Source organism: Diospyros lotus, chromosome 2 (genome assembly GCF_014633365.1).
Source record: "Diospyros lotus cultivar Yz01 chromosome 2, ASM1463336v1, whole genome shotgun sequence".
Taxonomy (NCBI): Eukaryota; Viridiplantae; Streptophyta; class Magnoliopsida; order Ericales; family Ebenaceae; genus Diospyros; species Diospyros lotus.
Window position 1 is genome coordinate 26,664,152 of NC_068339.1, and position 72,089 is coordinate 26,736,240.

A 72,089-nucleotide genomic window follows, 5' to 3' on the forward strand; every position below is an offset into this window, starting at 1 on the left:
CAATTCACTATATTCCTCCTATCACTCTAGATAGGCCCTCTAGAAACAAGCTAGGAATGTACAACCACTTGCTTAAATAAGCAAGCCCTCTAGCAACAAACTACGTATTGCAACCCCTTGCTTCAATAAACAAGTCATCTAGTACAACAAGCTAGGAAATGTACAAGATGATACAAGATAAGAGAGGATCTAAGAGTTAACACTTTTAGTTACAAATTCTCTCAATAAATAAGCAAGGCTTGAAATTAAAATTACAAAGATAAAAGCAAAGCCTTGGAGAGAAATAAATTCAACAATAAAGCACACAAACGGATGAGCACTTGGAAGCTTGCAATGTAATCACTTAGGTGTCTTGGTTCATCCATTTGACTTATATTTATAAAGCTTGGAGATCCATTTTGAGAATCTTATCGTTGGTAGTGGAAGGAGCCACTTAGAATAGTGGAGAAACTATTCGTTAGAGGTGTCAAATGAAAGAAATTATCAACTGGTGAAATGAGTTTGTCGACATATATAAGAAAAATTTAAAGGTTAGTCGACAGATACTCTATTATTTATCGACAAATGTAAGTGAAAATTTTGCAAGCATTCTATCTATCGACAAATGCTTTCCCATCTATCGATAGATTCATGTTAACTCTCAAACATGCATTTTGTTAGTCGATAGATCCAATGAGCTTAGTCGACAGATTAAGGAAAAACTTCAAAAGATTAGAAACTATCATTATGTTAGTTGACAGATTATTTGAGGATAATCAACAGATCAAAAGAAATTTTTAATATAGTCGACAAATGTTGATTTTTCTTTAAGAAGAATCTTTCATATTTCTTCTAAGAGGTTTGATTGAGAAATGTTACACTTTGTTTTTCCATTCTCCTTATGATATTCATTTAGGCTTTGAATGTTCATCTTATCAATTAAAATTGATTTTTGTTTGAGAGCTATGAAATTGAGAAAAACATACTTAGAATATTTTCATCATCAAAACCTTAATCCCAAGAGTAAAATATCAAACATGTGATCATGCATGAAATTATACTTGTTACAGATTGAGTTTGTATAAATGGTAAATATTTTGTGCGGCAGCTGTATTCCATGAAAGGGAAAAGGATATCCCAATGTTTGGTAATTGAGCACATAACATAGGGGAGTTATAGCTAAGAACCTCGATAAGTAGGACTCGATCCATAGTGAGATGATTGATTTGATATATGTATTTTGAGGCCTTGGTGTTGTATATGATATTTGTGAGCCTTAAGGGTCGTATACGTGATTTGAGCATATTGGTAATGTGTGAGCCCTAAGGGCCTCCTGCATGTATTTGAGCACGTGCATGTGTTGCAAAGATGTCATGTGGTACAGTCTAGGGGCTTAATGTTGTGGAGTGTAGCATGGGGATATGATGAGATGTATAATATACCATGGCATGGGTGTGTTTAATGATAATGGAATAATCCTAACACCCCTTTTGCTATTATTTCCTTGATGTTGTATGTTATTCTGAAGCATAATGGGGTGGTTAGTGTAGGGGGGCAAATTTCACCATTGCTTTCTCTATTATTATACCCCATTTATTCTATATTATACTTGCTGGACCTTGTGGCTCATATTTGCTTTGCATCATTCAAGGTAAAGAAGAAGCTAAGGATGAGGGCGAGCTAGTCTAATGTAATTGGAGTTTCTTGGATAGTATGTGTACAGAGTAATCTCGACCAAAAGATCCTCTAGGTTGTTTTGAGGGCGATATAGAAATGGTTTAATTTTATAATTATGTTTATGGGTGGGTGGGCCCCATTGTGTAATTGATAGAGTTGTTTGAAATGTATGGGCAATTAAGCCCTAAAGAGAATGTTTAAATTATTAGAGATGTAAAGAATTTGTTTTTGGCTTCCGTTGTTTAATGATGTGAGTTATGGTTGGTTTTAGTTAATGGTTTTGTTTGAGTTCTTATTTTTAGGTTTACTATTCCCTGTGGTAGCTTATAGCTTCATAAGCGATAGTGTCAGTCACGACCTCTGAATTTGGGGCATGACAGTGGATGTTCTTGATGTGAGGGGCCACTTCCAGAAATCCTACTAGCATAGGAGCTCCGAGAGGAAGTCACTGCAAAATGGATACAAATACAATTCAAATATAAACATTCCCAAACTTGCTCATTTAACAATAGGAGTCAAACTAAAACATTTACAACATCTTTTATACAATACATTCCTGGGCTTAACCGCCCGTACATTTCCCAAATTAAAAGGGCAATACAATTTTAACTACAAAATAAGACCTTGTACTCATGCCCTTAGAACAACCCCCAGGGATCTTCTACCTGGGATAACTTTGTACACATCTACACCTAAAAGACTTAAGCTCTGATCTACCCGGCCCTTTCCTTGGCCTTACTTTTATCTGGAATGACAAAAGGAGAAAACAAGGGTAAGCTATAAGACTCAGCAAGTATATATAACAAAGCAATTGAATAGCATAATGAATCAAAGGCATAAACAATAGACGATAAGGTAAAGTAGAATTTCCCACACAATAATTAAATAAGCCATCATCATGCTCTACCACAATATATATATATATATCAATGTGTTATCATACCATACCATCACTTTGTGAACCATTATTCACCCATGCTCTGGTTTTATCCCAGGTGAGCATTTTGAGCCTAAACTCCCATAGTCAAGCAAATGCCTACCGAGCTTGTTTTGGACATCCTTTTCCCCACACGATGTAGCCATAATGCAAAATAATAGGTGCACTAATTTTCGTATATATATACATATATTATGCACATGCCATCGACCATAGCATATATAAATTGAGCATGTCCACATATCAATCATCCATTAACATGTTTGTGGCTATTCATCTCATCATGCACAACATAGCCTTCCACATCTGTATTAATCAACCATAGTATAGTAATCAATAAATGCACTTGAGAACACATAATAGGTTTCCCACCCTTGAATGACAATCAATGTTATACTTTGTGGAGGATCTTTTTGGAAGCTAACATGATGATTTTAGGGTGGTTCGCAAGCATCAAAAGAAGAATTGGGCGACCACAGGGGCAAATCGGCCAACAAACTAAAGGTATTTATCAACCGCCAAAAGCTGGTGGCCACAAACAATCGACAGCCTTGCCCCAACTATCGACCAAAAGAGACATTTCTTCTCAAACGGTTGACAGATTGAGCATCGTCGGTCAACAGCTAGAATGCTACTTACTCGATCCCCCCCTAACCTCTCCAATCAGTCAACAGCTAGAATGCTACTTACTCGATCCCCCCCCCCTAACCTCACCAATCAGTCGATAGCCAAAGCCATCTATCCACTGATAGAATGTAAAATCCCCCTAATTGGTCGACAGATAGCAACGAAAATGATACATTTGAAGCAAAAATACATACAAAATACAGTAAATTCTTGCATGCAACTTAACTCTAATAATAAACTCATCATTCCTTAGAAAATATGAAGTGAACTAAAATTCCGTTTGGATCTTTAAAGAAATTTTTTAAGAATTCATGAAAAACTACACCAGTTACAAGCAATCAGGTTGAAACCCTCTTTACTAAAGAAATAGGGGTTTCTAGAATCAAAAACCTAAAAACGGACAATCAAAAGACACCGAGTCAACGAAAAGGATTGAGATTTACATCCAAAGTGAAAAGGATAAGAAGAACTTGCATAACAAGGAAAGAGACAATAGGATCTTGCACTTGAAGGAAAGAAAGAGAGTGGAACTTGTCTTTAAGAACTTTTTGATGGATGAATAGAAAGAAGAAGAAAGCCACGAACTACGTTGTTGCAACCTAAACATGACTTGCCGAGACAATAGCTTAAACCCCTCTTTGAAACCCCAAATCAAGAAGAAGATCAAAAGAGAAAACAAAAACAAAAGATGAAAATTGGAAGAAAAAAAGAATCAAGAAATAAGATGATTTGAATGCCAAGTCCCTACTGCCCTCCTTTTAAATCTTTTCCCTTTCCCCATTTTACCCTCTTACATTTATATACATACCCACACACACATAGCCGACAACTACTTCAAATTAAACTCCCAATTAATTTTGACTTTTCTCACTTAACTCATTTGAATTTTCCCTACTCAACTCTTTTGACATTTTAACCCTCACATAATTCTTGCTTTAACTATTCTTTACACAACAATTGACTTTCTATTAACAATCCATTTATCTTTTCAATTCCTCCACAATCCGATTTCATTTGACTTTTCCACCCCTTTTTCTTTTGAGTTTCCCCACACACAAATTTCATTCATTTTGGGCCTTTCATTTTTTCGTTATTTTCATGTGTTTTATATTGTCATTAATTGAGCAATGTGTTGAAAATATTTTATGTGATGAAAAGTATGAAAGGAAAATTATGTGTGTAAGTCAAGTAGAATAAAATTAAAAAGTCAAAAAAATGGGGTTGTGAGAAATGGTGGAAAATTCAAAATTGGGAAGATGGAATTGGGCTATGAGCTTCCATGTATATATATGTATTAATATTATATTAATTATAATTATATAAATGGAGATGGATATATATATTGTAACGACCAGTTAGTGAGATTAGGCTACTCGGTTAATATTATTGTGTGGGCTGAATTTTTGTTTTATTTGAGTAATGATGTTGCATAATATTATGTGATGTTATAGGAGGTTGTAAGTGATGTGGAGAAGTTAAAATGTGGAAAATTCAAATGGAATGAGATTGTGGAATGGTTGAAAAGTCAAATGAATTGTTGGTAGAAAAGTTAAAATTAAAGAGGAAAATAGGGAGAATTGGTTTTTAATTGTGTATATGTGTGTGTATACTTTTTGTATTAATTAAATGAATGAAAAAGGGAGATTAATGGATATATATATGTGGGTTTAAATAAAAGAAATGAGAAAAGAAGGGAGCATGATGGTAGATTTTTGGGAGCTTGGTGTGAAATTTCTTCTTCTTTCTTCATTCTTCCTCTCATTCTCTCGTTTTTTTCTTCTTATTCCATTTCAATTTCTAGCTACCTCTATAGCTTTCAAGCTCTCCTCAATCATCATAGCATCTTGTTTCTAACAAGAACCAAAGGGGGAAATCATCAAAGCAAGTTCTTCAACCTTCTATTCATCTTAGAAGGCTTGTTCCTTTCATTTCCAAGTTTTTTCTCTTGAAATCTTATTTTTGGATTCACTAACCTTGTTTTATTCTTTGGCTTATAACTTTTTGTGTTTATATCCAAATTGAGATCCATTTGTTGTGCTAAAAAATAGACATCCTAAGCTTCATTTTGACATATTATTGGGGTTATTTTACTAACTTTTGAGCCTGTAATGGCCATGTGAACCATAGCTTGAAATCTGAAAATTTACTGTTTTCGTGTAATCCGACCCTACTTCAGTTTTTGGAGTATAACTTTCTGTGGTTATATCCGATTTACAATCCGTTTTTTGTTTCCGAAACAAGACTTCATAAGCTTCATTTTGATATATTCTTGAATTATTTGGTTGCATTTTGAGCCCATAACAACCCTATTAATTTGTGCCTGGAATATGGAAATATTGCTATTACATGTTATCTGCCTTGCTTCAATTTTTGTGGTTATTTTCAATTGTGAATCTGTTTATTGTTCCAAAAACTAGAGTTTCTGAGATTCAATTTTGAGTTTTTTTTTTTGTAGTATTTCACCAAGAATTGAGCTCGAATAAGATCCTTAAAAATCATATTTGTAACACCCCGCCTCACCAGGCATGTCACTATAAGGGTATTTTCAGGAATCTCTTTTTTTTTTTTTTTTCTAAGTTTATCATGCGCGATGATTTCAAGAACAATCTTCACATGCAGATATCGAATCCCAAGAACCCCAGTCTTGCCCGTTTAACTAACAAGATCAATAATCTTAACAACTAAACGAGACATTTTATAACACAACGAATATATTAACATCAATACCGTGGCCTACCACGAGTTCCATACAAGGTGTTTCTACACCGAACTACGTACTACAAACTACCAAATGATAACATCATTATCGCACAACTGTTTATACATAAATCAAATTACATACTAAAGCCGCTAGAAAGATACAATGACTACCAAACTAAACACCATTGGTACTCATCTGGCCATGTCCTCGCCCTCGCAGCAGTCCCTGGCTGGAACGTTTGAATATTCTAGGGGCATAACCCAGGTTAGATGATAAAACATCTAAGTGATGGCATAAACAGTTTACATAATGCATGAAAGACATACGAGCATAGCATATACAGATAAAACGACAACATGCAAACACGTCTAACTTGAAAAATCTCCCTGACATACTCAACCTCTCGTGGAAAATCCATTCCACATACAGTTGGGGTTGACCTTGCTACGACATACTTAATCTCTCGAGTGCCCTACTGTGTCACTCGTTCACCAGGATTAACCTTGTCCCATTCTCAAGAAGACCCCATCCTATCCCGTACGAACCCAACGACGACACGAAAACCAATATCTCGATGATATGAAAATCACACGCCATGCACCGACTCTTTTGCAAATAAAAACAGTTGATGCAATATACCACATGATCAATATGCAAATGATGCCATATATACATGAATAAAACGCATAAGCATAGCATCCCGAGTTCTGGTCTCGAGTGCCCTACCGTGTCACTCGTTCACCTGAACTCACTACACTCACACCGAGACATATCCAAAACAAGGGTTAAACTAGAGTCACACCACTCACCTTTTGCGAAAAGTTAATTTTTGCCTCGTAATACGTGCTAAGCCTTGAAATGCGCATCTGAGTAATTTTCTAGCTTTGGCATTCTCCTATAGCCTCAAATTAATCCTCAGAATTTTCTGGGATTTTTCCGAGAATTTTCCCCAATTTTTCCTATTTTTTCTTTCCATTTCTTCCATTTTCCTTTTTTTCCTTTTCTTTTCTTTTCTTTTCTTTTCTTCTTCTTTCTTTCTTCTCCCCTGCTTCTTCTTCTCTGTTTCCCACGAGCGAACCAGCCACCCACTGCCCGCATGCCAAGGTCCACCTCCGACCACGCCGGCTGCCTTCTCGATCTCCACCGACCCCACCGACCTCATAAACGTCGGCCAGCTCCTTCTTGCCGCTGCTGCTCGCCTCTCACCATGGTCACGTCACCCAGCTACAATAGTCGCGACTGCCATGGCTTCTTTCGCGCACGCCGATAGCCTCCTCGCCGGCCTCCGCTAGCCTCGACGGCCTTCCCCGACCCCGCTGGTCGTCGCCCACGCTCCAACAGCCATTATTGCGGCTGCTCCAGCCACCATGGGTGTTGCCCAGCTGCAACAAGCTTGCGACTATGGCCACGGCTTGCTGTTGCAACTAACCCCGGCCACTATCTCGGTTATCTCCGATCACTAACGGCAACCCCCAGCACTCTCCCTCGATCCCTCAAGCTCTCAGCTGCTTCCACAAGTTCCCGGCCACTCCCTCAAGCTCTCAGCCACTTGCTGCAACTCTCGGCTTCTTCATTCCTTTCCATTTCCATTCTTCTTCTCTCCTTCATTTCTCTTCTATTTATAGGCCAAGCACCGACTCAATTGCCTTGGCCACCACTCCTTGCTCCCAATTACATCAAGACTTGGCCACTACGCCAAGGAAATTGGCCATGAAGCTTCTCGGCACTTTCATAGAAACAGCCACGCACATGCGTGTGTATCTATATATATATATATAACTATATATTACTCTATTAATATAAACAAATTACATATTAGCCCTCAAATTTCCATCTTAATTTCTCTTGGGCAATTTATTTTTTGCACTTAGGCCCTCATACATAAAATTAATTTGTATTTTAATACCGAAAATGTAAAATTAATAATCCAAGATTATTCGATAAAGACGATTCCGCCCCAGTGTCCTCACCGGGCTATTGTTTCATCCCGAAACTACTGAAGGGTTGTTCCTTATGAAAAATCGGAGCCTCCTCAGGCTTCTGTTGACTTCCTGGAAGTCCCCTATAACAATTTGGTTTTTTAGCCTAATTTGCAGCTGCATTTTTGCTGTACCAAAAATTATTCCCAATCCCACTTCTTTCATCACTAAAAATCATAATTCGTATCACTTGTCAATACTATACCATTTTCCTTGGCTATCTAGGGTCCGGGGTACTCCCTCGGACCGTTTCGGTCACTTAAGACTGCAACAGTGTGTCCTATAGCCTTATTCTTTCGATAATTCCACTTGTACCCTTCATCAAATATTATTTATAGCCTTAAATCATTCTTGGGTATTACAATATTGAAATCTTGAAATTTTGGAACAAGGGATTTTAGTCTCATTTTCTTTGTTAAATCTTATGATAGCTTGAATTCTTGTCGAATCTTTTTGAAAGCTTTAATAGGGTTTTTATTCACCCTATCTTCTTAAGGAATGATACAACATGAATCCATATCTTGGGTAAATGTTTTTGGGGAATAAATGTACATGCATAGGCATGAAAAAGAGCTAATGTTAGGACATATGAAAACTTGTGATTGGGAAGCACTTCATGAGCATGTTTCATATGTAATATGTTATGTATGATATTTGTGTGCCAAGGCTTTGGTTTGAGCTAATGGGCCTCAAGGTTCATATGTTGTATAAGCATAGTCCTTGAGTTGAGCTAATGGGTCCCAAAGACCTCGTGGTGTATGATATGGTGAGACCTTGGGTTAAGCTAATGGGCTCCAAGGACCATATGCTATTTATGAACATAAGCCTTGGGTTAAGTTAAAAGGCCTCAAAAGTCGATTGATGTGTATGTATATATGAGTTTATGTGGTTTCAAAGATTGGCATACATTATTCATTAAGCATATGAGGATGGTACTTGGCATGTGTGCATTTCATGTGGCTATGGCTGGGTATTTCATGAGTCTATCTATTGTTGAAATCTTTATCCATATGCTCTTTCATTTCATATTATACTTGTTAAGCCTTGTGGCTCATTCTTATTTCATATCATTTCAGGTAAAGGCAAGGCTAAGGAGAATGATTCTAGCAGGACTTAATCTTTTGGTATAGATGTGTACAGAGCTCTCTTGAACCAAAAAGTCTTGGGATGTCAGTTTGTTTGTGCCACGTAGTTGGCTGTGTCTTTGTTATTAGGGTTTAATGTATATCTTTTGAGAAAACCTAATGAGATTTAAAAAAAAAAAATTATTTACTTTATCTTGAATGGAAATGTAGTTGTAGTCTTTATTATTTGTGTTATAGGAGTGAGTGTTTTTAATTGATTTTTATGTTGTGCCCATTTTGTGGGACTTCCTTTTGGAACTCCTTTGCTAGTGGAATTTTTGGGAGTGGGCCTTCACATATACATGTATATGTAAGCGTAGAAAGTATGGGGTAAAATGGAAAAGGAAAAAGAGAAAAGGAGGGGAGTAGGGAGGGGGGGCAAGCTTCCTTCTCCATTCTTCATCTATTTTCTTCTTCTTCTTCTTCTCCTTCTTGCTCTTCTTTTGTCCTCTCCTTCTTTCTTCTTTTTCTTTCTATCTTTGGAGCTTCAAGAAGGTGGAGATTTTTAGATCTTAAGCAAGTTGCTTCTAAGAATCATTGATCCAAGGAAAATCTAGAGGCAAGTTCCTTTCTCCTTCTTCTTTTCATAGGCAAGTTTTTATCCTCTCTTCTTTTTAGCTGCAAGTCCAAAACCCCTTTTTTTCTTTTTTTCAATTCAGTTATCTTGGTTTCTTCATTAGTGGGCTTTAGTTTTTGAAGCGCTACTTTCTTCCAAAGTGGGTTACATTCTTACATTGAGTAAACCTTATGGTTTTTCTTGAAGTGTTGATGAGTCTTAGTGGAAGTCCTAATAGGGTCTTAATTCACCCTATGTTTTCAAAGGAATGGCATTTTCTTGATTAGGGTTAAAGCAATGCAAGAATTGGTGTTTCTTGTATGGATTATTTTTTGATTCATTCTCATTCTTTACATTTCAGGTCTCTGTCGGTTAATAGTTGGGTTCGAGCCTATCCACCGTTTGGACTTGTTGAGTGGGTTGAGGGGAATAGGCTTCTGGCGATCGATAGTTAGGCCTTGAACTATCGACTGTTGTGGCAGTTTTGGTTCTATTTGTCGACAGTTACCTTTGTTTATTGATTGTTGGGTCCTAGTTTGAGATGTCTGAGTAAATAATTTTTCCAGTCGACCGTTGCTCCTCATCTGTTGACCATTTTGGGGAAAATAACCCTGATTGTCGATCATCCTTGGAGTGGGTTCTAGCGATTGACAGAGGCGCCCAATCTATCGATCGATTCTGCCTATTGTTCGACCATTGCTTCTTGAAATGTTTGTATTCTACTCTTCGTTCTTCATATTAATTATTGTTAAGTCCACTCATTGATTATAGCTTTGATTGTCATCTTGGGAGGGGAAATTAATCCACGAGGATAAAGTGGGCAATACTTATGATGTTCATGATTATATATGTGTTGAATTTGCCTATGGGTGAATGATGATGGAATTATTCAGAACCATGTTGAGCATTGGCTTAGAGAAATTGATAAGTGCATGATCTTATATGTATCTATAAAGTTGATCACATGTCCATGATATTGATTTAACGCGACTATTATTTTGCGCAACGAACTAAGTTCGTGAGGGAAAAAAGATATCCAAGCCAAGATCGATAGGCACTTGCCTAGCACGAGGAAGTTTCGGCTCAAAATGTTCGTCTAGTGGAAAAACCAGTGCGTAGGTAGGTGGACAATGGTTCACAAGTTGATGATATGATATTGTTATCGCATTAATATACAATGCATTGAGGCATGATATAGAATTTATGTATTTGTTGTGAGTAGTCTATTCTACTTCATTTATTACTATTCATGCCCTCGATTCACAATACTTTTCATTTGCTTTATTTTATACTTACTAAATCTTATGGCTCAGCATTTGCTTTTGCAAAATTCCAGATAAGGGTAAGGCCAAAGAAAGAGGTGAGCCTAGCAATGTTTGAGTCTCGTGGGTTGTTATGTGTACAAAGTAGTTCTAACCAAAAGATTCATGGGGTGTGTTTTGAGAGCAAATTGAAAAGGATTTAGTTTGTATTTTATTTTGTTGTCCTTTTATTTTGAAATATTTGGGCAATTAAACCCTAATGAGCATGTTAAAGGAATGATAATATAAATATTTATTTTGACTCCTGTTATTAGTGACCAAATTTGGGAATGAAGTCATATGAATTTCCTCAATTGAGTTTTGCTCACCCTATAATAACATGTTTATATATATAATATAAAAAGGAAAAAGAAAAAATAAAAAATAAAGAAAGTAATCCAAAGATTCCAAACAAACAAAGCCTAACAAATCACGCCATCCAAACGCGGCAAAACGTTCAAAAGGGAAAGATGTTGCGAATAACAATGTCAATCCCCCTACTGTCATCTCTCTCCCACTGGAACCCAAGAAAAACCCCAACTTCCCCTTCCAAATCAATGGCTTGGACCTGCTCGAGATGCACTTTCATCAACCCTTCATCCCAGAAATCAACGTGCCAGATCTGCTTATCCTCATCATCATCATCGTCATCGTCACCATCTTCGTCGTTGGCTCCAACTAGGCCCAAGTGGTCTTGCAAGGCCTGCACTTTCCTGAACCCATATCACAGCACCAACTGCGAAATCTGCGGCGCCAGGCCCTCGGCCTTGTCGCTGTCGGCGCTTGATGTGGATGAATTGGATTCGTCAGTCGGCTCTGTTTTCTTGCCCTTGCAGGCTTGCAAGAGGAAGAGTCGAGAATCCCCGATTGAGATCGCCGATGATGGCTTCGAGTCCGGTGGGTTTCGCGGCGTTAAGGCAGCGAATAAGGCGGTGGTGTCATCGGGTGAGTTGGAATTGTTGTATCGTCAATATGATTTTGTGGATTTGTTAATGGGTCTGTTTCTGTTGTGTTGTTTAATCTGTAAATATGCGTTTTGCTTTGTGATTCATAGTTCTTGAGAAAATGTGGGTTTCTGTTGGGAAAGGTCCATGCCAACAATAAATGAAAAGATCATCTTTCCTCTTGTGCAAATTAAACTGGCAATAATCAAGTCATATCAAACAATTCAATCTAAATGCACACGTATACGAAACTTTCAGCCATCAACACTACGATGAGTGATGAATACCCGAATATTTAGCACGGAGAACCCGTCAAAACAAGGGTAAAAACCACGGACCAAAGTCCAATCAAACTTCCAGTATAATCAACAACAATGGGCTTACAATGAGTTTTAATGGATTTGTTTTTGTTTTGCTGTTTAATCTGTAAATATGCATTTAGCCTTTTGATTCATAATACTTAATGTTGAGAAGGCGTGCTTTAGATCAGTTTGATCATTGAATTTGCTGATTTGGCTTGTGGCTTTCATGTGTTTATTTGCGTTTCCGTTTTATGGCACAAGTTAGCACTTTTGTTTCTAACTTACAATTTTATGTTTTAGATCCAATTTTTGTTCTTGTATTGTCTTCAGTTATCTTCTTTTTTTGGTGGTGTTTGTTGGCTTCCTTTTACTTGCATCCTTCAATGGTAACTGGTTTCTTCAAATGGTATGGCCTTTTTGTGTGTATGCAATCTGGTTGTCCTATTCTTTGCAGTCAACGGGTTAGTTTTGGAGCAATGTAAAATTTGAAAGGAAATATATTTGAAAATATAGTCTTTGTTGCATGTAAATGAATACAAATTAACGTGTAGCATTAGTGCAGATGAAACATCCTCAGGAACTGATTCAAGAACATTGAAAATTTTGAGTTATAATGTTTGGTTCCGAGAAGACCTTGAGATGCACAAGAGGATGAAAGCTCTGTGTGACCTTATCCAACTGCATTCCCCAGATTTGATATGCTTCCAGGTGTTCTCCTTTCCATGTTCCATATCATGTAAGATGTTAAAAATTAGGAGTTTTCATTTCATTTATGTTTAACCTCGCTCTGCAGGAGGTTACTCCCAATATCTATGACATTTTCCAACAATCCAACTGGTGGAAAGCATACCGATGCTCAGTCTCAAATGAGATGGCATTTACAAGGCCATACTTCTGCATGCAGGTAGGGACTTGTATGACTTTCCCATAGAAGTCATTCATTATGTATCATGAGTGATGAATTTCTTAACATCGGCTGAATGGATTTAACAAGCATTTTCTCCAACTCCAAGCCACTCCATACACAACTGAGCATGCATGTTTGATTAACAACTGATGGAATGATATTTATTTGAGCAAGCACATCTTCAAATGTGTTTGTGATTTTGTACTGTTTAAGCCATTTCATAGTATTCTTAGTTGCACTATTTTAAGTCACTGCACTTTACTTCCATTTTGCATACATTGGAATTGGCTATTTCTGAATGTTTGATCTTTACACAATTACATGTTTGGGCATATTTGTATTTTGTACATCACAGATTGATACATATATGTATCTAACTAATAATTATAAGGATATAGGAAGTAGTTTAGTCAGCAGTTAACCTTTCATAATTTCATGCTGCTGAATTATTAGTTATGATGTGATCTCTCTGATAACTGATTAAAATTTTTTAGGCCAATCATCATGGTGTATATTTGACGATGTTTTATATATATGGTGTGTTCTTAATCTTGTTAGTCATCCTTTTCTTGAGTGATCAATTTTTGCCATCATTCTCATTGTCTCTTGTGGTCATATGTCGTTTGCATTTTCTTTTTTCCTCAATTATCTGGATGGATTTTTTTAGTTGTGTGGTCAAAGCTCTAACATCCTACCAAATAACTTGCAGTTAAGCAAATTACTGGTAAAATCTTACAGCTGTAAACCATTCAGTAATTCCATAATGGGACGAGAACTTTGTGTCGCGGAGGTTGAAATTCAAGCAGACAAGAGGTTGGTTGTTGCCACTAGCCATCTTGAAAGTCCTTGTCCTGCCCCACCCAAATGGGATCAGATGTTCAGCAAGGAACGGGTAGATCAGGCAAAGGAAGCAGTGAACTTTCTTAACAAAAATCCAAATGTGATTTTTTGTGGTGACATGAACTGGGATGACAAGTTGGATGGTCAGTTTCCTTTACCTGAGGGATGGATTGATGCCTGGACACAGTTAAGGCCTGGAGAAAATGGATTCACATATGATACCAAGTCCAATCAGATGCTCTCTGGTAACCGCACTCTGCAAAAGCGACTGGATCGATTTATATGTAATTTGCGAGATTTTGAGATCAGAAGCATAGACATGATTGGAATGGAGGCAATACCAGGCCTAACATATTCCAAAGAGAAAAAAGTGAGAAATGCGGTGCAAAATTTGGTCCTCCCTGTTTTGCCTAGCGATCATTATGGGTTACTGTTAACAATTTGTACCCAGTAATGTCAGACAGGTAAAAGTGATTGTACCCAAGCTGGCAAGTTAGGTCTTGATTGCTTTTTTGTTCCCTTTAATGTGATCATGCTCGATATGGAATTTTGTGTAGATAACATATCGAAGGATGTAGAAGGCTTATCATGACCTGTGCAGCACTGTTTTGTGCATTTTGTAAGAAACTCTTTTGGATGTCATGGTTAATGGATATTACTTTTTTGGATGCATTCACTGGAATACTGGATTTTTTCTTTAAAATTTCTTTCCCGTCATCCCATCATTAAACTGAATCTTTTATCTAGCTTTTGCATATGTTCTTTCAAAAGTTGCATATTTTCTGTATATTCAAAATATCAGCTACTTGATTAGAGAAGAGGGGAATGGGATTTCCCGAGGCTTTGGCATCAGTTGCAGGGGTCCTGTGGAACCGTATTCTGTTTGGTTTGGTGGATTACTTGCAAGTTTATGTTTAGGATTTTGTGCATTTTGAATCTCTTATTTGTGATTGATTAAGTGTCCCAGAGGGCTGCTTCTGAAAGATCAGAGTTTAACTTCGGGAGCATAGAGAAAGTATCAGAAAGGGAAAAAAAAACTCACATGGAAACAGTTAAGGATTCAAATACAGGTGAAGCCTAAGGAACTAGAGGATGGTTTTAGCGAACACTTTTAGGAAAACCTAACCTTCTTTCCTCACAGGGACACTCCATCTCTTGTTCAGCCTTGGTGATAATAGGACAACCAAAATCAAATTTGTATCAACATCTTCTGTTTTCCTCTCATTGCTTCACTCCTCTAGTCTTGCAGAAACCAGTGGAGCTTCCAGCCTTACATAATCATAGAGGATTTCACAAAGTGCGTCTCCTCCCCTAGCCTGAGTGAGAAATATGGAGTTGTCTCCTTTAATCACCAACGATGAGGAAATATCAATGGTGAAAAGCCGGTAAAGCCCATGAATTCCGTGTCTACAAACTGTGTTATCTGTCCCTAAATTCATCACCTGAAACACCAGGTGCTCATTGTCTATAGAGTTGACATAAACCTGTAATCAAGAGATGCAGAAAATTTGGATAAAATAAGTTTGAATTACTGCAACATATCCAGTGAACTTCCCCAATTCTTACCTCAAGATCAGAACGAGTTGCTGATGCAATAGCCAACCTCAGCTTGTAAATTCCTCCGGTTACTGAGTTCAGATTGAAGTTGATCTTCCATGTTGATGGCAGGTACTTGTTGGTTCCCCTCCTGTAAAGGTCAATTTTCTCACTAATTCATTATACTGCTATTCGGAAGCAGAGCATTTTCAGAACAGAAAAAAAAAAAAAAAAAATGGTAAAGAAAGAAAACCTGTCGACATGAGCAAAAAACCAGTCTTTCTTTGGATCACTAATGCCTATGGTGAAGATCTGATCAGATTCAGGGTGTAAATCAGTGTATCTGTCCCACAATCCGTATTGCCTGTACCTGTATTTCAACAGAAATGACCGTCAAGAACAGCTTAACAGTTATGAGACTGAAGCTACTTCTGACATGCGTGTCTACTCTTTGATTTAGATTGTTGCTATTTGCACTGAAACTGGTATTAATTTTAGTAATATTAATTAATAAATCGGCTTTGCTACAGGTAATTTGTTGTTAGAGAGTGTTGGCCGAGCTAATGGAAGGCTGAGTTGCCGAGCTGATGAGATCGAGCTGCCGAGTTGATAGAGGGCCGAGCTGATGGAGGACTAAGTTACTAAGCTCGTTATCAGTTGATTTATCCTCTATGATTTATATTGCTATTATATTTTATTTTTTATTTTTTTTAAATTTGTTTGTATTTAAGATTATTGTAATCTAATCCTACAAAAATAGGAATCTAATATCCAAAATCTAGTAGAATTCTTAGGATCAATTGTATATATATTTGTGGCATTTCCAAGGGAATATTGTTAGTGGATTATTCTCTCAAAAAGAGGATTTCTGCATGGTATGAGCCCTTCGACCATAAAGCAGCCTCTATTCTATTTTTCCGTCCACACCTTGCTTTATCAATCAGTTTTCTTTGTTTCTTCCGTCTACACCCTATTTCATTAATGGCGAATACTCAACCTAATCCCACTTTAACCGAGGCTTCTACCACAAGTTCTCCAATCAATCTGTCTATTCCGCATTCGAGTTTTACAACAAATCTTTTCAGCAACTCGATCAATTGATCATCTTCCTATACAGATTACTCACCATAAGTTAAATGGGAGTAACTTTAGGGAATGGTTTTAGTCACTTATGCTGGTTATCAAGGGAAAAGGTAAAGTTGATTACTTAAGAGGCTCTACTCCTTCTCCACAGAGCATAACAGCCACATATGGTACTTGGGAAGCCAAGAATTCCACCATAATGGCTTGGCTGATCAATTTGATGGAGTCTAGAATAGGAAGAACTTACCTATTCTATAAAACTACAAAAGAGATATGGGATTCGGTCCAAGACATGTACTCAGATTTGGAGAACTCATCTCAATGCTTTGAGATCAGATTTGCCATTAAGACTACACAACAAGGTAATCTAAATGTTATTAATTACTTTAATGTTTTAGTTGAACTTTGGCATGAGATGGATATGTTTTACACCATTAATTAGGAATGTTCTGTGGATAGTACAAAATATAGTAAGATGATTGAGAATGATCGGGTGTTTGATTTTCTACATGGCCTTAACCATGATTTGGATGAAGTAAGAGGTAGAATCTTGGGTACAAAACCTCTGCCTTCACTTCGAGAAGTTTTTGCTGAGGTTCAGAAGGAGGAAAGACGAAGAAAGGTAATGTTAAATCAGCACGGTGAGTCCTCTTTAACTCACCAAAATTTTGTTTTAGCAAGTTTTAAACAAGAAAAAAGTCAACCAAGGAATCTAGGACGGGAGAAACAGTGGTGTGATCACTGTAAAAGGCGATATCATACCAAAGAAACATGTTGGAAAATTCATGGGAAACCGACTAACTAGAAGCCAAAAGGAAAAAATGAGAGTGGAAGGACTGGCTACATAGTTGATGCACCAAAGGAAGCAGAAAGCAGTACTAGCCTTAACCTATCAGAAGAGCAGATTCAGACCTTGTATAAACTGTTGAATCAAGATATATCCTCTCCAAGTCCTCCTATGGCAGCTACTACTTTACAAGGTAATCCCCATTACTCTCTAAATTCTAGTAAACTCTCTGAGAATACATGGATAGTAGATACAGGTGCTTTTGACCATATGGCATGTTCAGCATGTTCAATGACAGAATACACCCCTTGTGACAACTCTATAAACATTTCAATGGCTGATGGTACCACTTCTCCAGCCAAAGGACATGGAACAGTTTATATTTCTAGTTTAAAATTTAAATCAATTTTACATATTCCTGATTTAAGATGCAATTTACTGTCAGTCCATAAGATTACTCAATATATGAATTGTTGTGTGACCTTCATTCCTTCATATTGCTTATTTCAGGACCAAGTATCGAGAAGGACGATTGGCAATGCTAAAGCTAAGGATGGGCATTTGACAGAGGATAGGATTTTTTCTTCTATAAATAAGGCTGTTTTGACAACCACAACTGATGCTAAGATTTTGTTGTGGCATAATCGTTTAGGTCACCCAAGTTTTCCTTATCTTCAATTCTTGTATCCACATTTTTTCATCAATAAAAATCAAACCTTCTCATGTGAACAGTGTACCATTGTCAAATAGTCTCGTTCTTCTTATCCAATTCAATCCTATAAGCCATCTAAACCATTCCATTTAGTTCATAGTGATATTTGGGGACCATCTAAAACCCCTAATATTTCTAGTTCTAAGTGGTTTATAACCTTTATTAATGATCATTCTAGGGCATGTTGGGTGTACCTTATGAGGGAAAAATCTGAAACTTGCAACATTTTTAAGAAATTTCACAAACTCATCTTAAATATGTTTCAAACTTCCATCCAAATTCTTCGTACTGATAATGGTCAAGAATATTTCTCTCATGACCTTACCAATTATCTATTTCAATATGGCATTCTACATCAAAGCTCTTGTCCATACAAACCACAGCAAAACGGTGTGGCGAAAAGAAAAAATCATCATCTTCTAGAAATGGCTCGCATCAGTTTACCACCCATATCCCACATTTCTATTGGGGGAAAGTAGTCCTTACAGCTGCATATTTGATCAATAGACTTCCCTTAAAGACCCTAAAATTTCAGACACCTCTTATTGTCCTTTGTTCTCTACCCAATTGTTAACCACTTACATTCTCTTCCTCCAAAAATTTTCAGCTGCACTATGTATGTTCACAATAATCAGCTTAACCGTACAAAGTTGGACCCCAAGGTCCTTAAATGTATTTTTATTGGGTACTCTCCCTCCCAAAAAGGTTACAAATGCTATAACCCTCTCAAAAAACAAGTCTTGGTCTCTACAAATGTCACATTCTATGTAGACCAATCATTTTACCCTTACCAGTTTCAGTTACTACATCTCCATCCCTCTTGGATCCTACTTTTATTTCCTTTCCTTCACTTAGTGCTCCCCTACCCTTATGCTCTCAAGAGGGAGAATTTTTTTCCTCTTTGCCTGTTAGGCCTTCAAGTTTCGATAGCATAAGGGTAGATCCTTTAAGCTTTTCTCTTATTTCTCTTAATCCATCTTCTCAGCCAGAAACTACAGCTGAACCTTATGTTCCAACTCCATATGTAGTTGCTAAAAATCCTCTACATGTGCATTCTAAACGTTCCAGATGCTGGTCTATCAAAAAACAACAATGAGAATGAGTCTACCAACAATGATAATTCGGATTGGGCTATGCCTATTGCTGTAAGGAAATGGGTAAGATCTTGTGTCAAGTATCCTATGTCTAATCACTTGACTTATGCTAAGTTATCCCATCAGTAGAAGGGATTTGTTGCAAGTATTGACAACATTGTCGTTCCAAGGAATATCTAAGAGGCTATGAGTGATCCTAAGTGAAAAGTTGCAGCTATGGAAGAGATGAGTGCCTTGGTGAAAAATAACACATGGGAGATGGTTAAACTACTTTCAAACAAAATGGTGGTTGGTTGTAGATGGGTTTTCACAATAAAGTATAATATAGATGGAAGTGTTGAAAGATACAAGGCAAGATTGGTTGCACAAGGGTTTACTCAAACATATGAGATTGACTATGAGGAGATTTTTACTCCTGTGGCCAAACTCAACTCAATTCGGGTATTAATTTCTATTGTTGTTAATCTTGATTAGCCTCTACTTCAATTTAATATTAAAAATGCTTTTTTGAATAGTGACTTGTGTGACGCCCCGTTCCCACTTATGGGTGCCACTCAAATAATCATCTGAATTGCTCACTTGCCTGGTTTTTTTGCGAAGAGTAGACTATGTTTTGACATGAAACGCCCTAGGTGGGAAGTAGGTTTCGTCATTCCCTGCCCTCAATCTCAGGATCCACCAGCAAAATTGGGTTTTAACCATACCACACTCGGCTAATTTATTTCCATTAAGTTTGTCCAATCGCCATTTTTATTTATTTTAATTCTTCTTCTTTTCAAGAATTCTACCGGGCTCCATAAAATTCATAATTTCAATCAACCCATTGATTTTTACCAATTTTGGAGGAAAAACTCAATAATTTAAATTTCCAAAATTTTTGGCATTTTTTCAAAAATACCCAAAATCCCTTTAATTTTGAAAATTTCTCTGGGACCCATAATCAACCAAGAATTTCCCTAAAATCCCCCAATTTTTCAAATTTTTTATAAAAAATTAGCCGGAGGGGCCAGCTGGCATGCGGGGCCCTGCGGTGCTCTGGCCGTGTGGGCCTCGTGCGAACACGCGCTGCCCGCCTGTCGCCCGCGACTCACCTAACTCAAACATTTTTTTCTTGGCCCACTTAGCCCAAATTTTCCAGATTATACCCACATCATCCATACATCACAAATACCCACTTTTTCCACAAAGCTTACAAAAAAATACTCATTTTTCTTCTTCCACAAAGCTTACACAACAAAGGAAAAATATTACTTCTTACACCCACTCATGGTGCTTATTACAACATAAAAAATACAACCAAAATAGGATTCCATAAGCCATACAATAGTCTTGAATCTTCAATCCCATGTGTTTACAAGCCATCCCACATTTGCCTTGACTTTCTCATGCCTTGACAACCTATATGTGAGGGTAAACCTCATGAGCTATTAAGCTCAATAAGGGTGCAATGACAATAAGTATGAACATGAATATAAAATGTGATGCCAATGCATGCAATCTAATAAAGTTAGGACTTTCACATCCTCACAACCACCTTAGTTCGAGGCTTAAACCTACCTTACTCCACACAACCTCATGGCCATAGGTCCTTAAACACAAACAACATGCCAATGCACACATATTTGCTCATAAACCATACTTACAATCTTGCAAAGCCACCATCCCATGGGACTATCCCTTACCTTTTCCATTCTTTGAAGCTTCAAGAACCTCCTAGCTTCATTACCATCTCTTCTCCTTAAGAGATCCTTGAAACAAAATTTTAAAGAACTAAGCTACCATTTAAGAGAAATGGAAAGAGCTTATACTACATTAAGGTAACTTTACCTTTCTTCCTTCTCTTTCCTTTTTCTTCTTTTTTCCTCTCATTGGAAAGCTTCTCCCAATCTCTTCTTTCTTTCTTCAAATGGCCAAAGGAAGACAAATTTTCCTTACTTGCCAATTTATACTAGCACCCCATCTTTCAAGAATAAATCCTAGCCATTGGATTTATTTGATGAGAATAAATCCTCACCCTCCAAACTAACACAATCCATGGCATTAGGTCTTGCTTAATATCCACCATTGGATTTTATCTCACTTTACAAGACAAGATCTTAGCCATCCAAAGGAAACACAATCCAAGTGCTTTGCTAGGTTTCAATCCTAGCCTTTGATTTATTTTGGAGATTAAATCTTTACCTTCCAAACATATCTCTTTAAAATATCTCCACTCAATTTGGCAATCCATGCCAACTTATAAGACTTAATGCTGGCCCTGAGATCACTTTCCAGATCCAAGAATCAATCTCATCCCTTGAATTTTCATTTCTTTCTCATTTAAATTAATGAGACTATTTTCCACCATTAATGCATGACTAATTTCATTTTTTTTAATTTTCTTTTAATCCAACACCATCATGCCTCTCATTAAATGTTTGAAAGACTAATTAGCATTTCTTTTTCATTTATTTAAATCTCTCTATTTATTTTGGACCACATAATGCTATGTGTCACTCTAAGACACCATACTTGGCTTCCAAGCTTCCATCTCAACCATCCATGTGGCATTACCACATTAATTCACCAATTTAGAAAAAATTAATTATTTTCTCAAATAATTGAATATCCACTATTTTCCCATTCTCCACAATTTAATTCCTTTATGGAATTTACTCCAAAATTATTAAAAATACCCTTTGTGAGTTATTACTCCTATTTATCTCCTCATTTTTATAAAAATGAAAAATTAATTCACATCCATACTTAATTCCACCTAGGAATTATTTTTATTTTACCAAAATACCCTTTATTGAACTTCACTATCCAAATTACCAAAATACCCCTCTCATAGGACACCATTATTCTCAAGTATCCATCACCTTCTTAAGGGCATTTTTGAAAGTTTCTCACTTCTTTTCTCATTCTCTTAACACCAGTAACACTCGGTGTTACAACTTGGATGAGGAGATATATATGAGAATACCCCCAGGATTTCAACAAGAAATTGGCAGTGAAAATGTGTGCAAATTAAAAAAATCACTATATAGATTAAAGCAATCTCTAAGGGCTTGGTTCAAGAAATTTAGCATGACTCTCAATCGCTTGGGATATAAGCAAGGGCAAGCTGACCATACTTTGTTTATAAAGTCTATAATATAAGGTAAAAATGTCATATTAATTATTTATGTTGATGACATTATTGTGACAGGTGATGACTTACAGGAAATTAAAAATTTGAAGAAACAATTAAAAATTGAATTTGAAGTGAAAGACCTAGGAGTCATGAGATACTTCTTAGGAATAAAGGTGGCTTGGAGTAAAGAAGGGCTATTCATCTTTTAAAGGAAGTACACACTTGATTTGTTAAAGGAAACTAGGATGTTAGCATGCAGACTGCTTAGTACTCATCTAGAAAAGGGTTGGAATGTTGAAAAAAAGAAAGACACTCTTGTTCAAAAAGAAAGGTACCAAAGATTGGTTGGTAGACTAATTTATTTATCATTTACAAGGCCAGACATAGCCTATGCAGTAAGTGTCATAAGTCAATACATGCATTCCCTTACTTAAAAACATATGAATGCAGTGTTCCATGTTCTAAAATACCTCAAAGGAAAGGCTGGGAAAGGGTTGATGTTCAGGAAAACTAATGAAAGAAGAATTGAATGTTTTGTGGATGTTGATTGGGCTGGTTTACGTGAGGATAACAGGTCAACTTCAGGTTATTGCACCAAGTTATGGGGTAATATGGTTACTTGGAGGAGCAAAAAGCAATCCGTAGTGGCTCGAAGCAATGTCAAGGCCGAATTTCGTGCTATTGCTCAAGGCATATGTGAAGTAATTTGACTGGAAATGATGATGGAAGACTTAGGGATATCCTTATCCCAACCAACAAAAGTTTATAGTGATAGCAAGTTTGCTATCAGTATTGTGAAGAATCCGGTTCAACATGACTGAATGAAACATGTAAGAATTGACAAGAATTTTATAAAGAGGGAAATTGAAAAATGAGGAATTTGCTTATCCTACATTCCAACTACTAATCAAATAGCTAATATTTTTACAAAAACTGTTGCAAGGCCAGGGTTTGAGTTACTAATTGATAAGCTGTGAATGACTTGTATCTATTCCTCAGTTTGGAGGGGAGTGTTGGCCGAACTGATAGAAGGTTGAGCTGTTGAGCTAATGGAAGGCCGAGCTGATGGAGGGCCGAATTACTAAGCTCGTTATCAATTGATTTATCTTTTGTGATTTATCTTGATTTATATTACTGTTATATCTTATCTTTTTTTTTCTTTTTTTAGATTTATTTGTATTTAAGGTTATTGTAATCTAGTCTTACAAAGTAGGAATTTAATCTCTAAAATCTAGCGTAATTCTTAAAAAATTCTTAGGATCCATTATATATATATTTATAGCATTCTTAAGGGAATATTGTTACTAGATTATTCTCTCAAAAAGAGGATTTTTGCACAGAGGATAGAGTAGCTCACTTCTCAGGGCTGTTGAGAAATAACTTGTTGACATACATCGGGTTCACATCAGGAACATAAAATCCTATAGCTGTACGATCTGGGAAGCCAATTTCCCACACAGTAGGGCCGTCTCTGGCAGGAGCATAAATCAGATTGCCGAGATGTGTCTGTGAGCCTGTGAAGCTTCAAAAATCAGTCTCAGGAAGCCACTGTACCTTGAGTGACTAATTACAAAGCTTTTGGGGACGGAGATTGTTCATATTTTGAAGTTCTTTTTCATATGGAGGAGAAATACATTGTTACCTGGAGAGATGATCACAAGTTCCTTGTTGAGGTAATCTCCAACGAAACCTGGAACCCAGCCATGGAGTCCATAGGAACCGGGAACGACATTGTTGATAGTAAAACTGCCATCTGAATCAGTTTGCACCCAGAACTGATAGCCCTGCATTCACACCCAGAAACAGTACGTCACAGAAATTTGAGATTATGAATCCTTCAATCATGGAGCTGTGGAAGACAAATTGAGATGAGAGGCATGAGCCTCGAAAAGAAGAAGAAGAAAAGGAAAGAAGTCTTACCTTGCTCTCTGTCTGCCAGGATCCTTCGATTCTTGCAGCTGATAGACCAACATATGCATATTGTGCCGGGACAAGAGAATTGGAAACAAACCTTTACATGTTTGCAGTGCAAATAAACAGCCATCAGTTGAAGGATTAATGGTGATTGATTTTCACATTCATGTTCTACTTTGATCGATCATGTAGACAAACAGTAGCTGAAGCTTTTAAACCGATCTTAACCACAATAGTTATATATCCAGTATGTTATGAGCCTTACAGCTGCCCAGCCGGAGATTTAGAATTCATATAGTGATGCAGTCAGGTCACTGATCAAGATCTGATCCAAGATCGACCTAACCATGTCGGAACAATCAGGATAATAGTGTCAGAACAGTATTTTAATACTTTATATATTTTAAAATTTTATTTTATTTAAGATTCTATTTTATGTTTCTGCTTGATTTAGAATTCTATTTCTAGTGATAAAATCTACCAGAATAGAAAAGCATTCAAGATGGAATGCTCAGCGTCCTCAATCTAACAATAATAATACAGTGGAGGCAGATGGCAATAAACATGGCGATGGTTGGACATATGCAAGTGAAGATAGGGCTAAGTCTTTGCTCATGTTCCCTTAGTATAAAAGTTCAAGCGGTTCAGGAAGATGTCAAGTAAAAGTTACACAAATAAGAAGTACAAGCCAACAGCTAACAAGCATAGATAGCACAAGATATTTGAGATTGGAGATGAAATCATGATATTCTTAAAGAATGAACGGATTCCAGCAGAACAACAAAACAAGCTCAAGTCAAAGAAATATGGTCCTTACAAGATTACAAAGAAAATCAATGATAATGCTTATGTTGTGGATTTGTCTAATCATATGGGTATTTCCAAAACATTCAATGTTGCTAATCTTTCTTTATATTTGCTAGATGTTGAGTTGTCATACCTAGATCATAATTCGATGATGAATTTTTCTCAAGTGGAGGAGAATTATACGGTCACTGATCAAGACCCGGCCCAAGGCCGACCCGACCACGCCAGAACAGTATCGCCAGAATAGTATTTTAATACTTCATATGTTTTAGGATTCTACTTGATTTATAATTTTACTTCATGTTTCTACTTAATTTAGAATTCTACTTCATGTTTGATTAGGTTTTATTTTTATTAGAATTCTAGTTGACTTTTACTTATGATTTATTTTTATTAGGATTCTAGTTGAATTTTAGTTACAAATATTATATAGATTTGGATTAGTCAAATACTATAAATATACCTAGAAGTTAGAGGTTGTAATCAAGTTTTATTAATACAAATTTTAGTAACTTATTTGGATTTTCTTAGCAAAACAGTCTTGTTTTTGCGTCTTCTTGAAAGCCAAATTTTGACGATTGAAGTTTATTATTTCAAAGGTTTATTTTAATATATTTTCTTCACACACACTTTATACGTTGTTTCATATAGCTAACCTTACCTATTGGGATTAAGGATCCCAAGGCCTATGACTGTTGGTACACATTCTTCATAGGATTTTGTGATGATAATTCTTGAATAATCTTAACACGAACAGTTACCTGTCTTGGACAAACAACCGTCCTGAAGCTGAGCCGCGTTCTTTGGCTGCAAGATAGTAGGGCGATGAGACAAAATCGTATGGCCATGCCGACTCTTCAAACAGCCTCTACGATGAGCCAAATGTGAAACAAAGCCATTAATAAAACCTTCAGCTTATGGTTTTGGCTTACACTGAAATGGCACTCTCTTTCAGGACCAGTAAACTAGAGATGCCACAGATATTGATACTGAAAACCATTCACGGTTACTATAGTCTGGGTATGCAGGAAGTATAAGAACATAAAGGATGATTATTTGTGCTCATTGGCAGAGAGATCTAAGGTCATATTGATGGTTAATATTCTATGATGCCGAAGAAATAATACCTGTCTTTTCGCGTCTATCCACAGGTTGTTTGCTTTTGATACATCTGGAGTTGAATTCAGGTATACGAAGAAAGGACCGAACACTTTTCTCCATGTCTCACCCTCTTCAAAATGAGCTAACATATCAGGCCCAATGTAATGAGTTCCATGAAGCATCTGCCACTCAAACAAGGGCAATAAAATCAATCAAGCAGGTGATTTTGATGATCGTGTCAAGCTAACTTGTTCTATTTAGAGTTGAAAACTAATAACAACCGAACTTAGTGCTAATAAATATATATATATTGCCATATTATATACTGTTTATACTTGCTGAATGTTTTTGACAAAATTGCAGGAAATCTTAGAATGTGAATTACTGCGAGACAGGCAGGACCCGTGTGGACTGTGAGATTTTGCTTGGTTGGTCCACCACTGCGAAACTCTTGGCTGGGGAAGATGATCCAGAGCCCAACAATTGGACTGGAACTTATCCAGCCATGGACTCCACCATCTTTGTTGTCCATCGAGTACTGGTATTTATCGTCTACCTGCAGTCATCAACATTCAAGGCACAGCCAAGTTCCTCGTTAGTTCATTTAACTTTCTCGAGAGCGAACCCTTGAAACACAGGGAATTGAAAGCTCACCTCGCCTTTGAGATCTGGATTTATGGGATTTACGAGCAAAACTGATTCAGGTACAATCAACTGTTTGCTTCTATCTGGGACTAAATCCTCTGGCATTGGCATTATCCTTTGCTTTTCATCCGAAATGGCCATGTAATGAAACCTGCTTCAGACTTTTCAGAATCAACACACACTTTTAACCACTTTTAAGTCATAATGATCTCTTAGAAGGCTTTTCGTTTTACTTTTCTCGTCGCAGCTTGAATACCATTCTTGTCTGCGCAAGACCAAAGGCACGGCATCCAGGAGGGCGCTCGTATATAGCATAACAATAGAAGCCTGAAACTCCACTCCTTATAATGTACCTAGACAGGAAGAAAAACACACCATAAGAATCAGCAACATTGGCTGAGATGAAGTTTCTGTAAAGAGGGAAGAGACCTTAAGTCCACACTGAGTGGTAATCTGATGCCTGGGATGGAAGGATCATAAGTACTCCTGAAAGCGACTTCCAGGTAATCGTTGCTCATCCGAATCACACTGTATTCAGATCCTTGGAGCCTGTTTCAACATCGAATAATTATTCAGCTTCTAGTTTAACATATTCCTAGTCTCTTGATCATATATCAGATTGAAAACAGAGGAGAAAATTTTGATTGTACAGTTGATATCGATCATGACCCCCAGGCAAGCTCCAGTTCAGATCCCAGTAACTGCAGGATGGGATAAACGATTAGTGGTCGACAAATTTGAACACCAAAACTCTTTCAAATTTGAGATGAACATCTTTGAAGCTTACCCTCGGCTCGATTCACTGGACTTGAGGTCTAGAAGGTTTCCCAATCCGCCATACTTTATGGCAACCAAGAATCCTTGTGGCTTCGAGATTGTCAGTTTGACCAAGCCATTGTCCAATACAACCTGCGCCGGATAGGAATCTGAAATGAGGGTGAGGAACAAAGAGAGAGATGGGTATTAGAGAAGACTCTCACATAGGAGCCTCGGGTGATCAAATTCACGGTCTTCTTCGTCTCCATGATAGAAGTTCGGATTTGCTGCTTCTCTGTTGTTTCAAGGAACTGGCCGTTGCTTGCTAATTGCTACGAGCATTCGTTAATGGAAAGCTTTTGGCAGCCAAGTTCTATGTTGTTTGTCTTGACCACCAAACATAAGCTTTCAAATCATTCTTGTTTGTACCGATCATTCTTCGAGGGAAAAGGAAAAAACAATTTCTAAAAATTCAACTCATTGCATACATACACTAACACTTCTTGGTATCATCAGCTCGTGGAAGCTTTACTGCAATACTTATTCGAAAGCTCAGCAAATGGTTTTCTATGCTTGTTTTCTACTTCATATGAACTGGTCGTGTGAGCTGTGAAGTCTTGTCTTGGAGACTGAAAGAAAAAGACGGATAAAAATGCGGTGAGCGTGGATCGAACACGCGACCTTCAGATCTTCAGTCTGACGCTCTCCCAACTGAGCTATCCCCGCCACTTCTTCACTGGAGTTGCGAAACGGTACTTATTTAGTTCTATCACAAAATTTATATATTTGGTCCATTGTTTAAACAAACATCCTTTTTTTGGTCTATTGAAGCATCTGAACTTCTAAAGCCCTCTTCTGAATCTTTATTTCAAAATTATTCATGTAAGTTATTTAATAAATATTATAATAAATTAAATTTAAACTAAAAACAAGAATCTACATTTTGAAATTTAAACACCACTAGTTTGCATAATCATCAATTGATATTTATTAAAAAGCTAAAACTAAAATTATAACAACTAAACAACATCCCTTAAAAAAAAAAAACTTTCAATTTTTTAACTCATATGTGCATAGCATGAGCCAACTCTCCAAAATAATAGCAGTGAGTTTGATTTGTTTTTTTGATAGGTAGTAGATTTGATTTCAAATTTTTTAATCTAATTTTTGCTTGAATTGCAAAGAACACACTTGAGGGTTGGTGAAATAGCAAGAATGATAATGACCATCCTACTGTAAATAAAAAGATAAAATGATCAATTTATACTTTATTCTCTACCGTCTCTTCTCGAATTAAAAAAAATAAAAAATAACCCAACTAGAACCCATTGAGTGAACCTAATGGGTTTTTTTCCAATGCCACTAATGAACCCAGACCTAGGTTCATTGTTAACATATGGTGACAAAAAAGATTAGGGTTAAAGAAGAAGAAGAAGATGTAAAAGCTAGCGATGAATGTAGATCTAAGTTCAGCCACTAGGTTTAAGAGGAGAGAAAGAGAGAGAGAAGAAAAAGTCACTAACAATGAACCAATAGGTTCATCGCCATTACATTCAAGAACAAAGAGGGAGAGAAGAAGAAGATACTAGTGATGAACCTAAATCTAGCTACGTTCATCACCATTCATCACTAGGTTCGAGAAGAAAGGCCCCCACGGCAGTGCCGGCCTTAGTGTAAGGCCAAGTAAGCAGCAGCCTAAGGTCCCCAAATTGTGAAAGTCCCATTTTAAAAATTTTATATTTTTTAATAATAAATATTTTATTAAAAAATTAAATATAAAATACTAATTTTATATTTCTTTCTCATACTCTCTATCTAATTTTGTATTATTGTTTGTCTAATTTTATAGTGTATTCACAATTCTCAATTCTTAAACCCACCCATTAAATTCACTTTTCACTCTTCCTTTGCTTCCCCCCTCATCTAATTTATAACTAATAATTATAATAATTAAATTAATGTAAGTCTATCAATAATATTTTTTTACGCATAGTATGAATTTGATGTTGAATACAAATTTAGTAAAATTAAACGATGTTTGCAATTTTTTTAAAAAAAATAAAAAATGACGTCAATTATATAATTGATTGAAATAAAAAATTAAAAAATTTTGTAGTGGATTGAACTTTAACTTCTTTTTTTTTATTTAATGAATTGATGAATTTTTTTTAAAAAAAGATGTGTTATTTATTTTTTTATAAAAAATAATACTTTTAAAAAAGCTTCAAATTTTTTTTTTTTGCCTAGAGCCCCCAAACTGGTTAGGCCGGCTCTGCCCCACGGGCGTAGCACGGTTGATTCTCAGGTAGCAGATTGCACTCAATGATGCAGGTTCAAGTTATGGCAGCCGTAGTGTGGGAGTTTCACCCTCCTATGGGGATGGCTCTTTGTAGGCACCATGCACTGTACCTCCTACCTGGTGCGCTGTCATGTACCGTGATTAACCCCTCCCACGTGCGTAGGGTAGTGTGGGGGGGCACTTAAGGTGAGGAATTTCACCTTTTGCACCCAAGGTTCGAGAAGAGAGAGAAATAAGAAGATGAAGAAATTAGTGATGGATATGGGTCCATTGTTGGTATATGGCGATAAACCTAGATCTGGGTTAAAGAAAAAAAACCCAAACGTAGGCTCGACGAAGACCAAACTAATATGTGGAAAACTAGATTAGGCTTGAGTGGCTCAATTTGAACTAGTCCTAGTCGGTCCAATGCAATTGATTTATGCAAAGAGTTAGTCTCAAAGATGATAGATTGTGAAAATATCACCATGTGTTTGTGATGCTAAGTAGGTGACTCTGTAACGCCCCGTTTTTCCAAACGTTAATAACTTAGGAATTTCGAGAATATTTTTTTTTTCAATATAAACCATTTCCCGACAATCTCGTTTTACCTTCTCAGCATACTAAACAAGAATCAATAAGCCAAGACAAGTAATCATCATAAATGCGAAAGCTTAAAATCGAAACTTGATATGGTACATAACTAAATTCACTTAATCATAATATAAGAATATGTATCATCATATTATCAAATACTTAAATACATAGATACTTATCTGTACAATTTGATGATTCCTCATAAATACATAAAACCATAACAATTATATATGATCATCAATATAATAATATATCCTGAATCCTCATGAGAAAGCAAATACTGGAACAACTCGCCAAATCCATCGGCCATGTCATCAGGTGCCGTTATGTCTCAATCATCTCCTTGCCATATCTGCAAGTCCTAACTGGAACATTTGAAAGTTCTAGGAGCATAACCCGATTAGAAGATGAATTTTCTAGTGAGAATTTAAAAACGTGATACATGAATACATGATACAATAACATAAACAATCATATGTCCTAGTATAACTTCCCTGGCCCACCAGCCTGGCACGGAACCTTAGGCAGAATCTCGACCTGCTTTTAGGATAATTCTAACGTTGTTCTATCATTTGCCCTTGGGAAAATTATGGCTACACTATCGATGCAACATCTCAATCCCATGCATGAATATCAATATGGCAATGATATCATGCCATGCAAAAATCATGATTTTCCATGCAATAGGACAAAATGATCATAACTTCAATAAATATCATACATAATAAAATAATCATGTCATATATAAGTTCTCGGGACAAAACCATTCACCTTAGCACGAAGTTCGAAATATCTCAAAAAATGTGCATCACCTCGATTTGCGTGCCAACATAAAAAATAACGCAAATCATCAAGATCCTTGGCCAATTATTTCTAAAGAAAAATCAATAATCTAATTTTTCCACACTTTTTCTTATTTTTTCTCTATTTTTCATAGTTATAACTTTTTCCAAAATTCAAAATAAATACCTAATCAAGTAATTTCTTGAATTTTTATTTATGAAAATTCCTAAAATAACATTTCTAACCTCCATAAAGTTTTTGGGAATTTTCTGAAACCTCTACCTATTTTTTTCTAATTAACTTTCCTTTCAAAAATTCAAAATAATTATTTTCTCATGTAATTTCCCAATTAAAAATTAATACAAGAAAACAATTCCTTTTTTCCTGTATTTCTGCATATTTTTTCAGAATTTTATCCTTCTTATTTCTATTTTTACTCTATTTTTCTTTATTTTTAGTATTTAAAAATAATAAAAATTACCTTCAGTCATCTTCTCCGGCGCTGGCACACCTGGAAATCAAATTGACTATACCAAAAGATATCCTACCTTGATTCTATCATTTGGCTAAATTTGAATTTGAAACAACATCTCGAAAACCTCCATTCGGGCAAAAATCAGTCCGACTCGGCGAGATTCAATTTTTCCGGCGAAACTCCGATCACCCCTCAAATGAACTTCAAAATTCCTCAAAATTTTTAGAAATGATCCTCACCTTATGGGAAACAAAAGCCCTGTCATTTGGTGCCTCAATTTGTTCAAAAATAATGCCGATTTGAAGTTCAAATCTTGCAAAACCTTCGGCCACTATATCCTTTATAATAGCCAAATTCGAACCCCAAAACGACAAATATTGAGTAGCCCAAGGCCTCTGATGTCTCCCCTTTCCATATATCCATCCAAAATCCACCAAAATAGCCTCTCAAAAGCTTGATTAAAGTGGCCAATTTTTCGGCCACTTTCGACTGAAATTTGGCCATTTCAATCAATGCCAAGGCTGATTGTCGGCCTAATTGTTGCCCTAAGGTCCCTCAGCCCACTCCCTTTAGTCTTTTGCCATCAAATTCAGTGATGGGAAGGGTGGCAAAAAGCTTGGTATGCCATGGCAGTTTTCAAGTTTTGGAAATTGCACTTTTGCCCCATTCATTTTTACTTCTTTACTTTGTAGTCTTTCCATGAAGCCCCAGAACTTTTTATAATTTTTATGGAGTCCCTCAAGCTTTTAAATCTTCATTTCGTCCTCTAAGATTCCAAAAAATGTCATTTCGACCTCTCTCTACCAATTTCGAAAAACTGCACTTAGGCCCAAATTTTCGTTTTGGCCGTAAACCCTTTCGATTCTTCCTGAAAGCACTAAAGGGTTATCCTACATACCGAATATGAGCCCCCTCAAGGTTCTATTGACTTCCCGGAAGTCTCCTACGATAATTCAGTTTTGCAACCTAAATCGCGGCTGTATTTTAGCTGTATTGAAAACCGTTCCTGATTCAATTTCTTTCGATGCCATAAATCATACCTCGAAATACTCATCACTTCCATATCATTTTCCTTTAGCATCTCAGCTCCAGGGCACTCTCTACAGTCGATTCGATCAATTTTTCGAGCTATTTAGATACCAATCTTCCCCGAAATTTTATTTTTTTAATAAAATGCTTATTTTTAAATAATCCTAATTTCTTGGGTATTACATACTTGGTGACAATGAGGAGGCAAATGGGCGATAAGTGATGGCGAGGCAATCTACTTAAGAAAGTGTTGGCTTGATTTTGATGATGTTTTGATAAATAAAACTTTAATAAGTGTTGATGATATTGAAATAAATGGTTTGAATTTAAAGGTCCTGGACTTCAAGGTTTTAAACTATTTTGATATTAGGCTATCGAGTTATTTAAGCTTTTGAATTCGTCAAAATGGTTATGATGTTTTCTTTTAAATCAATCAAATTGTGGGAATTATGAAATATTGTCAAAGTTCTTAAAAGGAAAAGAAATCATCTCTAAAATAGAAGAAAAGTCATTTAAACATTGAATCTAGTGGAAAAATTATTAACTCATTCTCTAAATTTGTGGAGTGATTTTTTAGAATTGTTGATTTCTTTTTTGAGTCAGTTGATTGATCTTTCAAAACTATTAAGTCATATGTTAAGTTTTGATGTGATGAGAAAATAAGAAGATAGTCTTGATGATGATGAACAAAACAGTGTATTAGAGATAGAAGATGATAGAAGTATAATCAAGTAAGACATAAAATCATTTGAGTATATTGAATTATTAATTGAGTACAAAATCTTTCTTACTAAGTAAAATGTTGATCTAGGCTATTAAGTCTATGAACTCATCTTCTTAATCGAGTATAACATCAATAGTAATCGAGTACATATATGTACTCCATCTTGTAATCGAGTAAAATATCACTTTACTCAAATAAGGATCTCATTTGAAGTAAGTTTGTAAGCTAAATCAATTTAAGTCAAGAAGGCTTATAATGCAATCGAGTAATTCTATTTGTAATTGAGCAAGTCAATTCTCCTAAGAGATAATCAATTATAAGTTAAAATGTATTTGAGTAAGTATGAATCCATACTTGATGAAATATGCATTTGTAAATGAGTGATTATTGCAAGTTAGCAAAGTAAAATTAATCGAGTACTTAAAATTTGTAATCGATCGAGTAAGCATCTAAATGTACTCGAGTAAATTTAAGTTGTAATCGAGTACTTATTCTCCAGTGATTTGTCAAGTCTTTGAAACTTTGATGTAATCAAGTATTCAAATTTATAATCGAGTAAAAGATAAAAATATAATCGACTAAATTCAACATTTCAATCGAGTAAGCTTTATAAATTTCTGTAAAAAATTTTAATCGAGTAAATTAGAAAAATAGTTGAATATAAACTAAATGAACTCAAGTATCTATAAAAAAAATTAGTTGATTAAATTGTGATTTGTAATCCAGTAAAAATTGGCAATTTTTAAATTTATAGCCATTACAGAGCATTTAATATGCCAATTTCTACTTTTTAGAGTATAATCAGATCATTAAATGTTGATGGATGTTTTTCAAACAATTTATACATTAAAAATGTTATTCTAACTACTTTGTGAAAATGTTTAGAGACAAAAAAATATAGTTACAAAGAAGGTAATTCTTTATTCAAGTAAATTTGAGCAGAAGCTTTAAAGAGAGGAACATTATAAGGAGCTAGAGTCTGAAGAAGCAAAGTAGAGACTAATACAGAATTGATGCACTAAAAAGAACCTGAGAATTCAAAACTTTCAAGTATGCTTCATTGCTTCACAGTCATCAAAAGAGAAGAGAGAGTGTGCTTATCATTCCTATCCTTAATCTCTTTGTAAATTCAAGAAAAGTATTTGTATTCGATTAAAATCTCAAGGCTTCTCTTGTATACTTTATTCACATTTTCTTATGAGGTCGTAAAAGGTTAAGCCTGATCCTTATAAAAGAAATTGGTTGTGGCTGATCCTATTTAAAAGCCATATATTGTAAAAGGTTTGTAGCTAAGCTTATTGTAAAAGCTACACAAATAAGTTTAATTGACTAAATCCTTGATGACGAGCCAAGATAGTGGAGTAAGCATGTAGCTGAATCACTCTAAAATCCTAGTGTAGTGCATTCTTTCAATTTCTCTTTATTTTTTACTTTAGTTTATTTGAATTTTTTTTTTAGGGTGAAAGCTTAATTCACCCCTCCTCTTAAGCTAACTTTGTTTTATAATTGATATCAGAGCAGGTCTCATTTACAGGTTTAACAACCTAGAGAAAATATCAAATGGCCAACTCATCAAGTAGCTCATTCTAGGAAAGTCAATCTTGCAACAAGCAACCATATTTTGATGGGAGCAACTATGCCTATTGAAAAAATAGAATACAAACTTTCATCATTTCAAGAGATGTGAAGGCTTGGAGGATCATTGTTAGTGGGTTACACATGCCAACAGTAGTGGTTGGAAACACAATCATTCCAAAGCTTGAAGAAGTTTGGAATGATCAAGATATGGGGATGATTAATTTGAATGCAGTAGCCAAGAATATGCTCAAATCTGCTCTCAAACCAGATGAATACAACTGGATCTTAGCATGTAAAATAGCTAAAGAAATATGGGACAAGTTTGAGGTAACACATGAAGGAACCTCTAAGGTAAAGAGGTCCGAAATCCTTATGTTAAAACAGATTATGAAATATTTTTAATACAACTTGGTGAAACAATAAAGGATATGTATACTAGGCTAGATAAGATAATCTCAAATTTAAAGAACCTAGGAAAACCAATATCCAATGAAGATATTGTTGAGAAAATCTTGCAATGTTTACCCCTGAATGGCATCCTAAGGTTACTATAATACAAGAAGCTCAAGACTTTGAAAAACTTTCTTTAGATGAACTTTTTTCGATCTCTAATGATACATGAACTTAGTAGGAGAAAACATGAGGAAATTTCAAATAATAATAATAATAATAATAATAATAAAAAGAAATGCCCTGAAAGTATATAGAAATGATGATTTTGAAACAGACTATAGTGATTTAGAAGATGTTGCTTTTACTTGCTAAAAAGCTTTTGAGAAGATTTAAAAAGAAATCTTTTAGATACTTTCATAAGAACAAGTTTGAAAAAGCAAACAAGAAAGAGTCAAAGCTAGAAATCAAGTGCTATGGATATAGGAAAAGTGGACACATCTGACTAGAATGTCAAAAAGTAAAGAAGGAAGAAAAACTCAATGACCAAAAGAAAATGAAGAAGGTGCTAACAATTTGGGGTTATGAAGACTCATCCTCCTCATCAAAGGATGAAACTCAAGAGATAGCCAACCTATGCCTCATGGTAACAGAAGAATCAGAGGTAAATGACTCTTACTACTTGGACCGTCCGGGCCCAATCTCGACCCAATCCGGTCTTCTTTCTGGATCCAGCCTTGGCCCAACGTCAACCTGCCACAACATCATTGCAATCCTATTGGATATCCACACGACAGCCCCAGATCATGTCCTTATTAATGGAGGATCCTATCCACATTAATGAGAGTCTCGTTGCTACCATGCTACCACCTAGGAATCTCTTCCGGCCCTGGATAGCCAGTCTCATCACCTGCAAACGCACGACTCATGCATGCAGGAGAACATCTCCTCTTTCTATATCAACCAACTATATTCAGAGCCAATACATGTTCTGATCTCTGACCTAATGATACACTACCTCTTTTTACTCTCTTACTCACTCGATCGTGGGAGTGCTTGCAGGTGTCAGCCGCCCCCCGGACGGACCTGTTGCCGGAGTCCACACCCCTCCTCCGATCGTCCTCCTTTGGTCAGGAAGGAACACTACTCTTTTGATTCTAGTGATGATCGATGAAAACAAAAATGGTTCAACAGTTAGGATGTTATGTGAAAAAATATTTATTGATTTAGAAAAATCAAAAGAGAAATATAAGGCTCGAGAAAAAGAAAATGCAGAACGTAAGGATAAAGTCACATCTTTAGAAAATCAGTTAAAAGATTTTAAGTTTGTTTTTATCAAAGTTCACTATAGGAAGCAACATCTTAGATAAAATCCTAGAATCTCGAAAGGGTTTTTATGATAAAACATGTTTAGGATATAATGAAAATAATAATAATAGCTTAAGGAAGTTAGTCACGGCAAAGACTAAACATAAAATAGGGTCAAAATATAGTAAGTGTAACAATTATGGAAATAGGAATTTATTATGTCCTATTATGATGGGAATTCCATACAAAGTCAAGAAGGTTTGGATCCTAAATAATGAACTAAAGCCTATCACAAAGAAGATTTGGGTAGTAAAGAAAACAAAATTGGTAGGAGATTATGATTCTAATTAAATGGGCCCAAAGTCTTTTGGGTACTAATTTCATTTCTTTGTGTCTATGGTTCATATGTCTAAAAGTACACAACTCGAGGGCAAAAATGTTTCATAGACAATGGTTACTTAATGCATTAGATACAAAAATTGCATACCATGGATGTTATGCCATCGTGCTCTATGCACACAAAAAGGAGTTAAGGAAGACTTATTGAAACTATGAAATTAAAAGCTCTCCATGCTTGTACATTAGTGAGGTTTTGCCCTTAAAAATCAATCCGCTTGAAAAATGAGATATTTAGACTATCTTTTTCCCCATTCATGAGAGTAACTGTTAAGCTCAAAGGTAGGATAATAAAATTTTGATAATAACAAAAATGGTTTTATTGAGATAAAAATAAAAATAAAGAAATTTAATTAGCTTAACGTGTAGAAGAAATGAAATTCATGGCTAAGTAACTTAAGTAGATTGATGGTTAAACTTAAATCGACTAATGTAAGGCATTAAGTTGGCATCTGATCTTTAGTAAGTTCATTTGACTTAAAGATTAACTTAAGTCGATTGAAGTTAGCTAGAATCTTAACTTATGATCTTAGCTAGGTCAACCGAACTTTAATCGAATTGTATAGGAAATTTTTGAACAACTTAAGTTGACCGAAGTAGGAACTTCATCAACTGACGTCCAACAGACATCTCAAATAGACTTAGTTTTCTAAATTTTTTTTATTGCATGTTCAAAAATAAAATCAAATAGATTTTTTTCTCATCTTCCACTTTAAAATCATTATTTGATAAGTTTATCTTTCCTTTTCAAATCCTCATGCAAAAAGTAAAATCTCTTTTGAAGAGAAAATGGGATTTGACTTCAAATCTATCCCTTTTACATTTTTTGGCATTTTTCCTTATCATCTTGTCTCTCACTCTCATGAATTTTTTGTCTCAAAAAGCCTATATTTAACTGATTTTAGGTTGTCTCCTTATACATTTTTCTAGCTTTATTTGATTTATTTCAAGAAATTATTTTGATCCATATTTTTTTCTTGTACAAAATATATTTTTGATAATTTTGTAATCAAAGATACTTACTGATGTCGGAATGAATTAAGTTGTAGTCTGGAAAAAGCCTGAAGATTTTTGAATTTCAAAATTGCTTTTAGTCATTCTTTACAACAGTTAGTTTTCTAGAGAAAAATATATATAGGGTAGGACAACAAACTGATTAGAAGAGCATTCAAATAGGAGTAAGATATTCAAGAGTTAGAAGTGTGTTAAGTCGTGGAATTCTCAAAATTGGTGACTTATTTAATTTGTCTCTGTTTATAAGTTGTTATTTTATTCACATGTTATATAAAAGGTTTGTATTTTTTTAGCAATGTAATAGTGATTCTTATTTAAATAAAGGATTGTATATTGATTTTACCTTCACTTAAAAGCTAATAATATATTTCATCTTGTGAAATCTCAAGTATAGTCTTGAGAGAAAGAGGACTAGTCTTTTAAAGCCAAACTTCTATAAAAAATTTCGTATTATTTGTGATTGCTTACTATTATTATTGTTCTTATTTCAATTGCAATCACTAAATATCAACATCATAATTTAAGAATTTTTAATAAAAATTAAAATCTTAAATTTTTAAAAAACTCAATTCACTCCCTCTTGAATATTTTTCTGGATAGCAATAACCCTTAAGAAAATGATAGAATAAGGTTCATTACCTTAGTGAGAGAAGATCCAACTCAAATGCCCAAACTTTGAAATCCTTCAACTAGCTTCTTTAACCTTACTCTCTACACTTCAACCAAAAATAGGGGAGGGAATATTTGTCCATATTTATAATCCTCACTTCCCCCGCCTTCTTTTTGTACTCATATTGACAAGAAAGGGAACAAAATGGTCCCCATTTGGTGCCAAACCAGGTGCATGCTTGGCGCGGCCAAGCAGTGTGCCTAGCACGGCCTGGCACACTAGCCTTCACTAGTCGTGTGCCTGGTGTGGCCAGGAATGCTAGTTGTTGGCTAAAGGCGAGCACGCTTTGCCTTGTGCTAGACCCTTCCTCTTTTCTCTTTTCTTTATTTAAATATATATATATGTATATATTTTTATTATTTTTTCTACTTACTATATATATATATATATATATATAAACATCCACAAAGTATATATGCATATAGCCATATCTTTAATCATCACCTTGGTCTAATATAGCTCTATTCAACTTCAATTTAACCCCACGCCTAATTCAATTTGTTAAATTTTTAAGATTTTTTGAGTCACCCTACAACTCCTAAAATAAGGCCTAACGTGTCACTTTTCTCTTTATAAATCTCGAGATTATCATCTTTGTGCGATCTCTCGTCGCTCGTGTTTCTTAATTTTAAGTTATTTTTTTAAATTTAATAAAAAAAATAAAAAGAGATAAAATTACGGGTTGAAAATCATGTGGAACGTAGTCAACATGCGAATTTGACAGAATCATAGTTAAAAGGAGACTTATATGTGATTTCAATTGTTTACTTGCCTTTTAATTATTTTAAGACAATTATTGGAAGATGCATAGAGACTTACAAACGTATTTTAGAGATGATAGAAACTTTCCTCTTATCTTGAATCATGAGATTCAATCGTTTGAAACTTTAAATTTATGTTGTCTTTAATGGATTTAGTATACTTAGCATAAGTGTATACAAAAATTTCTCAGGATGCAATCTATATTCGACTAGTAAACTATAGTCCATCCATATAGAAATTTAGTGAAGGTCTAATAAACACATGATCCAACATATTCATGTATAATGGATTGGGTAAATTATATGAAATTCTTTACATTTAGGCTAACGTGCAACTTATTCTCTATGTTTTTTATTGCATTAAAAGAGTTCCTTATACTTTTTGTTGTTATCCAGTAACAATAATAAATCTGTAAAAAAGGGAAATTGCATATAGATGACCTTCTTATGGACAATTTGAGTGATGGGTGACCTTCTTATAGATGATTCGAGCGATGGGTGACTCTCTTGTGGTGCATCTGAGCGATGGATGAGTCTTCTAGGGGTGGAAACAACGATGGGTGAGTCCCTTGGTTAAGTCGAGAACGATGAGTGACCTGTTGAAAAAAAGAATCGGTTAGGGGCACGGGCGAAGGTCCCCACGTGAACCCTCCGATACTTAAATTAGATCACTGTAGAAGTAGAGTACTTGAAAGTAAGAGTGTAAATGTGAGAGCAAGATATTGCATCCCAAATGAGGGAAAGAGACCTCATATTTATAGCAACAAGAGGGACATCCATGTGTCGCGTGTCCCGAGTTTCATGGCAAGAATCTCGAAGAGGCTTTGACCGAGTTTAACGGGAGTAGTTTTAGGCTGATTCTCTTGGAGGTGTTGGCGCAAGAATATGAGGGCATGCAGAAGTGAGTGTCGTGCCCCGGGTGACCCTTAATCGGGGGTATGTGTGAGCGCGGGGAAAGAGAGCACGAGGGGTCGTGCGCGTGGGTGCACGGGGCCGAGTGCGAATTGGTTGCGCGCGAGGGTGCGCACGGGCGGCCGCGCGCGAGGGGGTGTGCTCAGGTGGCCGTGTGCACTAGTGATCGCGCGCGCGTGGGTACGCGCTGGCAGTTGAGTAGCGCGCTAAGGCACGCCTCTCCCAAGAGGGGTCACTCGGGGGCAAGGGGGAGCTACCCCTTAGTGGGCAGGGGCGCGGCCCCCGCCAGGCAGCCGCGTGCTACTTGGCAAAGCACGCAGAGGGCCGCGCTCGGCACATCTGCCAAGTGTCACTTGGGGGCGCACCCTGCTGCCACCCTCGAGTGACCCTCACTCGGGGGTGGCGTCCCCCTAGGTCGCCTCCTTTGGTCACCCAAGGGAACTCGCCACGTGGCGTTTCTTCGGGCTGTCACGTGGCGCTCTTTCAGGCTGCCATGTGACGCTTACACCATTCTTTATTTTTTATATTTTTTTATGCATAACACTTTCTAAATGTTACAATCATCCACCATCTGTTATTATTATATATAATTTTATATAATCTACTAGTTTACTAATATAAAATTTTATATTTTTTATATAGATTAATGTATAAAATTTTTGTATAATAATAATAATCTATTGTGGCTGATTGTAATATTTAAAAAACCTAAAAGGATTCTTTGATGCAATTAAAAGTACAAAAATAAGTCACACAGACCTTAAATATAAGAGAATTTCATATAATTTAAGCTAATGGATTGGATTTGAATTTGCCCGCATTGCCCAACTGGACCTGAAATATGAGTACAATCCACTTAAAGAGTAAAATTGGACCTTGAGAGGGACAGGGGGCAACACGTTTAATGCCCTTGGTTGGATATAGGGTCCTCTATAACTTGCATATGTTTTAAACTAGTTTTCTTTTTTCTATTCGTCCCTCATTCCTTCAATACCAGAAATGGTGATGTCGAAAATGGTGTATGAGAGATTGAAAAACTAAATTAGAGTTAGTTGTATTTTTTTCACACAGATATATTCTTTTAAAAATCAAAACGTAAAGAGATTTAAATTAAATTCAAATTCTAACCAATTTTCTCATCACTTTGCCCATTAAAAATCTTATTATACAGTAATCACAAAGTCTAACAATATCGAGAACAATACTTTCTTTTATTATGTTGTTGCTTCTTCCTTCCTTAGCTTTTCTCATAAAATCAAAATTCAAATATTGCTACATTTAATAGTTACACTTATTATAGGATTGGATCACTAAAAAAAAAGAAATAAAAAAAGCCCAAAAAATTTAACAGTTGCAATATTTTATTTTTTTTACTGCAAATTATATTTATTACATATTAGTAATATTTTGTAGTGTTTGCAGAATCCCACTGCCTCTGGATATAAGATAGATAGAAGCAAGAGAAGACAAGAAAATGGTCACCTTAGCATGTTCTCGTAGCATGGAATGAGAAAGCGACAGTAATTAGCAGCCATTTATACCACCGCCCGTGAAACTTCAGCCCATGCCTGTGAAAATCAGAATTACTAAAACGCCAGAGAATATTCGCATTTATAAGTGGCTTCGTGACTCGTGGCTAATACAGAGCCGTTTATCATTCGAGCAGCACGTGATAGGGGTAATATAGTACTTTCATAATATTACATTATTAGCCCGCCACTTTTTCCCTCGTCCTTTGACCTGTCCGACCGACAGCCCACAAGGCGCAACCTCTCTCTGCCCGTACAGAAATGCACAAACTTCCAGATCTCTATGCCCATTTCGTTTGACTGTTCCTTACTTCTATGAAGCACGGAAACGGTTCGAAAGCGCCGTTTCGGCGTTTCCAAATCGTTTCCCGTTTCGGAAACGTGAAGACGGCCTGAAACGGCCTTCGAAATGTTTCTGTAAATTGCGAAACGTTTTGGGGGCCGTTTCGCAATTTACAGAAAATCTGGGAAACGCGTTTCACACTTGAAACGCGTTTCCAGCGACCAGTCACTCACCTGCAGCGAGGAGGACGATCGTCACCGAGAGGCGAGGCGGCGGCGAGGCGAGATATGGAGTATGTAGCGACGGTCGAGGCGAGAAATGGTGTACGGCGGTGGGCGGCAACGAGGGTGAGAAGCGAGCGACGGTGGCAGAAACGCTTCGATTGTGAGAGAGGCGAGATCAAACGCGATGGTGAGGGCAAGAGACTCGTCGATGGCGAGAAAGACGAACGACAGTGGCAGACTTCGACTGCGAGAGAGGCGAGACGAAGGCGAAGCTGAGGGCAAGAGACTCATCGATGGCGACCGAGAGAGACAGCAACGATGGCAGAGATCGACTGTGAGAGAGGCGAGATCGACGGCGAAGGCAACAAACGCGTCGACGGCAAGAGAGGCGGCGAGTCGGCGACGGTGGCAGGCGAAGAAAGCGGCGCAATCGGCCATTGACAGCAAGGGCATGGGTCTCTCATCTCTGAGAGCTTGTGGTATAGGGTAATACTGTAATATTATATCTAGTTTGTAAAATTATAATTTAATATTATTTATAGTATATAAATGATATATTAATTTCACATACACCCCTATATTTTTTAAAATTACAGTTTACCCCGCGTTTTCGTTTCCTAACTTTTTTGAAAAATACCGTTTCCGCGTTTCCGTTTCCGCGTTTCCCCGTTTCCCGTTTCCGTTTCCGTGCAACATAGCCTTACTTAATGCAATGTTAAATTAACAAAAATAGATTAAACAAATAAATTATAATTCCAAAATTTTTAGTCTGCAATCTGCACTGCGTCATTTATAAACGCCAGAGAGGATTGATCTCTTGCCGGTGTCGAGCATTCTTGTATTCCCCTGACTCCTGAGCGGACCTCCCTTCACACTATCACCCAATTTCAAGCCGCCGCCCCCCCCCCCCCCAACACACACACACACCCCAAATTATCCCCACATATATGTATTCATTTAATTTTATATTTTTTAAATATTATTATAAATTATTATTTAAATAAATTATTAATTTTAATTTATTCAATTAAAGTTACAATTACTTTAATAATTACAATTATAACCATAATTAATAATTTATTTATTTTTTTAATCATAACAGAATTTATATATATTTTATATCTTTTTTAACTGTATTTGTTAGATAAAAGTATAACTGAATCGATCAAATTACTCGGGAGAGCTTAATGTGATTTAATTAGGGAGGGAGGCGACATAGGAAGTCTAATTGGAAGGAGATTTTAAGTCAGTTATTGATTAAACTACGTCAATATTAGACAACATAAATGGTTTGATATAATTAGATATGAATATAACCGAATCGATCAAATTACTCAAATTGAACAGATCAATTTTTTTTTTAAAAATTGAACCAACTCGATCGAATAAAAGCTCAAATAAAACAGATTGAAAAATTAAAAATATCGAACCGTTTATGTTACCCGATATTGATATAGTCCAAGTAATAATAGACTTAAAACCCCCTTTAATTAGATCCCTTATTTTGGCACCCCAAAATTAAATCATGTCAGGTCCCTCTAAGTAATTTAATCGATTCGATTATTCACTTATTTGATAGACACAGATAAAAAAGACATAAAATATATATAAATTTTGTTATGATTAAAAAAAATTATTAATTATGATTATAATTACAATTATTAAAGTAAATATGAACAAATCAAAATTAATAATTTATTTAAATAATCATTTATAATAATATTTAAAAAATATAAAATTATATATATGCATGTATGTGTGTGGTGATGGGGGGGAGGGAGAGGGGAGTGGGTAAAAATCAGGGGGGATACGTAGGTGATGCGGGCCCCTTTCCCCACTATCGCCCAATTTCACCCCCTCACATACACCCCATTCCCACATTTCCACCCAGTCCCACCCCCGCTAGGGGTGCGTGGGTGACGCGAGCCCCCCTCCCCACCAGCCCTCAATTTCACCCCACCCACATACATCCCCTTCCTCATTTTCATCCACTCCCACTCGGCCACTCCCTTTTGGTGGGTGACGCGGGCCCCATTTTCCATCATCACCCAATTTCACCCCCTCCCCCTTCAAAAGAAAAAAAATATTCCCACATACATACATATATTTAATTTGATTTTTTTTAAATATTATTATAAATTATTAATTTTAATTTGTTCAGTTAAAGTTACAATTATTTTAATAATTATAATTATAACTATAATTAATAATTTATTTATTTTTTTTAAAATTTATACATATTTTATATCTTTTTTTAATTATATCAATTAAATGAAAGTGTAATGGAATAGATCAAATTACTGCTTTACGTCATTTAATTGGGGAGCGAGGAGTGGGTGAAAATGGTGGGGAGGGGGCCTGCGTCGGGCAACATAAGAATGCCGACGCGCGCGGGAGATCACTCCTGAAACGCAGCTCAGAAATCTTGGTGGGTTCTGCAGGGGGAGAAGATAAAAGAGAGAGATGACAGTGAGGGAGCTCAAATCTACCCTTTCTTTCTTCTTCATCTCTTTGCTCTTTCTCGTCAATGGCGGAAACGGCGAAGACCCTTATCTATTCTACACTTGGAAGGTCACCTATGGCGACATCTACCCTCTGGGCGTCAAGCAAACGGTTCGTATGTGTGTGTGTGTGTATCTGCATATATTTCTGTATGTTGAAATGGTCGTCTTCTTGCTGGGGTTTTGAATCTCTATTATAATATATGAGTGAAGAGAATGAGGGTCATGGGTGCAGGGAATATTGATAAATGGGCAATTTCCAGGGCCGCAGATCGACTGTGTCACCAACAACAACCTCATTATCAGTGTTTACAATTACTTGAGAGAGCCCCTTCTCATCTCCTGGTAGGCTTCACATCAACTCTTCTCATCTTTTCCGCTTTTCTCTTCTTTCCATTATCAGCCTTCTACGAAATCACAGGCAAAATTTATACGTGAACTAGTCTTGAAAAATTTACAACCATCCTAGGTGTCCTTCATTTCTTTTAGAATAATGATTTTTAGTTCAAAATTGTAGATCAAAATGGTGGGTCGAGTTGGTGAAATACTCACTCTGTACTTGCTGTGAAAGGGTACATTTTACCCAGCAAGAACAGAGTCACTTGACTCACCATCTCGACCTACAAGTTTGGATTGACTATCAGTGTTCTTGTCTTTTGGTTTCAATTATCAATCTCCGTTAAAACTCTTTTCATGGATATGCATGGAGTGGAGGTTACTGATGGAAGCTTGAGGAATCTGTTCTTTATGTTGGAGATTAATGGTGCCCCCAGAACTAATTAATTAACTTTGAACTTCAATAACTTATAATCCATTTCTTACCCTCAAGTTCAATGGAAATAAGGGACACTCAAGTTCAACAATATTTGTATTGATATTGTACGTAATATAAAAATAATTATTTCTTTTAATATATGTAATTTTTTTATTTTTTCTTTTTATTTCCCGAAAATATATTGCATATATGTTTGGAGGAAATGTGGTAGCTTAAAGGCACTTTTAAGTCTGAGGCTACTTTGGTCATTTGACTGCGCGGATATCACTGTCATTGCCAGACAGATAATGCGTACTCCTGGTATAAAATTTCCAGAGATGATGCTTTTTCCTTTTTTTTTTTTTTTGGTTTTTTCCTACTTGCATGACCATTCTGCCCTCGAGGGATATTTTTGCTTTTTGGATAAATTTTGTCTGAGGGGCACAGACTACTAAGTACTGGCAACTGGAATCATGGTCTGTCCTATAGAGGGGGAGTGGGTAGTGGGTACAGACCCTTTTTGAACTTTTTCTGAAATTTCAAAGAATGTTATTTTTCATACATATAAAATTATCAAGTATTATAAATAAAAAATTATTGTAATAAATTTTTTAAATCTTTCTTAATAAATGAATAAGAGTTTAATTTCAATGCACTATAGTGTCTTGGTTTATTGCCTTAAAATATTACTCTTTTATATTGTCATATCAATTTTTTGAATAAAAATTTGTGGGCTATTATATACAGAAATACTTTGTGGGCACTTATGAGTGACACTTAATATGATATTTTTATATTAATATATACTCAATATATATAAAATACATTAATATAAAAATATCATACAAAATGCCACACTACTAAATATAGGTATCCAATTGCCATTTTACACAGTGGACCAATGCATATTGCCAGTACAACTAATTAAGGTTCACGTGGCTACACTACAGATCTAGTAATAAATGATCTTTAGATCTCTGACACCGAGACAGAATCATGAGCTGGCCGTCTGCCCTCTGATGGGGAGGTCAGAATTTAGAAATATAAAAACATGCAATGCACCAGCTTGCCTCAAATTTAATTTTTTCCTCAGAAATAAATTCTTTTATTCTCTGCATTTGGTGGACACTCGTAAAAGATTACTCCTCAAGCTTATATTTGTAACGGAGAATGTGTCACTCATATAAAGCTCAGTTTCATTATAAATAAAGAATGAAGATATGTATGGGGGGCTTAATTTATTTAAATTATTAATTTATCACATTACGAAGAATTGACATAGTTAAATTAATTAGTTTAAAGTGTCGATAATGAAATATAAAGTCTTCAAAGCGTGTCTAACTAGTTATCTCGAGTAATCTGGATTGAGAGAGATTTTAGTTTCTTGTTATAAAGCTACATAAGTGAATGGACCCGTGTTACATGTATCGACGAGATGATAGACTCAATGACCGAATCGGACTTCATTATCGATTATCAAGATGTCGTGGACGGAAGAAGCTCGAGGCTTGGTCCAGAGACAACGACGACAAATTGGATGAGGGTATTTTTGTCATTTGACTCCTTCGGTTATTTTCTCGATAATTCAGTTGTTTGTACAAATAACATTTTTTAAGTGAATTTTCCCTTATTATGGAATTATGGAAGTATTACGTTGAGGCCAAATTACATCAAATTTTCTGTAACAATTGTCTATTGTGCATGAGTCGGACCTAACCAGGGGTACCGGAGTTATCAATAAGATACCATGATCAAATTAAGCTGCCAACAAACCTTGTAATGAAATGGCTCCCATCTCCCATGACTGTTGTATAGGAATGGGTTGCAGCAGAGGAGGAACTCTTGGCAAGATGGAGTGTATGGCACAACCTGTCCTATCCCACCGGGCAAGAATTTCACTTACATGCTCCAAGCAAAGGACCAAATCGGCACCTTCTTCTACTTCCCATCTCTGGGAATGCAAAAGGCTGCCGGTGGTTTTGGCAGCATCAAGATCTCTAGCCGCCCCCGGATTCCCGTCCCTTTCCCTCCTCCTTCCGGTGACTATGCCATTCTCGCCGGAGACTGGTTCAGGAGAAGTCACAGAGTTAGTTTCCCGTCTGGTTTTATTGCTAGGACTTGGTAAAATGATGAATTCTGTGAACTGCCAATATTACTTAATTTTATGGGTTTTTCCTTGTTGGCTGTGCAGCAATTGCAACTTATCTTGGATGCCGGCCACAATCTTCCCTTCCCTGATGGTCTTCTCATCAATGGCCGTGGCTGGAATGGCTATACATTCAATGTTGATCAAGGTGTTTGATTTGTCGATCACGTGGTTTTGTAACATTCATTTTTTTTTTTTTTTATATTTGAATTCTGATACCTCTGTTTCTTTATCTTGTTCGTCAGGTAAGACGTACAGGTTCAGGATATCGAATGTAGGCCTTGCAACGTCGATTAACTTCAGAATACAGGGCCACAAGATGAAGCTGGTGGAGGTAGAAGGATCGCATACGCTTCAGAACTTCTACTATTCGCTCGACATCCATCTGGGGCAATCCTACTCGGTTTTGGTGACTGCCGATCAGCCTCCAAAAGACTACTACATTGCCGTCTCTTCGCGCTTCACCTCCCGAGTTCTCACAACAACAGCCATTCTCCACTACAGTAACTCGTTTACCCGGGTGTCTGGTCCTCCTCCTAGCGGGCCTACCATTGATATAGCATCGTCCGTCATGCAGGCCAGATCCATAAGGTGCGCGATTCGATTCAGCCAGAGTCCACGATCATTCAATTCAGCAAACTTTATGTTTTTTCCTAATCATCTAACAAGATCTTTCCCGATCTCCTTTGTTACATGGAACTAGATGGAATCTGACTGCAAGCGGACCACGGCCGAATCCCCAAGGCTCCTACCACTATGGACTGATCAAACCTTCCCGAACCATCATTCTCGCGAATTCTGCACCGTATATCAATGGCAAGCAGAGGTATGCTGTCAACAGTGTCTCCTTCACCCCTGCTGACACTCCATTGAAACTCGCTGACTACTTTAACATTGGGGGAGTCTTCAATCTCGGAAGCATCCCTGACCACCCCACCTGGGGAAACGCGTACCTCGCCACGTCTGTCATGGCCGCTGACTACCGGACTTTCATTGAGATTGTGTTCCAGAACTGGGAGGATACCGTGCAGTCCTGGCACATTGATGGATACTCATTCTTCGTTGTTGGGTAATTCTCTCTTTGTTAGTCGCTACTTGTTGAAACCCAAGTTGTTTGGCTTTCCCTGAATCTTGAAACTACGAGGACTTTGGGATTCGGCAGGATGGATGGTGGGCAATGGACTCCAGCAAGTAGATCTCGATACAATTTGAGAGACACAGTTGCGCGTTGCACTACTCAGGTATGGATTAAATCAAATTTCCTGTCTTCATAATTCTGTGGGAGTATGCTACAACGAATAGGCCCTCATCGAAAGTGCATATATGGATGACCAGATTCTTCTATTAACACATGATCATCACTGTAACCTAGACAATTGACACTTAAATGTATTTGGTCACAGAAAAACTTTCATCACTAATTCTCCATTCTAGTGAAAAATAGCTTAAGTGTACAGATGATTAGATAATTAAGTTCTAAGTCTGTTTTGTTGTACCGATTGATTTGGGTTGGTGCAGGTGTATCCCAGGTCATGGACTGCAATCTACATGGCGCTGGACAATGTGGGAATGTGGAACATCAGGTCCGAGAACTGGGCAAGGCAGTACTTGGGCCAGCAGTTCTATCTACGGGTTTACACGGCTTCGCTCTCATGGAGAGACGAATACCCTATTCCCAAGAATGCTCTTCTCTGTGGCCGTGCTAGAGGCCGTCATACCCGGCCTTTGTGAGGCAGCAACACCACCTAATTCGGGTCACGATAGGGTGGCCATAGGCTTAAAGGTTCTCCACGGGAAAGTTTTTCGAGGCTCAACTCGAGCCATTGAGTCTTGTTGAATTCTTCATTTGTCATTCCTTTCTAATTTGCAAGATGAAATTTGGTCCTACTTTTTTTTTGTTTCTTTTCGTAATTTAGTATGAAACCAATTATTTTCTACTAAAAAATATATGTGCTAAGAGATGAAAAAACATGTTTATATATTGAAAAAAAAAATTAAGGGTATATACGTGTTGCTATGGCAGGCTTAAGTTGCATAAATAACAAAATAAAAGTATCTAGTTACAAAATTGACTCTTTTGAGCTTCTTATGCTGAAATTGCTTGTGTTCTTTGTGTTATGACTGCCCTCACCATATCATAAAGCAAACAAAAGCCTGTTGATAGCAACACATTAAACGACAGTTGCTGCCACAAGGAACAATAGTTGCTTGTGTTCAAACTTAAGCATTGAAAACCTAGCTTGAAAAGAAAAGATGATTATTTGCTTTTGTGACATCAACAAGAGTATTGGTAAAGCTAGGGTATCTCTCGAGGCCTTCGTGTCGCGCGCCTAATGAAAGCACAACTTGCTAGGAATGTAGGCCCAATAAGGGTCTTGGCTCGCCATTAATTTTGGCCTACACTCAGGGCCCATAATAAATTTGGAAACCCTTCCTCTCTCGCTGAAGCGTCCACTTGTCCACCCCCTGCCCTTCTCCCTCTCTTGCTCATTGCCGGTTGCCCGTCTCTCACTCTCACTCGCTACGTGCCTCCGTCGGACCGTTGCTGAGGTTGCTCACCTCGCTCCCCTTCATCGGTCACTCGCCTCGCTCAGTCGCTTTTGCTTGCTGCTTCTCTCTAGCTCCATCATTCACTCTTGCCCTCGATCATCGCTCGTGGCTTGCCCCCGTTGGCTCTCCCCTTGGTCGCTCGCCTTGCCCTCATTGAAAATTTTTGCTGGCTCCGCTCGTGTGTGCAATTTTTTATTAGAGGTCGACATTGGATTGGTCAGGATCCTATTGTTTTTAATCTAAGGTATAGGTCACCAGTAGGGGAAGACTTCAAATATTATATAAATGAGCCCAAATAGGAAGGGTTGAAGTCTCAAAAATGTGGTAAGGTTGAATTTTGTACGGTTTTTTTATGGTATGTTTCCTTAATGACATTGCAATTATCATCTCATTTTTATCTTTACTGGTCTTTTTCCCATCTCTTATTTTTAACACATAAATTAAATATACTAAAATTTATTACCGAGAATGACATCATTAAAAACACTTTCAAGCGTCTAACATCAAATATGGTTTTATCAATTTTTTGGCTTAAGATCATTTCACTTCTTCCAAACAAAAAAAAAGGGAAAATAAAGCTATAATAATCTATATAAGCGTAAAGAAAAGTTATGTTCTATATGAACCTAAAGAAAAACTATGTTCTATACAAGTATAAGAAACGATAGCCAAAATTTTAATCCTATAAAAGGTTTTGGACTCGAAATATATTGAACAATTATTTAGGCGACTACTTTGACAATAGAGAAATATGTCGAGACATTTCGTCCACCCAACATTAATGAAAGCTGGACAAAAAAGAACCTAAAATCCAAACTAGCACAAATACAATAAAGGAACAAGGTTTTCGAGACCAACAAGAATACAAAAAGCACAAAACAAACCAACAGCCAACAAAAACTTTGATAGCCACCTAAACTTTGATAGCCAACAAAAAAATAGATACAATAAAGGAACAAGGTTCTGAACTGGACTTGAATGGCAATAAGTCCTATGAGAATTAACTTTGCTTCCTGAGTTATTGAGTCTTATTTAGTTCCTCATTTGTCATTCTTTTCTGGTTTTCAAAATGAAATTTGTTCATACATCTATCTATTTTCCTTATGGCTATGTAGCTCAAGAACCAATTGTTTTCTAGCTAGGTCAAAAAAATGTATATGCAAGCAATAAAGAAAAACTTTCTTATATATTCGATAGTTGGAAAATAAAAAAAAAATAAGGGTAAGCAATGGTATATATGTAAGCTTACTTTTTTCGATTAAAAATTCAAGAGTTTGAGTTGTTAAGATAACAAATTATTACAAAAAATGTTTTTTTTTTAACCCCTGTGAGTTGATGATTGAGGTGTTCAAATAATACTTATATGAGTTTGTAATTGTATTTATGGATCGATATTTGACTTGTTCTCTTCGAGAGATTTGGGTATGAGAAAATGTCAGTACCAAGAGTGTGATTACTGCATCCTGTGCTAAGTAGGCTTGGGAATTCGAAGGTTTGGAAAGAGGGTGATGGAATGGTAATTGCATGTATGGGTCGGGGTAGGTTGTAACTGTGAGTGGTATGTTTTCCCCCGATATAGGCATGTGGTGTATTGTGAACTTGCTTAGGAAATGTGTTTTCCCATAATAGCAAGCAATGGGATTATGGTTCCCATACTTGGCCTTAGGGGAAAGGGATTTTCTTTCTGGTTACTGACCTGACCTTCGATTTGGTATGTAGATTGTTGTACACCCCAAAAATTGTGAGCAATTGGCTTTAATTGGATTATCCTGAACTCTACCCTTGTTGGTGCGGATGTTAATGCAGTAGTGGGTGTGCTATGGCAGCGCTATATGAAAGTTCGAGGTCTTCATGTTGCTTGAGGTGCTTGTTCTTTCAGAGGGATTTAATTGCGGGGTAGCGGCGGTGGATAGAGTTTCGAAGGGTTGTGGTTCTGTGATCCAGCACCACCTCGGGAAAATAAACGTGGTGGCTAACAAGCCTGCTCTAATAGCCTATTTTGGGTGAACGTGGCGGCTAATGTGGGAATGAGCCTATTCTATTGACCCGAGATGGGGACTGGTGGAGGCTTTTTAGCTTGTGGCATGGGATGTGATTTCTGATGGAATATCTATTTATGTTACTAGCCTGGTGATTCACTCTCATCTGATGAATGGATCTGGCAAGCTATTCTAGAAGACTCGAAGGTATGGTCATGTGTTGACAATTGGGAATGGGTTGAAAACCTTGATATCGATTTTCAGACGAAACATTTCGATTTCTAAGTCAAAATATGTGCTTTAGGCCAAGAGTTAAGGCAAACCATATTGATCGAGGCACGCCAGGTCAAATAAATCATTGGCCTCGAAGTGAGTTTTGAGGAGTGAAATAATATCTCTTGGAGAAGGTGCTCTGGAGACACCATGATTTTGAGGAATTTGCTTTAGGAAATAGATTCTGAGTAAGCTATGAAGAGAAATTTTGAGGACGAAATTCTTTTAAGGAGGGGATGATGTAATACCCCAAATTTTTTTAAACTCAAATATAAGGTGATACTTGAGGTTATTAGGTTCTAATACTCGAGGAAATAAGTTATTTCAAAGGATTATAGAAGCCTTGAGACAAAGGTTCAGTTTCTAAATCAGTGGCAAAATCGTAAATATTGAAGTAAGGTAAAAGTGTAATTTACCTAAAATCTTGGGGTACTAAGTGTAATTTATCCATTTTTCAAGGACCAAAAAGTGCAATTAAAAATGGCCCGGGGACCAAGTTGCAAAGGGTCTAAGAGCAGTTACGTGAAAAGTTCAGGCCAAAGCGTCGTTTGTTGAAACCTTAAAATATCCCTTCAAAATATCTTGGATTTCAAACTCAAATTAAATGTAGTTTTGGGTAAAGTCCAAGTCCAAAGTCTTTTGCTTAGCTCCTAAGTTGCTTAGCCTCCAAGTGGGACACTGTTGGAAATGTATGCCCTAAAGACACATTTTGTTTAATTTATGGTAATGATGTTTCTTTTATTCAGTTTATGGCACATATATTATTTGCATTTAATTGTTGGAAAGGTGTCCATGCTATTAAGTAAGTGATTCATGTGATGGGTCGTTCTTCACAGTTAGGCATGAATCATGGGTACTTAATAAGCAAGAAAATATTACTCTTGATCTTTTGATAGAACTGGGCATTCTATCATGATAAGATCATTGTGCAATAGATCCTAATGGAGGATGGCTTGCCTTAGCCAGTAAACAGTCCGTTTACTCTAATTGTACAAGCGCATTTGGAATGCGTAGAGTGGACCTGTGATAGAAGCTAATGACAAAGTACTAATTATCATGGAGCTAGTCTATCACTGCTACTACGTGGACGAGTACTCTAATACTTGAGTATTAGTTGGTGGTCTAGTGAACCTAGAGCTATATTCTTAGATTCATTGTAGGTGAGGTCTATCAAAGATCAATATCCTTTTGAGTTGGGAGTATGGTTTCTAATTAGCTAAGACAGACTAATACAAGATAGTTTCTGTGATTCACCCCCTTGTGATTGTCCAAGAATAATCGAATAATCTAGGGCCCTGGGAATGTGACTTAAGAGTGTGTGCTTCTGGGTAGCTCCCAGTGATAAGCAAGTACATTCGAGTAGTCACGGATTATTGGACTAGTGATCTAAGGATGGTAGAAGTCATTTAGAAAGGTGTTAGTACATTATTCCTTTCTAAATGATGGGTGTTACGCAGAGGGGTATTTTCGTCATTACACTAGTAGGTCAAAGACATGGCATATGCAAAATTATTCGTGGGGTCAGTGTTACCATATGGTGATAGTTGGAACACTTAGAATGACAAAATATAGCTACTAGGTAGCAGGGATATTTTGGTCATTTTAGTAGCCGTGAATAATTTGTCTTTTGGTCCCCGGGGTAGCTCGATGTAACTCATGTATTTTTTAATACATTTGGCTTGTTGGATGAATTACATTGAGAGAGAATTATTTTATTCAGAATGGTCCATAATTAATTGGACTAGAATAAAATAATAGTTTATTAGGGTTTTAATTAATTAATTGGGCTAACCCAATTAGAAAATTAATTAAAAGACCTTGGCCCATTAGGGTTTGGCCCACTAGGGTTTTAACCCTAGGGTTCTCCCTATATATATCTCTCTTTGGTTGTTTTTTTCATCGAAGTCGTTTTTCATTCTTCTTCACCGAAGAGAGGCCACGAGTTCGAGTCATACTCCGGAAGATCGAAAGGGTGCGTTTGAGTTCTGATGCGACGAAGCCGAAGGCTAGCAGGACAGCCGTTGTCTCCACAACGCGAAGAAGCTCCCATCGCTCCATTCCGTCCGGTAATCCGCCGCAAAAGTAAGTCTCCTAGATTCTAATCAATACGAGGAACGGTTTTGATTTTAAAACGCTTCCGTTGCATGCTTTGTTTCCTCGTTCATGATCCTTCAGACACATGGCGCGTTTTGATTGGATGCACATGGGAGAAATGATGAACCTTATCCCTTTGCGACACGTGGCAAATTTTGATTCACCAGGAAACTCTATAAATATAAGGCCTTTGTAGCCTTCATTTGGACATTCTTCAAGAGGGGAAAAGAAAGAGATTTTGGAGAGGAAAAATGCTACAAAAAAGAGAGGGAAGGTTCTGCCAAAATCGGGGGAGAAAATCAGAGAAGAAACGAGGCTTATCGAAAAGTTTGTGTTTCTACCATAAAGCATGCCAAACATCAACGAAACTGCAAGGTAAGTTTGATTTCTTTCCATAATCTGGTAGAGGGATGAAGGAGGAGCATGTAGGAAAAAATGGGGGTCAAATCAGAGTTAAAATGAGAAAGTTATAGCCGAAATACCAAAAGAAGGTGGAGCTGGCCGATTTTTAAGGGAGGCGTGTGCAGCTCATGCGCTGGCAAGGGGCTGCTCGTGTGGGCGCGTCAACCACCTTTTGACGGCACGTGAGGGCCCGTTCAGCCTCCGTTTGACTTGAGATTTTCACAATTCTTCTCTTATTTTAAGTATATACAACCCCATGTAAAAATTTTGAGATTTGGTTTACTGAAATGCGTGATTTTTGCAGAAATAGCCCCTAGTGCTCGAAACCGGGCTGTGAACAGTGCTATCGAAGGGAAAACGATCAAGGTGAGTGTTTTATGCATCCTTTGCTATATCCCGATCATTTTGGCTTCATTGGGTGTGGGTGTTGACTTGCATATCATGCCTTCGTGGCTTACATGTCATATTTTTCGTTGGTTATGCATATTCCTTCTGCTTTATCATATATCATATTCCTGTTGGTGACTATGGCTAGTTGTTTGGACATCATGGAAAATCTCGTGCTCTTATGGTGAGTCAGGGATGACTATGATGGCCGCAGGGGTGATTGTAACACCCTGGCATTGCTACCATAGGGGTGGATTTCATAATATCATTATTGCATTGCACGCACATATTTTTCCTTTTCTGATTCACTCACTTAGATGTTATTATCTAACTTGGGTGTTTTATACCCTTGGGACATTCAATGTCCCAGATTTATTAGACGTGTCAGGTGTTTCAGGTTCCAATTCAAGCAAGGGCAAAGAGGTGGTGCTTGGCTAGCTTTGGGGTTTTATTTCATTTTGTACCCTTGTAATCCATAGTGACATATTGTAATAACAGCTAGGATGCTCGAGTTGTAAAGGGTGTGTGTGGGTATCCTACAATGTTAATACAAATGATGTATGAGGTATGTGATTGTAATACTGTAGATTAGTGGATATGCGGGGTATGTGGTGCTGATATGATGGTCATGATAATTGTGTTCTAAAGATGAACGTTGAAACCACTATGTGCATATCTCGATTGATGCACTTTGGACGTTGTCTAGGGAAGTTGCCATGGTAAGGGTTTGTTGTTTGTTTGGGCACGTGTTGCAGTTGTATCACAGTGATGTGTGTGTTTTTTTAAGGATTGTTGAAGTTCGTATGTATTTCTTATACTTGTAAAGAAAAATCTAGTGGAAACCCCTTTATCTAGCTTTGGTTAAACTTTCAGATTCAGTCCAATGCTTCCGTTGGTAAGGGTTTCCATAACGCCCGTAGGTGGTGTCTTCTTATATTTCAAGTTTTTGCGTATTTGAAAAAGTGGGGCGTTACAAGTAGTGAGTAGAATATTGTTCCCACGAAGATCAGGTGATAATTATCAAAATTATATTAACACAAATATTATTTAAACAATTGATTAAGGGGAATTAATTTAAGAAAAGAAAATAATAACACATAAAGTAAATATGGATAGTTTCAAGATTTGAAGAGCACTAGGGTATTTTGATTTCATCTAATTAATCTAATTTAATTTAAATGGTTGATAATCCAAATTTAATTTTTTATGCAGTGATAATTAACCACACAAGTCAAATTTTTACTTCCGTTCCAATTATATTCTTATGGTGTTTATTATCTAGATCAAGTTATAGATTTTTTCTTTTGGTCTAAATCTATATCAACATATCAATCAAATATTGGTCAAGTATTTGATAGCATTAAACATAATAATAAACACTTGCATGAATAAAGAAAACCATTTCATAAAATTAAATTATCATAATTAGACTACATCAAAACACCCTAGTTATAGAGTTTAGTTCATATTACAAATGATGTAATCCATAACAAAACAAATGAACATAAATATAGAATTTAAAGGAAATGGAAGAAGAGGATAAAACTCTTTTGATGTGTAGGATTTCCTTCTTCAAAAATGTTGTCACCAATTCTTGAAGAAATCTTCCACCAAGAGTGCTCCAATTCTCCAATCCTTCAAGCTCTCTCACCTCCAACTCTTTCAATTTTCCAACATTCCTTCTCTATTTATACTAATTCATTTATTATTTTCCTTAATTTTCTCCTTAAAATATGGGATACCCTACCTCCATGTTTTTCTCTTTCATGTTTTTCTCTCCATGTTTCATGCCACCCATGTCCACCCAAAAGTTTAGGTCCCATACTCAATACAAAATAATCCCTCAAAATATCAAGAATTACAATTTAGGGATTTTTGTAACATATGGGTTTAATTTAATTAGACTTTTGGGCTAGGCTTCTTAGGTCCAATTGGGCCTAATTCTTCATGAAATAGGCAGCCCAAATAATCCTTAAAAGGCCTCTTAATCCATCTACAAATTAGCCCAACTTGGAGAAAATAGAATGAAAAATTCATAGATAATGCTGAACATTTGACAACTTTGACCTTCTATCACTCCAATAGCCATAATTGTCTGTAGAAAATTTGGATTTATGCACTGTTTGAAGAGTAGGAAAGTAGACATATAGAGCTTGATGAGTGCATAATTCCATATATTTATTTCCTTTACATATGGTCTCTTGGGTGAGCTTTATGCCTTATTGTGTTGATTTATACTTATTTTTATGGTTAAGACAATTTTGGATAGGTTAGAATAAATTGGGCATTTACTTACAAAATTTCAGCTTTTTAATATTTTGACCTTTAGGGATTCTTGCAGATTTTTGAACATCTTAAATTTCAAGAACATGAATGAGGTCTTCAGAGATTTTGTAGAGGACTTCTTGCGCTTTCCAAAATGGTATGATTTGTCCAAATCAGATTTCGTTTGGGCCTCCAAATATTGCTTCAAGTTAGGGCCGAAAAGCTGGGCCAAATCCTAATTGGATTAGAATTCTGCACAAACATGGAATCTTTAAAAGGCCATAACTTGAGATTATAATGTCCAAATCGAGTGATTCAAAATTCTAAATTCATCTCCACATTCTGAACTAGAATTATTAAGAGGGGATGAAGCCCAAAATGCTCGTTATCCGACCCAAAACGGGCTCACAAGTTATGGGAGTCTAGGAGCCATAATTCTTTTGCTGATTTGGATTCTTTGTTGGAGGATATTTAAAGTCTTGATGCAAGCTCGAGAGGGGGGATGTCCAGGAAGCAAAAGAGGCAGAAAAGCACATCCAAGAGGGTGAAGAAGCATCCTTTTCATATTTTTCTCTTCTTTTTGTGTTCTTTCTCTCATTATGTGTGGCTAAACTTTGGTTTTTTGGTAGAAGGATATTTTGAAGCTAGGGTGAAGAACACTTTGAGATCTTTTTGAGTTTATTTGCAATCTAATTTTCTCTTGAATATTCATGTATCTTCTGATTTTAATGTTTATGATTGTGTGTTTTGATTGCATAGACGGCTGCTATTCAATTCTTGATGCATGATCTATTGCTAGCTTGAATACCAAATCTGTAATTGTTTGGTCTTTCTTGCATAAGTTGCAACTAGGGTTGATGATTATGGATAAGTTTTTGTTCAATTCCTAGGGAGTACATGTGTTGAATTAAATAAATCGAGCTTGTGTGTTTATTGTTTAGATTTGGTCTTGTTTCCACAAAGTTTAATGCTGCAATTGAATTAAATTCTAGAGAGCTTGTTCTAGGGTTGTTTGAAGGTAAGGGTTAATTGAAGAGCTTGTTTTAATTAATTAAGAAGTATGAGAAACATTGAATGAATAGAGCTTGTTGTTCTTTCTAAGGTCAAGTATTCAAGGAAAATTAGTGACTTTGGCATCAATAATCAGTGTTATAACCATTGGTGGATCAATCCCTTCTACTGGAAACGTTTCTATTAATTACTTTAATCTTTTTACATTTTGATTTGCCTTATTAATTTAGAATAATATTCTATTTTTAATTGTTTAAGTTTCAAAACACAAACCCCCCAACCGATTCTTCTATTTATTCTAAGTTTTTCAAAGGAATAGATCTAACAATCCCTGTGGATACGACCTTGCTCATCACTATCACAATTTATATTTTTAAGAGCAAGAATTTATTATTTGTTGGATTCGACACCCATCAGAGCTCTCACATATTATTTTTTTTCCATAATTTTTTGACATTCCAATTGGTACAACTTTTATTTTTAATCAAACCCTTGAGTAGCGAAAATCCATAACTTTTGCTTTTCTTTCTCATTTTTCCTTCAAATCCTATCAACATGATAAATTACCTAAAATTAATATAAAAAACATATATAAGCATAAGAATTAAGCTAAAATCAAGTAAGAATAGTATAGAAAATATTAGCACATCAGAATGGTTTCAGTTTTTATGCATATGATTGATTGATACCGAGTCTTGCAAGGTGGTTTTGTGCCTTATTTCCACTACGCAATTGGATTTGTTTTGAAAAAGTTTTGAAATCTGAAAATTCTTGCATTTGATACACCAAGAGTTATTGTTTCCAAACATTATGGTGTTGAGAAATTGGGAAAAAATGTTGAGGAGGTATTTATTTTGGAATTATGGAGGGAAAATAGGAAGAAAATAGGTGTGTTGTTGCCAAAAATACAACAATTAAAATTTATGATGTGGGGTCCACTCGAGTTTGGTTTCGGGTGAAGTTAGGTTTTCGTATGAGAAGTTGCTTCAAGGGAGTTCGCTGCAAGGGTGCTTGTCGCAAGGATTTCGCCACAAGCTCTTTTGCCACAAAGATCTTCATTTCGCTACAAGGTCTTCGCCACAAGGCTTTACCACAAGCTTTTTCACCACAAGCTTTTTTGCTACAAGCTCTTTGCCACAAGCTCATTCGCCACAAGGTTTTGTCACAAGGCTTTAACTTTCCCGCTAGGTCTTGCCACAATCTTTTTTGCCACAAGATCCTTCATCATAAGGTTTCACTGCAAGGCTTTAACTTTGTTGCTAGGTTTCACCGCAAGGCTTTAACTTCGTCGCTAGGTCTCGCCGTAAGCTTTTTTGCCACAAGGTTTCGTCACAAGGCTTTAATTTCGCCGCTAAGATTTGTCTTTGCCACAAGGTCTCGCCACAAGACTTTAACTTCACCATTAGGTTTTGTCGCAAGGATTTGCCTTCGCCACAAGGTCTTGCCGCAAGGTTTTGCCTTCGCCACAAGGTCTCGCTGCAAGATTTTTCCTTTGCCACTAGGTCTTCCGCAAGGTTTTGGCTTTGTTGATACTCAGAAATGGGTTAGAAGGCTTGCGGGAATCCTTGCCTGCGATGACTCTACGATGCCTAAGTTAGTACTGAATACAGATAGTTATTCTCAAAAATCGTGAAAATACAGTCAATGCACACTACCTCGAGCCTTTTTATTTTTTCTTTAAAAATTCTCATTTTTTCTCAACCTATTTTTTATGTCACAATAATTTCCCCCCACTATTCTGTTTTATCTTTAGATAAAATTAAAAAGTAGAATATCAGCTAAGGAGTCGGGTCTAGCACCTAAACTCAATCAAGGGTTCCAGGATACCTGAAGATCTTACATCAGCTGGGATCTCAATTACCAGATTATCTCTGGGCAACTAGGGCCTCAAGGATGGGTCTTGTTGCGGGATTCTTGCAGGGCGTCCGAGCTTGTCGGGAGGCCTAGGCGCTGGATCAGCCAAGGAGTCAGGTTTAGCCTGGGAGCATAGCATTAGACTCAATCAAGGGATCCCAATGAGCCTATTGGCATAGGCTTTAGTGCATCTGATAATCTCAGGATGGATCATAGTGCACTGGCTATTGTGTCCTCCACGTCCGTCTTTCGAGGCTAGTCTTCCTCAAGAAATTTGGGTTTGGCCAGTGGTCCGGCGCGGGATTCCTACTAGACATCTGAGTTTGTCGAGAGACCTTGGTGCTAGATCAACCAAGGAGTTGGGTCTAGCCAAAAAGATATAGCATCGAACTTAAACAAGGGATCTAGGTGAGTCTACGTGCATAGACATCGGATGTTCTGGTGATCCCAGGCCAGCTCGTGGTCATGGTGCCAGATTGCCACTAGGCGACTTGATCTTTGGGTGTGGGCTCATGTTAAAGCTGTCATGTGATTCCTTCACCTCTTTCCTGCCTTCTTAGGGTCAGTTTACCTTAGGGAATCTGGGTTTGGCTAGTTGTCCGACTAGGGATTCCTACCAAACATCCGAGTTTGCCAGATCAACTAAGGAGTTTGGTCTAGCCAAAAAGGCATAGCACCAAACTCAAATGAGGGATCTGGGTGAGTCTGTTGGCATATACATCGGATGTTCTAGTGATCTCGGTCCAGCTCGTGGTCATCGGCGCTAGATTGCCACTAAGCGACTTGACCTTTGGGAACGGGTTGTGCTTGAGCCGCTGTACATGCATTATGTTCTATAACACATAAATAATCTGGGCCCATGGAGATTTTACGTGGTTCGGCTTATAGTTTTGCATACTCCACAGGAATACATGGGTATATTCTTTTATTTATTGGCGGATATTATTACAATGGAAAATTAAAGACAATCCCGACCCCCAGCCGGATCGAGTAACGCTTCTGGTGACAAGCTTGGCTCTGCGTCTCGTGCTTCGTCCCTTTTCCTGGAGTTAATGATTGGTGAAGCTGGGAAGTACCTCTTGAGGTGCATAGTGTTCCAAGTTTTTCCTATCGTCTCACCTTGTAGTGTTTGTAGTATGCACATATTGGGGCCTAACATCTTCTGAATTCTGTAGGGTCCTTCGCAATTCAAGTTGGGTTTCCCTTCCTCTTTTATTATTTTCTCTTGCGTCCAAAATTTCCATTTGGACAATAAACTGTTCTACTCGATCAAATAATTCAGTCATAGAATCCAGGTTAGAGAAGGCCAGGGATCTTCTAAGTGGAGCGTATGTAGTTCCGTTAAGCAGGGCTGACACCGCCAACCCGACTAGGAGATCCCTTACTTTCTGCGTCGCGACTCTGAATCTCCTGAGATATTACTTTAGGGATTCATTAGACTTATGCTGCAAGCTCATCAGATATGTAACACTCTTCTTGTTCGGGAGATAGATGGAGAATGCATCTAGGAATTATTTCTTCAATTGTTCGAATGATCGTATATGTCCTGTTGGTAATTCAGTGAACCACGACTGAGCCTGTCCTGCTAGGGAGAGCGGGAAAGCCCTGCACCTAGTGACCTTATTCCATCCATATAACATGACCATTGCGACAAGGTGTTATAGGTGCTTCTCTGGGTCTTTCCTTCCCAAGTATATCGAAAGCTGCGGTAGTTCGAACCTTGGTTGCACTAGTTTCCTTTGGAGTTCCTCAGATAGAGAAAACCCCTTCAAGGGCATTTCCTTTGGCACCATCATTACCTGCTTTTTCTCTAGCACCTCTTCTATGAGGCGTTTGATGTCAGACGCCCTGAGTGTTTCCTTTTCTGCTTCATTTTTGCAAAGAGGTGGGATATAAGAAGCTCTTGAGTAGGTGTTTTCTACTGTCTCTTTATACATGGGAGCTTTCCTTGCCCTCTTCTCATCTTTCCTTCTCGAGTATGTTATTTTGGGGACTTGGTTATTCGGCCCTGGAGTTTCGATTCTTATCCCATGTCATGTGGTCCTTGGAGGGTTGTCTTGGGGTCTTCGGTGTTCTCCCCCCGTACCAGTTTGTCCAATGTGGGGAATGTGAATATTCGGCATTAGTTCATGTAACAGAGCAGTAATTTCCTATAGTCTTCTCATATTCTCCTCATTGTTCATCCTGAGTTCATCATTTTGGTGTTTCAATTCCTCAAAATCCTTCTGCAATTGTTTATAATCTGAGAGCAGGACTGTGGATGGAGATATCCCTAAAGTCATCATGAGGTTTCTATTTGGGATTAAAGACTGCCTAAAGGAGTGTTGTTCCTAATTAGCAGGCGTTGCATGTGGGACTTGTTTCCCTCGCCCTGTCGCATGTCTCCTTAATTCAACTACCTGTACTTCTCCCTGTTCTGAATGCTCCATGCCCCCCCCAGTCTGGTGGTCTGGTCACCTTCGGTAAGTTCTCTGAATGCACTTCGTTGTCAGGGTGATCTTCTGAAAATTCTAGTATCGCAGGGTGCACTTGACTGGGGCTTCTTGTGGCTCCCGTCCTAGTACTAGTGCTCTTTCTGATGGGGTTAGGTGGGTTTGCCAAACCAGCTGATCTTGTCCTTCTCTGCATCTTGTGTTAAGATTGGCTTTTTGTTGCGTTTCCCACATACAAGGCCAAATTGTTGTTGCAAAAAATACAATAATTAAAATTTATGATGTGGGGTTCACTCGAGCTTAGTGTCTGATGAAGTTAGGTTGTTATACGAGAAGTTGCTTCAAGGGAGTTCATCGCAAGGATGCCTGCCGCAAGAATTTCGCCACAAGCTCCTTTGCCACAAAGATCTTCATTAGCCACAAGTTCTTTGCCACAAGGCTTCGCCACAAACTTTTTCACCACAAGCTCTTTTGGTACAAGCTCTTCACCACAAGCTCCTTCGCCACAAGGTTTCACCAAAAGCTCCTTCTCCACAAGGCTTTAACTTTGCTGCTAGGTCTCGCCGTAAGGATTTACCTTTTCCATAAGGTCTTGTCGCAAGGTTTTGGCCTTGTTGATACTCAAAAATGGGTTAAAAGGCTCACAGGAATCCTCGCCCGTAATGACCCTTAGATGCCTAAGTCAGTACCGAATGCAAATAGCTATTCTCAAAAACTATGAAAATAGAGTCAATGTGTGAAGATTTTACCATAATCGAAAGTCATTTTCAATGTCCTGTAGCTGGGTATTTATAAGGTACAATTCTCAAGGATGCTTTGTGCTGACAAGTGTCGCTTGTTGAATGAACCATGTTTGAGGTGTGTGGTTGCAATCAAGTCTTTGCCGTAAGGCCTTGCGGCACACTACCGCAAGGCCTTGCCACAAGGCTTGTTGCAAGACCGCTTCCTCAAAAGGCCATAAGGTCGCTGCCGCAGAGGAGGCTTGCGGCACACTACTGTGAGCCTTTTTTTTTTTTTTTTTAAATTCTCATTTTTTCTCAACCTATTTTTCATGGCAATAAGATGAGAATTATGAAGAAATTGAGAAAATAGATTTTGATGTTCCTTTAAATAAATATGATGTCTAGGGTGTTAGAATGGGAGATGCTATGGCACACACCAAGAGGGGGGTGAATTGGTTATTTTAAAAAAAAAAAACTTTTTAATACAGGTTGAAGTTTTAATGATTTAAAACGTGAAGCATATAAAATGACAAATGTGAATCAAGTGAGGAATTAAGGAATGCTTGGAAAGATAAAGATGATTTAAAGAACACAAGCACACAAGAACACCAAGATTTATAGTGGTTCGGCTTAACCCAAGCCTAATCCACTACCTTAGCTCCTCACTAAGGATTTTTCAAACCATCCACTCAAACCCCCTACTTAAACCAAGTAGGTCCTCTAGTCCGAGACTAGGAATTACAAAACCTCCCACTCAAATGGGCCCTCTAGCTATACAAGCTAGGAAAACAAGAAATATATAGTTGGAGAGAATCTAAGAGATGAATCTCTTAGTTACAATATCTCTCAAAAATGATATAAGGCTTAAATGAATGTAAACAAATTAAGATCACAGCCTTGAAGAGAGAAAATTGAAGCACAGTGAATGTAAATAGAAACGAGTGTAAAATGTAAGCTCAATTCAATTCGTTCCCGTCCATTAGCCTTCTCTTGATCATTTATGACATGTATATATAAGTGTCCCACGAAGTTGAAGAGAAATATAGCCGTTTGGAGCCGTTGGAGCTTTCTGCAAAAAGAAATAGTCGACAGAAGAAATATATAGTTGACTATTTTTACAACTAAAGCAAGAAATAGTCGACAGACAAAACGAATAGTCGACTATTTTATAACACAAAATTTCAATAGTCGATAGACACATTCCAATAGTCGACAGATGCTGAGATATGAAGAAATTTTTGAAACTTATAAACAAAAATAGTCGACAGACCAAAAGGCATAGTTGACTATTTTTACTCGATAGTCGACAGATGTTAAAAATAGTCAACAGATGCTTGAATAGTCGACAGAACAATCAAAATAGTCGACTATTTCAAGGCATAGTCAACAGAATGAACCTGATAGTCGACTATTCTTTAGAAAAACTTGAATTTCAATACATCCTTATTCGATTCTTTAAAAACTCATTTTGATTATCTTTAAAGCAAGTTGAGATTATCAAAAGTATGATTTGAAACAAATTATTCTTAACAAATCAATCTTTCATCCATACTCAATATTTCATATCTTGCTTTAAGATTTATATACTAAAAATGCATTTTCTCATTCATATAATCCATATAGTAGAAATTGATTTTCATATAGACATTCATCAAAACCATTTCATTACTAAGAGATATTAGATATCAAAATACTAGGAGATAGTTTTCTAAAATGAACATACTTTCAAAAACATGTTCTAGTTGGTCTTTTGCCTTAGAATTATTTTGACCAACGATTTCAAGGAGATTCTTTTAGATCTTAAAACTTGTTTATGCTAATCTCCAAATAATATAAAAGATCATAGATCATTTTAACAAAGCACTTTGAAATTGATTTTTGTTTCCAAACCATATGCTTTGATTGAGAAAAAAAATACATTTGAAATTTTTCATCATCAAAACTAAACACAAGAGTAAAATATTATAGGGTACATTGAGACTCAAGATTGAGCAATAGTACGATTGTTTGAAGCTTGGCATGATATTCGAGGTCAACACGTATATTGATGCATTCTAAAATTGTTCGAGATGAGTGTTCTTACTTAAAAGCTTGGTTTATTTTGGGTGGTTTAACCTTAAACCTGTGTAGTTTCATGTAAACGATTTTACTGTATGTGAGTGATTTAACTTGTGATGGTTGATTCATGTGGGAGGTTTGTCCCTAAATATTTTATGCATGTGCATTGAATTTTGTGCGATAAATTATGTACACGAATTGTTATTTTATATGATGCATCGAATCATGGTATGTGGTATTGGCATATTTTTGTGTTGTTTATGTGGAATGTGGGAAGTTAACTTGTGAGTGGCACTAGAGTGATAGCACTAGGGAAGCATGCCAAGGGAGAACGCCCACTTGTGGTGGGGGCTAAGAGTGGACACCACCCCGGCGATCGACAAGTGGTGGGATTGAGACTGGACACCACCCTGGATAGGCTTAAGTGGCGGGGCTGCGAGTGGACACCACCCTAGGTGCCTTTGAGTGATAGCATTGTTTTCAAGGTGGACGTGGATTCTTAGGGATAGTGTTGATCATCTTGTGGCCAAGATTTGTGTTGACGTGATCCGATATGCTTTTGAGTGGAAACGTAATCCTTGACATGATCGTGGGGTGATTCCTTGGGTTTTTACATTGATGTTGACGATTTCATGTTGGGAGTGTGTAACACCCCGCCCTATACAGGCATGTCACTATAAGGAAGTTCCCGGGGTTTCTTTTTTTTTGATACCCGCGGCGCCTGTGAGCACAATCTTCGCATGCAGATGAAACACCCGTCGTAAAACTACATCCGGCTCCCGCGGTGATCAAAGAACCACTCCTCATGCAGATATATACCCCGAGAGTTCCAGTCTTACTCATTTAGCTAGAAATAACAAATCTTAACTGAACGAGATAAAATAAACACAGCGGAATACTTAATTAATCAAAATGACGTGGCCCACCACGTGTTACACACAAAATGTTCCCATACCGATATGTGTATACAACATTGATACTAACGATTACAACACCGTCGAGCGGTTGCTCATACATACAACATTATAAATACTAGTGTTTCCAAAGTAATACAACAATTATCAAATAAACACCACAGATTCACCGGCCGTGTCCTCGACCTCGCAGCTGTCCCTGACTGGAACGTTGAATGTTCCAGGGGCATAACCCATGTTAGATGATAAACCATCTAAGTGAAGGCATGAAACAGATGTACAATGCATGAAGACATACGAGCATGGCATACTATACGACAACATGCAAGACACATCTAACTCGAGATATCACCTTGACATACTTAATCCCTCGAATATCCCACCGTGGCACACGTTCACCTGGTCCAACGTTAATCCCTCGAGTGCACCGTCGTGACACCCGTTCACCTGGTTTAACATTATTCCCTCGAGTGCCCCAGTGTGACACCCGTTCACCTGGATTAACATTGTCCCAATCTCAAGTAGACCCCTTATCGCCCCATATGGACCCAACGATGCAATTAGACTTGACCCTATATGATATGAAAATTTACACGCCATGCACCAATACTTTTTAAAAATAAACAATTAATGCAATATTGACACAACGAATGTAAGTAAATGCCTTGTGAAATAAGCTAAGTCTAGGAGCGTACAAATACTCACAAGAACTCACCAAAAGCACTTTAAGACACTTTCGAGTCAAGGTAAGACTAAAATCAAACCACTCACCTTAATTCGGAAAAGTCTGGATTTTGCCTCGAAAAACGTGCCACACCTCAAAAATTGTGTAATTCTTCTTCCAATGACCCAATTGATTCCTATTTCACCATTTAAGACCTTTAGAATCAATATTTCTATTTTTCCACAATTTCTCTATTTTTATTTATTTTTCAAACATTTCTATCTTCGGAAATTCATTAAAAATACTTAACATCAATTTTCACAAAATATTTTTCCATGATAATTCTTAAAATAATTTTACCTAAATTCTGAAATTAAAATAAAAGAAAAACCATACCTCACGCGCCCTCACGCGCCACCCAGAGGTCCCGCGAGTGGTTGCCACGCGCCGCCGCACAGTCTTCTTCTCCGGTCGTCTTCTCCGATTCCGGCGATGTCCAATGCCCTAAATTCTTATAGGGGCTTGTAGATCTCTTCAATGCGACCTCAATGGTGCCCTTAATCGTCGGAAAAAGTGGCCGGAGGTGGGTTTAAAACCCAGTTGCAGGTCGCGGTGGCGGCGGTTCGGTTTTCCGGCCAAACTTCCAAAACCCCTCTAAATCTACACCAAACGCTCCCAAATGCTCCAGAAATGATCCCCTCAACCCAAGGAACAAAAGCCCCTTATCCCTCAAGCTCGATTCAAGCAAAAACACAAGAAATTTGAGCGATTTTTGTTTTTGAACCCTCGGCCGAAAACCTCCTTTTATACTCGTTTTGGACCCGATTTCCTACCATATCCGGCTCGTCCTTATCCCTTAAGCCCAAATCTATCCTCTAAACCAATCGAAAAACACCACATCAAGCGCTAGATCCCTCGAAAAATTCGGCCAAATCGGAAATCTTTTGGCCATTAATTCCGATCACATCAAGGCCATTTTCCGGCCAATGGTAGCTCCCAACGGCCTCGTCGTCGCCTGGAGGCTAGCCTAGAGCCTCCGGGTGACCTGCCCGATGCCCCAGAAGCGGCCGCCGGCGGCCATAGGCGGCCGGTCGGTTTCACACCAAGCAATTTTCAAAAATTGCATTTTAGCCCCCAGCCAACTTTTAATTGAATTTTCTTTTATTTCCTGATACCCCTAGACTATCTAGCACCTTCACAATTACCCTCAGGTTGTATATTTCCTATTTCCCTTTGGAATTTCTGAAAAACTTGTCATCTTGATCTCCCTCGGGCAGTTTACAAAAATTGCACTTTTGCCCGGGTGCTCCTAATTACGTGCTTTTGACTTCAATCCTTTGAAAGTCCCTTGATTGTGTTGAGTATTGCTTATTTGAACCATTTTGACCTTTGTTGATCCACTTGACACAGTCCCTCGCCTTCTGTTTATGTTAGCATATTGCACTTAGGCCCGAAACTATTGTAAATTTCATTTTGATCCCATAACTTCCAAAACTTCTCTTGATATTTAATACTGGGTATTACATCCTCCCCCTCTAAAAAGAAATTTCGTCCTCGAAATTACTAATTTACAATGTTAAATAAATGCGGATAGGAAATCTTCATCTCTTCTTCACGTTCCCAAGTTGCCTCTTCTTCGTCATGATTACCCCATAGTACCTTCACTAAGGGAATAACCTTGTTCCTTAAGACTTGATCCCTTTGATCTAAGATTCGAACTGGTTCCTCAGGGTACGTTAGATCATTTCGTATCTCAATGGTCTCATTTCGAAGTACCTGCGTAGGGTCTGGCTCATGTTTCCGTAGTTGAGACACATGAAACACGTCGTGGATATTTGATAATGCCACAGGTAAAGCTAATCTGTAAGCCACTAATCCAATTTTCTCCAAAATCTCATAGGGTCCTATGAATCTTGGGCTTAATTTCCCTTTCCTTTTTCCTCGAATCACGGATTTAAATGGAGAGACTTTTAAGTATTCCTTGTCACCGACCAAAAATTCCAAGTTTCGTCTTCGTTGATCAGCATACGATTTCTGACGACTTTGACTTATCCTCATTTTCTCTTGTATTTGCTTAATCTTCTCAGTAGTAGTCTGAACAATCTCGGGTCCCACTAATCCTACTTCTCCAGTTTCTACCCAGCAGAGTGGTGTTCTGCATTTTCGCCCATATAATGCCTCGTAGGGAGCCATTCCAATGCTGCTGTGGTGCCCGTTATTGTAGGCAAATTCTACCAACGGTAGATGTTTTTCCCAACTTCCCGAGAATTCCAAAATGCATGCCCTCAACATGTCCTCGAGCGTTTGAATTGTCCGCTCGGACTGTCCGTCAGTCTGAGGGTGATAAGCTGTGCTGAGCTTCAATTGTGTTCCCATACACTTGTGGAAACTTTCCCAAAATCTTGACGTAAATCGTGGGTCTCGATCTGACACTATACTTGCAGGTATTCCATGCAATCGTACTATTTCCTCAATGTACAGCTGAGCCAGAGCGTGAGTCGGTTGCCCTATCTTAATAGGCAAGAAATGTGCCGACTTGGTCAGTCGATCCACTATTACCCAAATAGCATCATTTCCTTTGGGACTTCGAGGTAGATTGGTTACAAAATCCATAGTGACGTGATCCCATTTCCACTCGGGAATGTCCAATGGTTGTAATTTTCCTCCCGGACGCTGATGCTCAATTTTGATACGTTGACAGGTGTCACATTGTGCCACGTACCGTGCCACGTCCTTCTTCATTCCTGGCCACCAATAAATTTCCCTAAGATCCTTATACATTTTTGTTGATCCGGGATGTACTGTGTATCTTGCCCGATGAGCTTCTCCCAAGATAACTTGTCTTAGACCCTGATCCCTTGGCACGTATGTTCTTCCTTGAAATCGAAGTATACCACCATGGTAACTGAATTCAGGTGCTTTAACTTGATCGTTCTCATCTATCCACTGACTTCTTCTTGTGTCTGACTGAAGAGCTGATTTGATTTGATTCACCACATCAGGTTGAATTGTCAGATTTGCCATATATCCCTTGATTGGTTTAGGCCTAACACCTACTGTTAGGTGGCTAAATTCCTCGATCATCATGTTAGCCACAATTTCGGAGCTTCTTCGGCTAAGAGCGTCTGCAACTATGTTCGCCTTTCCTGGATGATAGGAGATGGTACAATCATAATCCTTCAAATACTCCATCCATCTTCTTTGTCTCATGTTTAACTCTTTCTGAGAAAATATGTACTTCAAACTCTTATGGTCCGTAAAAATCTCAAATTGTACCCCGTAGAGATAATGTCTCCACAACTTCAAAGCATAAATTATAGCTGCTAATTCCAAGTCATGAGTTGGGTAGTTCTGCTCATGTCTTTTCAATTGCCGAGATCCGTAAGCGATTACTTTTTCATCTTGCATTAGAACACATCCCAACCCTATTTCCGAAGCATCACTATACACCACAAACTTTCCTGCCTCCGTTGGCATTGCTAGAATCGGTGCCGTGGTTAATCGTGCCTTAAGTTCTTGGAAACTTTGCTCACATTTAGCATCCCATTCAAATTTAACTTCTTTCTGCGTCAATCGAGTAAGTGGAGCCGATATCTTTGAAAACCCTTCTACAAACCTTCTATAGTATCCAGCTAGTCCAAGAAAACTTCGGATCTCCCCAACGGTCTTAGGTGCTTGCCATTTTTGAACTGCTTCTATCTTTGCTGGATCGACAGCTATACCTTCTGCAGAAATTATATGTCCAAGAAATGCTACTTGAGTAAGCCAAAATTCACATTTCGAGAACTTGGCGTACAATTTGTGGTCTTTTAAAGTCTGCAAGACTATCCTTAAATGTTTTTCATGATTACTCTCACTTGCAGAGTATATCAGAATGTCATCTATGAACACTATTACAAACTTGTCCAGGTATGGTCTAAACGTTCGGTTCATTAAATCCATAAATGCAGCAGGTGCATTGGTCAATCCAAACGGCATCACTAGATATTCGTAGTGACCATACCGTGACCGAAACGCAGTCTTGGGCACATCTTCCTGTTTGATCTTCATTTGATAGTACCCAGACCAAAGATCTATCTTAGAAAATACTCTAGCTCCTTGGAGTTGGTCAAACAACTCTTCAATCCTAGGCAAAGGGTACTTATTCTTTATGGTTACCTTGTTTAACTGTCGGTAGTCAGTACACATACGTAGGGTACCATCTTTCTTTTTCACGAACAATATCGGAGCTCCCCAGGGTGACACACTTGGTCTGATAAATCCTTTGTCGGTCAAGTTCTGTAATTGCTCCTTCAATTCCCTCATCTCAGCTGGGGCCATCTTGTACGGAGGTATGGATATTGGCTGTGTACCTGGTATAAGATCTATCGAAAATTCAATTTCTCTTTGGGGAGGTAATCCTGGTAATTCCTCAGGAAATACCTCAGGATACTCATTCACGACCCTCACTGATTCCAACTTGAGACTTTTCTTTCCTGATTCGGGTTTGGCTGATTGCAATGTGTGCAGAATCACGCCATTTTCTCTCTTAGTCTTCCTACTTTGACCCTGGAACACCACCCATTCTCTGTTAAGCTTGGGTAAGCTCACGGTCTTACTCTTACAATCTATTTTAGCCTCATGTAGCGATAGGAAATCCATACCGATAATTATGTCGAAATCTTGAATGTCTAATACCACTAAATCAATCTTAAAACTTTCCGATCCC

At 37.4% G+C, this 72,089-nt stretch overlaps 3 protein-coding genes and 1 non-coding gene across 6 annotated transcripts; 2 read left to right on the forward strand and 2 right to left on the reverse strand.

Annotated features, from left to right (window-relative positions):
* The first annotated feature begins 11,319 nt into the window (after positions 1-11,319).
* LOC127795991 (uncharacterized) lies at positions 11,320-16,238 on the forward strand. 2 transcript variants are annotated; one of them, XM_052328000.1, is made up of 5 exons: positions 11,320-11,826; positions 12,690-12,835; positions 12,921-13,031; positions 13,744-14,338; positions 15,941-16,238. In XM_052328000.1, exons 1-4 carry the CDS (start codon positions 11,352-11,354, stop codon positions 14,326-14,328), a joined length of 1,317 nt encoding a protein of 438 aa, XP_052183960.1. In that variant the 5' UTR covers positions 11,320-11,351; the 3' UTR covers positions 14,329-14,338; positions 15,941-16,238. The 2 variants fall into 2 exon arrangements, with proteins under 2 accessions (XP_052183960.1, XP_052183959.1); XM_052327999.1 differs by lacking the exon at positions 15,941-16,238 and having other exon boundaries at positions 11,321-11,826; positions 13,744-14,546.
* On the reverse strand, positions 14,737-28,131 carry LOC127795990 (uncharacterized). 2 transcript variants are annotated; one of them, XM_052327998.1, is made up of 15 exons: positions 27,917-28,131; positions 27,456-27,577; positions 27,319-27,369; positions 27,098-27,217; positions 26,902-27,021; positions 26,678-26,819; positions 26,409-26,579; positions 26,050-26,205; positions 25,684-25,790; positions 24,122-24,212; positions 23,844-23,985; positions 23,559-23,715; positions 15,664-15,780; positions 15,441-15,561; positions 14,737-15,358 (listed from the first exon to the last, which is right to left on the reverse strand). In XM_052327998.1, the coding sequence occupies exons 1-15, from the start codon at positions 27,935-27,937 to the stop codon at positions 15,104-15,106; spliced, it is 1,893 nt and encodes a 630-aa protein (XP_052183958.1). In that variant the 5' UTR covers positions 27,938-28,131; the 3' UTR covers positions 14,737-15,103. The 2 variants fall into 2 exon arrangements, with proteins under 2 accessions (XP_052183958.1, XP_052183957.1); XM_052327997.1 differs by having other exon boundaries at positions 14,738-15,358; positions 27,649-28,131.
* Positions 28,078-28,150, reverse strand: TRNAF-GAA (transfer RNA phenylalanine (anticodon GAA)). Its single transcript has one exon. It is a non-coding gene; the product is annotated as a tRNA-Phe (tRNA).
* A 16,531-nt stretch (positions 28,151-44,681) lies between these two features.
* Positions 44,682-49,663, forward strand: LOC127795713 (L-ascorbate oxidase homolog). The gene is made up of 8 exons (XM_052327570.1): positions 44,682-44,988; positions 45,112-45,221; positions 47,446-47,716; positions 47,822-47,924; positions 48,022-48,367; positions 48,480-48,845; positions 48,939-49,017; positions 49,295-49,663. Exons 1-8 carry the CDS (start codon positions 44,839-44,841, stop codon positions 49,505-49,507), a joined length of 1,638 nt encoding a protein of 545 aa, XP_052183530.1. The 5' UTR covers positions 44,682-44,838; the 3' UTR covers positions 49,508-49,663.
* The last annotated feature ends 22,426 nt before the right edge of the window (positions 49,664-72,089 follow it).

Coding starts and splice junctions, on each gene's coding strand:
- LOC127795991 (XM_052328000.1), top strand. CDS start 11,352: ATGTTGCGAATAACAATGTCAATCCCCCTACTGTCATCTCTCTCCCAC. Junction 11,827..12,689: donor TAAGGCGGTGGTGTCATCGG/GTGAGTTGGAAT, acceptor GCATTAGTGCAG/ATGAAACATCCTCAGGAACT. Junction 12,836..12,920: donor CAGATTTGATATGCTTCCAG/GTGTTCTCCTTT, acceptor CTCGCTCTGCAG/GAGGTTACTCCCAATATCTA.
- LOC127795990 (XM_052327997.1), bottom strand. CDS start 27,693: ATGGAGACGAAGAAGACCGTGAATTTGATCACCCGAGGCTCCTAT. Junction 27,578..27,648: donor TGATCACCCGAGGCTCCTAT/GTGAGAGTCTTC, acceptor TATCCGGCGCAG/GTTGTATTGGACAATGGCTT. Junction 26,206..26,408: donor CGGGTCCTGCCTGTCTCGCA/GTAATTCACATT, acceptor TTTGAGTGGCAG/ATGCTTCATGGAACTCATTA.
- LOC127795713 (XM_052327570.1), top strand. CDS start 44,839: ATGACAGTGAGGGAGCTCAAATCTACCCTTTCTTTCTTCTTCATCTCT. Junction 45,222..47,445: donor GAGCCCCTTCTCATCTCCTG/GTAGGCTTCACA, acceptor ACTGTTGTATAG/GAATGGGTTGCAGCAGAGGA. Junction 47,717..47,821: donor GGTTCAGGAGAAGTCACAGA/GTTAGTTTCCCG, acceptor TTGGCTGTGCAG/CAATTGCAACTTATCTTGGA.